Source organism: Polistes dominula, unplaced genomic scaffold (assembly GCF_049000335.1).
Source record: "Polistes dominula isolate Pdom_NZ unplaced genomic scaffold, Pdom_raw_medaka contig_22, whole genome shotgun sequence".
Classification (NCBI taxonomy): Eukaryota; Metazoa; Arthropoda; class Insecta; order Hymenoptera; family Vespidae; genus Polistes; species Polistes dominula.
This window is the reverse complement of record NW_028300966.1, coordinates 430,001-496,162: the sequence shown is the minus strand read 5'-3', so window position 1 is coordinate 496,162 and position 66,162 is coordinate 430,001. Positions and strand designations below refer to the sequence as shown.

General features: G+C 37.5%; 1 protein-coding gene across 1 annotated transcript; it reads left to right on the top strand.

Moving 5' to 3' along the window:
- The first annotated feature begins 27,839 nt into the window (after positions 1-27,839).
- On the top strand, positions 27,840-61,193 carry Sp1 (transcription factor Sp8). Its single transcript, XM_089173152.1, is given in 6 exon segments — positions 27,840-28,091; positions 57,134-57,347; positions 57,350-58,195; positions 58,264-58,398; positions 58,401-59,143; positions 59,145-61,193. Coding segments are annotated over 6 exon segments (2,076 nt in total). The 5' UTR covers positions 27,840-27,977; the 3' UTR covers positions 59,169-61,193.
- Positions 61,194-66,162: the final 4,969 nt, after the last annotated feature.

The window sequence follows — 66,162 nt, the reverse complement described above, 5'->3', positions numbered from 1 at the left end:
ATCGAAGAAGAAACAAACCTTACAGCTGTTCGTAAAGTAATTTCGTTTCTTTTTCCTAACACAATTTTCTGCATGAATTGATGCAAAGTGGCAAATAACAACACGTGAGATCGGTGAGAAGTTAAATTTATCAAATGCAACTATTTAAACCCACTCGAAAATCCTAAATTTAACCTGGAAACAAAAATTGTCTTCATTTTTACAAAAAGAAAAATGAAATTACTTTACGAACATTCCAATAATATTTTTCCTTTTTCTATTATACTCATAATCAGTGATTTAAATTCGTAGCTTAAGATTTTATAGAAAGTATTGCAATTTTTTAAATACACATATACACACACACACACTTTAAGTATAGTAGTGTTAGGTATATCAATTTTTAATGAAAAAATGATTTTGTGCTTACAGCCGGTAAGTAAACTTTATCGAGGACCGGTCCATTTGGCAAATAAACGATCGCTGGATCTTAATTGTCGGATGTTAAAAGTTATCACGATCTCAAGTAAGTACCTAGTTAGTTTACGAGGATTATTATTAAATCTAAATGACTACGTTTATAAATTCACGACACGTATGTTAAAAGTTATATATATCTATATATATATAACTTGCAATATCGAGAAGACATTTTTTTTTTTTTTTTTTTTTGTAAAAATTGTTAATACGTGTTTGGAATATCGAAATTTATCAGATATATTTTTTCAAGTGAACATTTCTTTAGAATGCGTGTGATTTGAAAAAAAATGTAACACGGAGCGGTAGGCGGCAATGAAACGGAGCGGTAGACGGCGGCGATGTAACGGAGCGGTGAGTGGCAATGAAACGGTCAAGATACTAAATAAAAAGAGAATACAATTATCCTACACCAAATATTTTGTAATTCCTCTCATTCTCTCGAAACTTAATTTTTTGAAGATTTCACTTCTAACTCGTGTGATCTGCACACATGTTTTTTTTTTAAATCCGTTTCTTATATTAAAAAAAAAAAAAACAAATGTATAAGAAAGAGATAGGAAAGAAACAATAAATTCCTTTTAGCTCGAAGCGTTTCGTTTGATCTCAACAACATCGATCAATTCATTATGCATCATTCAGATTTTTTGTTCATTTATTGCAAACCAAGTAAAAGAACATGATTTACATGAAAAATTACTTTGCATCGATCAATGATATATAAGAAAAAGAAGTATTTGTAATAATGATGCACTGCATTTAAATGACATAATCTATTTTCCTATTATTATCTCCTTTTTTTTTCTTGTTTTTGTTTTATTTCTTATTCAGACAACAATACGATCGTTTACTTTTCTTTTGTATGTTGGTATAGGATATGAAATTATTATTTGATGTATTATTTATTCATATATGTAGTCTCTCGAATAATCGATAGATCAAGAGATGCAAATTTGATCGGAGCACACACAAACACACACACACACACACACACACACACACACATACACATAAATCCATTTATTATTTATTTTTCTTTCGCAAAAGTGAGGATCGTCAATTAACCGTTTCGCTTGTTGTTAATTAGCGACTAGCTCACTCATTTACTATCGCTTCGTATAACAAAAGTGCTAATCACTTTCAAAATAAGTCTACTATGCAAAACGTCTCTACATAGGTGTATATTTATATACCTGAATATTCATGCAGTATAAGAATGATACAGCACACACGCTTCGACGAATACGAACTTCGTTTATATTTGAATAAACAGAATAAAAAAAAAAAAAAACTTAACAGTGCAAGTGAAATAGAACTAATTTCATGAAGTGATACGATTATTTAGAAATCAACGAAAGAGATAATATATCTTGCAAATGAAAATTAAGGAAGAAAACAAAAAAAAAAAAGACTAGGATAAAGATATATATATAACATATGTATATGGCTATCTCTCTCTCTCTCTCTCTCTCTTTAGGTGCATGTTGTAATAGTTAACGTCAACGCCGTAAATATATACACTTAATTCTAATTGTAAGCGTATAAATATACTTATTTGTTGAGTTTATCTATTTAACACACTAATTAAGTGTAAACATCGACTAATAAATTGCATACATTTTTACTCAATAGAATCAAGCATAGAAATTGCATTGAAAATGTTTATCGATATTATTAGATCATATATCATACTAAAAATCATTTATTTATTTATTTATTTTTTTTTGTTTCATTTTTTTTTTTCAACACAATTCATCGTCACAATGAATATTAACAAACGAGCTGTTAAATAAAATTATTACAACGTGTAAGAGAAAGAAAGAAAAAGAAAGATTTGTCTTCTTGAGTATAAGCTAAAAAGATACTTTAAGATCCTCGTTTCTAAGGAACGTCAAAGTTAGAAAATGTCAGAAAATCATATGAGATATTTGCGAGGAAAAAGAGTCATGCACGGGACGTTTCGCAGAAGTACTTAGGATGTAATTACCGCCGTGAGCCATGCAGGATGTCGCCGTTTGCGATTGCGTGCAAGTGACTCTTTCAAAGAGCTTCCCCCCTCTGATTTCTTTTCTTTTACTTTTTATTTATGTCTTTTTTTTTTTTTTTTTTTTTTTATTGCAAGCTTTCGCCGAGGTTGGACGACATCACACACGAGGCATATTTAAGTATCCTCCAATGATATTTTTCCCATATCATGTGATATTTAAATCCGATCATTAACATAAAGTATTATCAAACGATTAATCAAAATGTCCATGTAATTTCGTTCTTTTATATATATATATATAATCTTTTAATTAATAAAACTCACATGTTTGTTGTTAAAAAAAAAAAAAGAAAAAAAAGGTATAATGAACTTTGTCGATTCGTTGTGTTACACATACATTCTTTTGACTATCCAAAGTGTCCAAATGAATTTCTTGCATATGCATGGAACGATTGATATGAATGCATCGTTGCATACTAAATGCCACATCGTTCTTATCTGATTTCGTTTTCGTTTCACGTAGCCGTGAAAGGACTATTCTGTTGAGAATGGTCGGTAAGAAAGTAAAATAACCATAAGGAAAAGAAGAAGAGAGTGAGAGAATGAGAGAGAAAGAAAGAGCTACCATGCGGAAACGCAGCGTGCGAATCTTTAATTATCATCTAAGTCTCTCACTCATTAACGATCCACTATTTACCGGCGGACCTTCTTCACGCCTACGAACCTTTCGATCTTACCGTAACGATCGATCTTACACCTTATAATCCCCTTTTTCTCGTTCGAATGCAAACGGGCCAACGCTTCGACTAAGATGAAATCTTTCAAAGAAATCTTTTTTACTCTCCAAATTATCCTTCGATACCACCTATAATATTAGATTTCTATCGAAACTTTTCTTTTTGTTTCATTTCCAATCTAATCCAATCGTTGTCAATCTTTTCGGAAGAAATTTCTGATACTTACGTACCAAAAACACTGACGAAATCCTAACGAAACCCTGACGAAACTCTGACGCAACTTTGATGCATCCCTGACGAAACCCTGACGGTTGCTATGTGCAAACAACAAGATTGCTTTTTATTCGGCGCATTAGCAGAATTTTTGCTGCACTGTCGTTAATACGTAAGTATCACCAAATTTTTTAAAAGTTATTGCAACCATTTTTGTTATTATTGTTGTTATAGCATTAATCGTAAAATATATAACCAAGTTCTAAATATTTGACATGGTTGTTCTTATAGAAGAATCGAGTATAGGGCTCTTGATTGTTCACCGAAATATCCGCAGATCAAAGATTCGAAAAATGGGGGTGAGAAAGACCGAGAGAGAACGGCCATTATGAATATATTGGTCGGCGAAGCCAAGCAAGCGGAGTCGATTTTATCTGCGGAATTTCGAGGTCCGTCTCGACTTCTCTCTCTCTCTCTCTCTGTCTTTCTCTCTTTTTCTCTCTTCCTACGTGGGTGGATAATGTTTTCCCTTCCTTTCGCTTCTCTTCTCCTTGTACATTGAAGTCCTTTTTTTTCCTACTCCTTCGCATCCTTCCTCCTCCTTTTCTCTACCTCCTCGGGTCATAAACGCGCAACTCAGACGTTCTCTCTTGTAAACGCGTACCTTTAGTGACGTCACAAGAAATATTCTCTCTCTCTCTCTCTCTCTCTCTTTTCTTAACTTTCTTACCTTCAGGCTGCTTTCGCATAACCGACGCTATTTGCAAACCTACCTACCTACCTACCTACCTACCTACCTACCTATCCTACCTATCCTACCTACGTTGAACCATCGATAAGCTTTACTAAGATTATTATCGTTCATTACATGAAATCCTATGAACCAAATCTTCAGCAGCACATCATCGGAATCGATCTTATTAAACAAAAAAATATTCATTTTCTGAATAGTTTTAAATCTATGTAACACTAACGTTGTGTAGATTATAAATTGACTGAAACATACGTCTCTACGTGATTTCATCGATATTATCTTAAAAACACGGATACAACCTATCTTATCTAAAGAAACAGCTAAAGTGTACCTGCTGCGTTCATAATGAATTTCTTATCATTAAGTGTATCGACGATAACGGCTTAGTTAGTTGCATATCTAATATTAGAAATATCATGAACAACTACGATAGATGAGATGATACTCTTGACTATTCGTTTATTTCGACAATGATTCAATAACAACTGTGTATACACAAGTCTAAGTTTTATTACATTAACTTGCTTATCTACTTTCATTAAAAAAAAAAAAAAAAAAAAAAAAAACAAGAAAAAAGAGCTCTTGCTTAGCAGTTCCGATTCTACTTTATCCTTGACTAATCTAAATTATGATTCTATTAAAACTGTTAAGTATAAACTTTATGGAAGGTATATCTCATACCTGTTCCGAATAAGATACCTTATCTATGTAACAGTAAATGTTCTTTCCAATTAAGAGCGATAATTTACAGGAAAAATAAAAATAAATTCGCGTTAACGAACTCTCGAGCCATATAATAAGTTCCTACTATCATAAGTTTTTTAACGTGAGGTTAATTTTTAGTATAACGTTTTGAAATAGGTCTTGAATAGGTATGCATAGAGTATCCATATCTATCATTCTACTACCTGTCGATAGAAAAGAAATAGGCGAGTATGTTACTTACTTGCACAAATCGAAATAAAGTCAATGACGTGTACTAACCGTAGACGCTTGCCTGCCTGCCTTTAAAATTACAAGTTTAGTCAGGGGAAGACATAAGGTTCGGCATGCTTTATAGCTACAAGCGGTACGCTTATGTGCTGCACGCTTATGAAGTGGGCTGGCGAATAAATATAACCAAGATAATACTTAAGTATTTCATATTCTTTGATTATTCTTTCTTTTCTTTTTTTATTCCTTTACTTTCAATCATTCATTCATTCTTTCTTTCTATCTTTCTTTATACTATGTATCTTTGTATGGTACGAATGAAGCTGCTGTTCACCACCAAGTTGCTTGATGATTCTTAACACAGGAAACGTATTACTTAGGACGATGTAGAAATAAATTGTTATCGTTTGGATCGGTAAGATCGATAATTGAGATGCTAGGCTAGTAGCTTGTGAGCTAGCGGATCGCTTGCTACTTTGTCTTATACAATTGCATAGTAGATAATGAGTAAGCATATCTACCTTGAAGATCGATAAGTAATTAGGCCGACCCTCCTCGCAAAGGATGGGGTGGACTTCTTGTTACTTCACAGCATAGTAATTAATTGCTCAACGGAGAAAAAGGAAGAGAGAGAGAGAGAGAGGAAAAAAAGAATAAAGAATCTTTCCTGAGATTATCACAGACAGTTTAACTTAGGTTAGGTTATCATAATATTAGGTTGAGTCATAAGTAACTTTCGATGCGGTTATGTAGAATCTATTTTTCGTATTTACTTACTACTAGGGGTGCCCCCGTCACGCGTTACTGATACACACCATCTGTTAGAATGATATAAACTATTCTATCTTTCAAGTTGGATGAAACTGCACATAGTGTGCAAAATTTGAATTAAAATTGGTTCATTAGTTTACGACTCCATTGTGGACAAACAACGTAACAAGTAATTAAGTAACCGAAACAAACGGATTTTTGATATCACTAATATATCCTTCTTGAATGAATAGATTCTTCGTTACAAAAAAAAAAAAAAAAGAAAAAGAAAAAAAAAAGATAAAACAAAACACCTGTACGTAAGAGCACAATTCAACTATAATAATTTATCGCTTTAAGTTAAGTTTCTCACGGTTTGAAGATGATCGACTATATCTCGCGCATAATGTATTTCGTCGGAAGGCTTTCTCTCTCTCTCTCTCTCTCTCTCTCTCTCTCTCTTTCTCTTCGGAAAGGCAGCAAGGCAGAAAGTTCTAATGCCAAAACTCGTTCCCGCTGCCATATAATTTCGTGGGCCGTTCGAACGTCAAAAAGTTCCTTAGAGACTTAGAGTGGGGAAATATATGACTTATTGTTGTTAAGTCCTGGAAGCTTTGAACGCGTTAGAAAAGGCTCTTCGGAAGGATCCTCAAAGTCGTCTCTCTAACATAAGAGAGAGAGAGAGAGAGAGAGAGAGAGAAAAATAACAACTCGCCAAAAAGATTCGAAACCTTTACGTATGCCACAGGCGGCGTGTTGTTGCAGACACGGGGCTGTTATTAAAGCGAATTTTAATTGTTCTCGCTTTCTTCCTAACCCACGTGTGGGAATTGGGAGGGAGGGAGGAGGGAGGGAGGAGGGAGGGAGGAAGGGAGGGGAGAGATCCACTGAATTCTCCTGTCAAAAGAAGTGCTGCATGCAACTGAAATCTTTAGATAATCTACAAATAGAAATTATTCTAACGTATATTGGGATCTCTGGCAGGGGGGTGTTGTTGTGGCATAGTAGCAATTCGATCTATCTAATCTAATTTTAAATTTAGCTACCAGATAGCGTATTCAAGTGTTAGAAATCCCAATTAGAAATAAAATGCAAATGCAAATGAACATTGATAAATGAATGATGATAAAAAAAAAGAAAATATATTTCGCTTCGTATTATAATAAACAAGAGCAATATCTAGTTATTAGCCAAGTTTAATAATTACTATTAGCATCGATAATAAAGTATTTTACATTTAATTACATAACTAGGAATTACATATGATTAGTCTAATTCAGTGCTTCTCAATCATCGTGTCACCTCAATCTATTCAATTTTCATTATACACAATGATTCCATAAGAAGATTTAGTTCATTCAAAATGTTACCTTACCAATTACAAGTGACTTACTTTACTGAAAAAAAAAAAAACTTAAACTGACCAATTGTATTCGGTTTATTTAGCTTAATGATTGAGAAACACTGTTGTTAATCGTACAATCGGAAATTGCGCTAAGCAATTATATCGAAAAGTTGATTTATGCTAGACAATGACAAATTGATATTGGCTAAGAACGAAGAATACGCGTTGACCAGAGTTCAAAGAAGGAAAAATAAATAAAAAAAAAAAAAAAAAAAAAACACGTTGCGCTCACGTATACGTATACGTATATACATACTAGTACACGTTGTTGCATTCTTCGTTGCATCAAAGAATCACTGGTGGTGGTTTCAGGGTTGAACGAAGTTCGAAAGGACAGAGAGAAAGGTAAAAAGAGAGAGAGAGAGAAAGAGAGAGAGAGAAAGAGAGAGAGAGAAAAGCCGACGGGGAAAAGACCCAGAGAATGAATGGACTCGGTAACGTTATACGTGGACCGGTAATTATGACTCCTCTAATCACCGACAATTACTGCAGTTACCGGCCTCGCGGCGTTATCTCGACCGGTCCATCTCCGGTCTGTCGGCCTCGTCGACCGAAGAGTACAGATGTATAGAGAAAAAGAGAGAGAGAGAGAGAGAGAGAGAGAGAGGAGAGAATCAGAGAGGAAGGGACGAAGGGAACGAGTCGAAGAAGAGATGAAACTCGCTAAAGTTCATCGACTGAAATCAATCACGGAAGAAAGAAGGTAGAATCGAGAGAAAAAAAAAACAAAAAAAAAAAGATAAAAATAACAGTAGGTGTACTTGTAGTATGACGATTACCGGTAATTAATGAGCGATTACTGCGTAACGATCATTCGAAATCACTCTTGACCGGATGTGCAATCAACGCCGATATGTTGAATCCTGGATTAACGTCCAATGAACTTTACCGATAGAATTTTCATAATCTTTCTATATTTATATATATATATACTTAGGATTATTCATTTTCTTATCGTACAAGTGTCTTATTTGTTATAGATAATTTATTTAAATAGATTTACATTGATTTATCTGTTCATATTTAAAGATTATTTTAATGTTTATTTATTTATTCTTTCTTTCTTTATTTCTTTTTTCCTTCTATATTTTTTTTTTGTGAACTATAGATATATAAATATCTGTTGAAATCAATTAATATTTTAATTACAGCTTACCGAAGTGACACTTATGGATTAGGTACCGATCTATCTATCTATCTAACTATCTATCTAATGTGTAAGTTACATCGCGAGAAATAAAGATAAGTTACGAAGTATTAACACGTTGATAATGATAATAACATAGTTCGAGATATTATCAGTCATCAATGTCTCTGCGGGACTATTAAATATCATTCGAACGCGAATTACTTTGTTATTATTGTCGAGTTATCGTTTTAAAATGCAAAACTAAAAGATAAAGAGAAGCGAAAAGTGAGGAAAATGAGAATGGAGGAAGATACATTTCTTTTTTTCTCTTCTCATACCTTTTTTTTTTTTTTTATTCTACTTCGTTAATGTTAAAGATAATTAAGTGGAAAGAGTGAAGAAGAAGAAGAAGAAGAAGAAGAAGAAGAAGAAGAAAAAAAGGTGTACTTTTAACGATGAAATAAAAAAGAGGAATGAATTCTTCTTGTTAAATTCCGTTCGTTAGAGGATAATAACAAGCACAATTTTTGATCTCATCGAAAAACTGCATGCCACCCCTATTTTTCATCTTACAATTTTTTCAAGGAAGTAGGGACTTTCGTTGTCTGTTTCAAGTGTCCAATTACTTTATCGTAAATTCGTCAATTAATTCATAAGAATGATTTTTACTGTATAGGAACAACGGTATTTACGTATATTCACGCCACCACAGTAAAATTCCAATTTACACCATAAATTGTTGGGACAAATCATAGAATAAAAAACTTTATTTAATATCGAAACACTCTCGAAATTCAACAACATTTTATTTCTCTATTTTCTTTAACCTGATGCTGTCGCCATAACCCTGACGAAATCCTGGTGCATCCCTGACGCAACCCTGACGAAACCCTGTTGTTGCTGTGTGCAAACAACAAGATTGCTCTTTATTGGCGCATTAACGGAATTTTTGTTGCGATACCATGACGTTAATACGTAACTACCGGAAAAACATTACAAACCTTATGGAAAATATATGCAAGGAGTACTTTTTTTCCTACTTACCCAAAAACAAAAAAAAACAAAGTAAGATTGATCGCGTATAACGGGTGTTGTTGATTAAAAAAAAAAAATAATAAAAAAAAAAAAAATAAAAAAATAAGGAAGAAATTGAAGTAAAAACGTTACGCTTTCGCTTGTCACTCTCGTGTGTCTTGGCATTACGTCACTCTCTGGAGGTTGAGATAAGAAATCTTCGTCGACACGACGTCGAGCATGTAATTCGTTCGAGCGTGCGAGTACATTGCTGTACGGTAAAGAAGACGAACACGAAGAAGAAAAGGGAAGAAGAAGGTGAAGGAGTTGGAGGAGGAGGAGGAGGAGGATGAGGATGAGAGGAATACGTGGATATTCAAATGCCGTCACTCTTGTATGGAAATACGCGAGATGTAAAGATGACGGTGAGATACGTGACTTCCATCGCGATGGTATTACCAGTCGCTAACGCGTCGGCTAAATCATCGACTATAATGCGATACTCGGAGTGGAGCGAACAGGGTAAGAAGGGAGGCTTGTAGAAAAGGGAGGAAGGAAGGGAGAGAGAGAGAGCTTTTACCAGCTTCAAGATCGTGCTGAACATCGCGAGCTTTAATTCCCCTTTAATAGCTCTCTCTTACTGAATTATTCTATTCTTCGTTCTTCTGGCAGATTCGTAAATTATCCTTCGTTACAATGTAACTTGTTTGTTTTTTCTTTTTTTACCTTAAAGGAAGAAGGAAGAATAAAAGTAAAGGTTGATATAAATTGAAGGTATATTTTCATCGATTTAAATTTATCTTACGGGAGTAACTGGGGTTTCTTACTAAAGTAATGGGGAGTTAATCTTTTGATTTCTTTTGATCAATCTGTCACAATTCTTGTAGGTTTTCTTTTGAAAACTGACGAGTATCTAACAAGATCGAGTTGATTATAAAACACACGCCCAAGGGACGAACAATGTTGCCCTTGATGAGTCTTCTTTGGATATTTCAAGAACTACTTTGAAGATAAGAAGATAATATTTGAAAAGAGACCACTATGATGACATGAGACTATGGTGAAAATATTTGTCTCTCTCTCTCTCTCTCTGTCTTTTCTACGTCATACGATCATCGTCAACTCCAACGACGACGACGACGACGACGACGACGACGACGACGACGACAAGGATGATTCGTCGTCGTGGTTTGTGGTAGTGGTGATGGTGGTGCATGGATGTCGCCGCTGATGACAGAGCAAAAGCAATAATTATTACAGTGCGCGAATCGCGATTACAGGGCAGACCCTCGTGCGCGGTTGGCGTGCGGAAAGAGTCGACGGGTCCGTCGGCTGGCACGACGACCGCTTCCCGACCGCTTTCCAACCGCTACATTCAACCACCCAACGATGCATCAGAGAATACTATGCGTATTGTACACATTTTGATATCTCTGTGATAATTCTTATATTCGATTCATTAATCCTTTATATCTTTATTTTGAAATAACAGGTAGACAATGTAACATTTTATATACCATCAGAATTTGGTATAATGCAATATGCAATTGCATATTCTGATACTTTTGTCAACTATAAATATGACTATCAAAATTATATATAAATATTTTGCATTTTATTATTAAATATTGCAAATACAATTGCATGTGGATTATTGATCTGCACCCTGCTATTTGGAAATAACAGGTAGTATTGTAACATCAAAGTAAAGTAATATAATTTTAATTGGCAGAACCAATCATATGCAAAATTGCATTCAGATACTTTCAGTTTCCTTTACATTTGTTCTTTCAAATATTTGCATATTACATTCTACCTTTTTTTTTTAACTTGTACAATCATATATCGTGTGTTCTATAGTATCAACTAGAAATTCACGACGAGATTGTAAATTATCTGAAGTAAGTTTGTGTACCCTAGAGTAATAAAAAACAACACAAAACAAAACTTCAAGTTTTATCCAAACTATTGATTTAGTATGATGTTTCTTCTATTCATACAAAACTGCCATTATTATTCAGTTCCTCGACCCTTACGTTTATTTTGCATCTACCTTATTACGTCACAATCGAATCACTATATAGTCCTGGATACGTTCGCATATATTCATTCGTCATTCGCCTTGTCATTTACGATATCGACGTTCCGACATACACGGAAGTATTCGTCGTCTACTTGCATCACTGCAAGTGCACCAGCTATATATTTTCTCTTTGACTATTCTTACTTACATTTTCTCTTTTTAAAATGCGTTCAATATAAATGCGTAACCAACACTGCGATTCAATCAATCTTACCTTTGGTATATTCTCAAATAAAATTAATTAAAATAATAGAATAAAAAATAAACAAACAAATAGAACAAACATATTGTTTTTCTTCTAAATATCATCGTGAAATGATTGGTTCGTAGATAACGCTAATAGTTTCTATTTCCACATATGTGTTTCGTGTTTTACATCAACAACAAAGTTGAATTATCATTGACAATCTCTCTCTCTCTCTCTCTCTCTCTCTCTCTCTCTTCTTTCTCTTTCTATCTTTATTTTTATTCACAAATAACAACGTTATATTATTGAGATAAAAAAAAATAATATTTGCATATTTTATTTTGCAGATACATATAATATACATATGAGAACATGTTCGCATGTCTACATTATTTTCGTATTGTTTTCACGTCGATATAATCATCGTTCATTTTGAAAATGAATAATATATTAAAAGTATACTATATATATATATAAAATACTTTGCGAAGTGGAACGAAAAGCACAACGTAAGGCTCATTAACAACGATTAATTTCCACGTGTGTGTGTGTGTGTGTGTGTGTGACACGATGCGTAGATAATGATGGATAACTTATTATTGGCAGCTCTTTAAAAAGTAATTAAAAATAAGGGAAATAAATGATAAGAGGTACTTTCAGGTATTTAATTAAATTACCAAGGAGTCTCGATCAATCTACCTGACGCCTATCATGTGCACCCATAAATAATATTATACAATTATAAAGCACTTTTTTTTTTTTTTAATATTCATATTATATTCTTTAAGATTATCTCTTTCTATCTTTTATAATATTATCTTGTTATTTTTTAATAACAACAACAACAAGCACCGGTAAGAGATCGTTTCCATAAAGATATATCGTGGTGGTATGTATATATGTTACATCGTTTCATTATAATTAGATTTCTACTTTCTTAGCATAACATCCATTCCAACAAAGATAATCGTTCGTGGATACTTTGATAGAGAATCGTTTTGATTGGTAGAATGTTAAAAAAAAAAAAAAGAAAAAAATGTTTAGATCGTGTAAGATTTATTTTTCATACCTTTCTCCATTGTCTTCATTCTTGCTAACGAAATTTCATCTCGTATTTGCAAAGATAATTTCTTTCGAATGTATGTTACAAAGTTCTTGATATCTTATCGATTTGAAAAAAAAAAAAAAAAGTTCAAACCTCCCACTGAGGAAAAAAAAACAAAAAGAGGAACTGGAAATAGAAAATTTAGTGTAATAGTTTTGTAATTTATATTTTTCGCAAAAGGTGTTTTATCAATGCTCGTAAACGAAGAGTTCTATCGCTTGTTATACGAGGATTCAACGAGCATCCATTTAATCTTGGCAAATAGTTTTTTTCCAAAGGATCAACGATATATTTTATCTCACGCAATCAGGATTTGAAAAATAAAAATTATAATGAAACGCTGGTTCGTCAGGTTAGTGTGTTAGTATACACTCACACACGTTTACGTAAAAGACTCGTCTAGAATGCAGCAAACGTTGAGAAGAAGGAACCTGTTAAACGACACACTTGCAATATAATCCATACATATATACATACATATATATATAGACACATATAAGTATATGGATATTCTAGGAAAATTACGATAAAGAAGAATCGATCGCAAAGACGCGATTAGCCTTGTAGAAGTTTATGATGTACTACTAAGAAGAAGGTCTTAGTATATTTCATATATTTTTTTCATATATCGATAATCGTTCCTAATGAAATTCTTCGAATCGTTTAATAGAACATTTCATTTCATATATTGAATAATATTTCATTTTAATAAGATCGATGATATGCTAATATAAATCATATGATAAATCACATTGATGCTACTTATTAATTATATTAGAAAATATAATTAATTTATCTTAGTCGTGTTTATTTTAATGTCAAATGTATATATCAAACTAGGGGTGTCCTGGCACACGTTGCTCTGTGGCTTCTAATCACAGTCCAATACACACGTCTTTAAATCAACGAATTACCTTATACCGCCATCTGTTAGAATGATATAAACTATCCTATATTTCAAGTTGGATGAAATTGCACACAGTGTGGAAAATTTGAATTAAAATCGGTTCAGTAGTTTAAGAGTCTATTCCGGACAAACAACGTCACACGTAATTTATATATATTAAGAAGAAAGATTTTAATTAATTTTCATACCATATTGTCATAAATAAACCGTTTGATATAATAATGTTTGTTAATTTTTCAATATTACATTAAATTTATTTAATGTGTCAAATATAATTCTTTAAATATCTCGAAACAAGAGATACATGATTTACTTGGACCACTTTGATAATTATGGGCACATATGAAAAATAGTATTACCTTTTCTCTTTTTTTTTTTAACGAAATTCTATGGTGTATCATCCTATATAAATCGTGATTCGCGATTCGATCGAGTTGACGCAGTGCGTCAGGAAAAAAAAACGTAATAGGAATACTTTTTAGGGGGTATGAAAAGGGGAGCCAAAACGAGACACCAATTTACGAGGTTGCTCTTCCGCTCTGTGCGAGCTTTATTGAGATTAACAGGCTTCTCTCCGTTTCGAAATACTTCCAATGGTGTTCTCCTATCGTCGCTGAGGAAATCGGTGTTCCATCACCTCCTCGGAAATGTATCCTGAATGTTCTCAAATAGGAAGAGAAAGTCTGTAGGTTTTTTTTTTTTTTTTACGAAACACTACGGGGTAAGAAAAATCTATTTTGCAAGATTCTAGCGAAAACTTGAATTTATTTGCTGAATGGTCGAAAATCGAATTCGTATGGTACGAATTTTAATTAACGGTGCACGACAGCAACGATCCCTTTTGGCTTATGGTTTTTAACGTTGTGCACTAACGTTATCTTATTACTGCGATCGTTGGATAAACGTAGACTTAACTTCGATTCGGTCAGCGATCTTTCTCGCAAACAATTATTCATTAAGCAATGTGTGAAGTCAACGATTCGTTTAATCGTTCCCATGGAGTTTATGACCATGAAATTTTCCTATATCGTTTTCGAACTGGGTAACTAAATAATCGATATTTATCTCTCTCTCTTATTGTTCGTTAACTTTTTCAAGTGGATTACAATTTAACCTATTATTAGCTGTCCACGATTTCCATTTGGGAATTTTCGAATTTTACCTACACCATTCGGTTTTATGTGGAACTGTGTTACATAGAAAAATGGCATAATAATAATTATTTTCTATGTATATAGGATAATAATCAAAGAAATAAGTAATAGTCTCTTATTGGTTTTTTTTTTGTTTTTCATTCAACCAGCCACTATCATCATCCCCATTTTAAGACTTTTTTTCAAAAATATCAATATTTCTGTAACGAAAAATAATTGGACAGTTTTTTATCATTTGTGTATATTAGATTTGATTTTGTTAAAATAGTACTGAAGGTAGAACGAACAAACGAAATAATGGTGAATGGATTGGACACGAAATACGTGGCGCGAAATAATAACGAGGAGGCGCGGACCCGATATATGAGGGAAATTCATACTCGAATTACCCTGAGGGAATCTATTGACGATCTCGATGGTTACATGGGCCAACGGAAACTCCAGCAATACTCCGAGAGCCCACCACGTCCATTCGCGAAGTGGATGGATGATTTATCAGTGTTCCGCGTGTGCCGTGAAAATGATACAAAATGACGGCCGACAATCGGTCACTTCTCCACTCCCATTTTCCTCTTTCTATGATATATGTGTGTGTGTGTGTGTGTATGTGTATATATATATCCCCATGTATATTCCATTCCGTGTGTTAACAAATGTCGCTCGATGAAAAAGAGGTAATCGATCGGATGTACATATACACTCATATATGTATATATGTCTCTTCTCTCCGAACGCATAGGACACACACACACACACACACACATATATGTAAAATACTGGACTACTCGTTTGTGTTGCGTTTGCAAGCGTAACGACACGCTATTTTCGTTTCTTCGTATGCCACGTAGATATCAACTCTGGAAATCGTCCAATCGCGATGCCTCTTATGGAAAATTCGATTTATAAAGTCCTATACTAATGTTATGATTAAAAGAAGAAGAATAAGAAAACGTAGGCAGTATGCATTTTATGTATACATATAAAAACATATAAGGGGGAATATATACACACATACACATACACATACCAGGAGTATCGAGATGCAAATCATAATGATTACTCTTAGCTCAGGATGGTTTGAGTTGAACAGCAATACGTCATCCGCTAACGGCAAACTGACAAAGGACAGGTTGCTTCTATAAGAAGGTAGCGTGAAATATGCCGCTCTTGAGTGTACGCCCGCGCGCATATACATGCACCAAAGTGCATATATATATATATATATATAAAGTTACTCTTGCAACGTTTACGTAAGCCTGTCCTGTACAGTAAGAATTCGAAATCGGCGAACGAGGGGAGATTTACGGATAGCGTTTATGCAAACAATAATGCGCCTTGGTTATACGTATAGCAGGTATGGTATATATATATATATATATATATATAGTGTTCGATGAGGAGGACGAAGAAAAGGGCTGGCCGGTTATTCGACGTTCAGTCTTTACCGAACCAAAGGGATATATCGACGTATGTATATGTATATGTATATGTATATATATATAGTACAAGAATTGGCGCTGTTAAAGGCACTAACGTCGGAGGTTAGGTCGTTCCTTCAATGATTCACCGGATAATGGAGACGAATGTTCATTCCTCCAACTTGATTTTTTTTCTTCCTCCATTTTATATCACATTCTTTTTATATTTCTTATTCGTTTCCCCCTTTCTATATATTTCTTTATATTACTGTCATGAAACTAATAGAAATCGAATAGTTTACACGTTCGTCGCCCAGCCCATTAAGGAGTTTCTCGCCAGGCCCAAAATTCGACTGTCGGCGCGTTTATGTAACGTAAAAAAGCGATAAGTAGAAATATCAACAATGCAACCCAAGTATTATGGTTATATTATCTTAATATATATAAATTACTTGTCACGTTGTTTGTCCGCAATGGATTCCTAAACTACTGAACCGATTTTAATCAAATTTTTGCACACTGTGTGCAGTTTCATCCAACTTGAAAGATAGGATAGTTCATATCTCAATTTATAATTCGCAATATTATTTTATAATAAGACGTGTGTATTGGACTGATTTTGAACCACAGTAAAATATAAAACTATCTTTTATTTAGCGAAAATAATTTTCTTTCGAAATGAGAAATGTGAAAAATTTTTCCAACTAGAAATAGTATAACTTCAACAAGAAGAGCGTGTCACCGTATACGGTGACAGGGCCCCTCGGAGAAGCATGCCCGTCTTCAATATACGATGCCATGTCGACGAACGCGTGTTAAATTGATATTACTTTTGATATATGTAGTACCATGTGTGTGTGTGTGTTGTCCATCGATTTCCTTATGGAATCACATAATGAGTCAACAAGAAAGAAACAAAGCGTTAAATAGTAAATTAGGAAGAATCACGCATAAGAGATAAGTTGGAAGTTTTCTTTCTCGGACATGAAACATCTACGATTACCTATCTACTCGGTCGATGTAATGACGAGTTCCGTTCAAAGGTATAAATACTATAATAATACGTCTAATGGGATGTTATGAATTTACCAAAGAGGATAATGAATGAGAAAAATGAATAGAGATAGATAGATATATAGATAGATATATAGAGAGAATTCTGAGAGAGAGAGAGAGAGAGAGAGAGAGAGAAAGGAACATTATTATTTTACACGAAAAACTTCTGTTTTTTTTTTTTTTTTATTTCTTCCAACATTTATATATATATATATATATATATATATATAGTTTTGTTTTTTTTGTCTTCCTTTTTTAACACTAAAATTCTTTGCGTGCTTGTTTCACGTTGCCGTTACGCGCCATTAGTAACGCGTGCGGGCACTCATGGAATTTCGAATGATGGTTAGAAGTGGTATCGATGAGGAAAAAACTGCTGATGGTGGTGTGTTGTAACAAATAGAATAAAAAACGGGAGGAAGAGAAAAAGAGGGCGAAAGGAAGTAATATTTCGTTGAATCGTTATCGAAGATTCGCATCCAACAAAAGAGAAGAAGAAGAAGATGAAGATGAAGAAGAAGGTGTGGGGTAGAAAAAGGTGGTAGGGATAATCGCACGCAATTTCTTGCCTCTTTGCTCTCGAGCGGTTTCACACCTTCGTCGTCGTTGCTTCTTCTTCTTCTTCTCTTCTTCTTCTTCTTCTTCTACTTGCTTTTACCATCTCTTCTTTTTCTTTTCATCTTCATACCCATTGCTGCACCTTTCTCGCCGCAAAGTCCGATCTCTTTCGTCCAGCCGCGGTAAAGCCGAGGTAAAAGGTTAAGTTGATGACCACGTGGCAACCGCGTCTTTACTACGAGCAAACGAATAAGAAAGACAAAAACTAAAAGAGAGAAATACTTCGTAATACGAGAAGAGATCATCACCACTTCTCTATCCAAATCTCTATGCAACATAGGGCTATCTTAAATTCTGTGACGCAAAGAGTTTTAATTGAATAATTTCCATTAAGATAATCTAGTAAAAATGTAACTCTCAATGATCATTAATATAATACAAGGTATAGGGATTAAGGTCATCGTCATTTGACGATGATACCTGTGAGATAAAACGTTGATTCTCGTTGTCGTCGTGACGAGCGTATAATAAACAACACTTTTCCAAGATGTACAGATAAGTATTGTAGGTACCTACGTACTTTTACATAAACGGTTTATAAAACTTACACCCACGTATATATATATATAGACAAGTGCATACAAATAACATTGCGTGCACGAATCGACGAGAAGATATTATCGAGTATTATTCGATAGCATATTTATTCCCATCATCATCATCATTCATGTTCGTCCTAGTTTTCCATCTTTAACAAAGTACCATTAAAATTGTTCGATTCAATGGCTTGTCAAATTTGTCCCAATAAAATTCATTCACTTATCAGGTTAACACGATTTTCAACATTCTCCATTCGTAGATTGATCGAATACCATGCCGTGAATTTTACAACACGTTTTACACGTGTGTGTCTCTCTGTGTGTATGTGTGTGTGTATTCGTGAGTTGATCTTTCTGCTCTCAGCAGTTGCCTCTCACAGCAGGCGATCCTTTGTCTTCCCATTCTCCTTTTTTTTTTCTTTCTCTTTCGATATCAATGATCATCTTTTACTAATATCAATAAAAACGCCAATGTAGATAAATGTTGAAAAAAAAAGGGCGAATTAGTGTTAACTTATGTTCTTAAGATGATTTAAAAAAATTTAGGAAGAAAAGATACCCACCACCACCACCACCACCACCACCTTTCTTCCTTGCCCCACCTGATGAAACCCTCACGAATATTAGTCGAGATTAAGTCTCCCGAAAGTGCCTTTCCTTCGACCCATTAGCTTTTATACGAGCTTAGAGTTAAAAAAAAAGAAAAGGAAGAGAGAGAGAGAGAGAGAGAGAGAGAGAGAGAGAGAGGACTGGTTCGTTCGCTCACGCGCTTATGCGTAGATTCCATGCGAAGATAAGAACACCGTATATATTCTCTCGATCGAGACTGGCGTCACGATAATTAGAAAATTAAATTGTATGCCTCACTATGTCTGGGAGAGAAACGCGTCGGGCCCGGTTCGACCTTCTCCACCCAAAGCCCTTTTTTTATTTTTATTTTTTTTTTTGGTATATATTTTTGATTTTTCTTTTTCTTTTTCTTTTAAGACGAAGCGTCAAGTAGTTATACATATATATAGGTATACACTACTACCTATTACCTACTTTCCATAGAACTCCTAGACCCGATAGGATCTTCGCGCTTTTCTCTTAATGGCCCTTTTGAAATTATGATAGAAGTACCTACAGGATTTTACGATCTATCGCTCGCAATCGTAATGGAAGGATGCTAATTGGCTAATTACGAGAGTCACGCGATCGTTTGGAATGAACGAAGGGGGACATGTGAAAGGGTTCCCTTTCAAAGAATGTTTAAGCCACGGGTAAGTAGATATACATATACATATACATATATATATGTTGTGCGGAAAAAGAAAAAAGGGAAGAATAAGAAAAAAATAATAAAAGATACAAACATTATCTGAAAGATCTTATGAAAAATCAATACGATAGATGTATTCAAAAATATATCCAGACTTGAATCTAAGATATAATATACATATATATATATATTTACAAGCAGTGTGGAAAGTTTCTTACATGCAAAGTCGCAAGTCTCCGAAGTCTGATATCCTTACCGGTCCACCGATAGACTTGTGAGATAACCTCGAGGGTCCGTGGGTGGTTGATTTAATGGCAAAGAAGGCTTCGAGCATGCTAAAAGGGAATCTTAACTTGAAACACTGCACTGTGCACAAAAAGAAAGAGAAATATACAGAAATGATACATATGTAGGTATGTTAAAGAGACCTAAAGATTATGTATGCACGTGTATATATATGTGTGTGTTTGTGTGAAAATGTACATGTGTGTATGAGTCGGCACTGATATTTTAATACGACGGGGGAGCGTGATGCTCGGTCATCCATCTCGCGAGCTGTGCCCCCTTTTTGTTGAACGCGTGCATGCATGCACGACTTTGCATACGCGGAAATCACGTTGAACTTGCGCGCAAGTGCACGCACACACGAGGGAAACCCCTAAGAAGTCCAACGTTCTGTAACAGGAAGGAAGACTGTTTGTTACCATTATCTCCATTCTTAAACTTCTCTAACCCTTGTTCGAACCCAACCCCCATGCTCCATTCTACCCTACATCTATCCAAACTCTTATCTACTAGACTAAGGAATATATCGAAGTTATCAATGAATTTTACTTCCTTCTTATTCTTCATAGAATTTCTTCTACCATATTTGAAAATATAATTTAATGAATTTATAAATAAATTGTTAAAAATAATTCTAAGATTTAATTTGTTCGTAATTTTGTGTAAACACACATTGTGTTAGTTTTTCACTATTGTCATAATTACTGGCACATATTTTCAGTCAAACTCGTTTCTATGTAAGCGTCGAAAGGTTCTTCTCCTGTCTTTCCTTTCCGAAGGTTGGTTCCCACATAGTACGATACCGCGAAGAAGCCACCCCCGCGACTCGGTTGGGTCTCCGTTGGCATACGGCGAGTAAAACGTCCGTGTGTGGTGGTCGAGCAACGCTTCGACGTTGTTTTTTGTGTCTGGCGGGGCCTTCGCTTGGCCCGAGTCCAGGGCCGCCACGATTTAGTGGCCCTAATTGCAGGGTTCAGCTATTTAATTACCGGGTTTGGGGCCCCGCCATCCCTAGCCTTCTCTTTCTCTTTCTCTCTCTCTCTCTCTCTCTCTTTCTTTCTTTCCCCTTTCTCTTTTTATTCTTCATCTCTCTCGTACTCTCGGCATCGCCAAAATGCGAGTACATTCGTATGGCCTGGTGCACGTAGGTACTCCACTCGTCCACTTTTCGACGTCCACCCACGAAACGAGACGTCCAGTTTTCTCTCTCTCTCTCTCTCTCTCTCTGAACTTTTCAGAGTTCAGCATCCGCCGCGGGATCCCTTTCGTCATAACTTTTGACTCTCAACTTTGATATATTTTTCTTATTTTACAAATTCCTTTTGGTTGCATGCTTTATTTTGTCCTGATTTTTTTTTTTGTTTCAAATTATCTATAACACTTTTATTTTAATTTAAAGATAAGTTATAGTAGATTACAAAGATAAGAAAATCTTTACTTGTAAATTATACGGTTCAGGTAAATATATATATTTGTAGCAATTTATATAAGGTGGTGTAAGGAACGTCGCGATAAACGAGAATTTGTGGCATCGATTATCTTAGAAAAAAAGAAAAAAGAAAAAAAAGAAATGAGAATGAATGTGTCGAGAGGGGTGGGTTCCTCCTCCTAGTGTTGTCGTAAAATCGCACGCAAATACGGCGACCGAACCCCCGGGGTGCATTTTAATTTTAACTTGAATCTTGTTGTTGCGACGCTCGGCCGTTGTTGCATCGTATTTAAACGCGCGTACGCAAAAGCTCGTTAGAAGAAGACTGCTATTTTATTTCATACCCACGTAATATTTCACTCGTTATAACTTTACACGACACATATTCTCTCATACTCTCATTGTTCTTAATTACTTTCAGCCATTTTGTTATAAATAATTGAGTATCTAATTAACGTCGCAAGTGCATTTTGTATTTCATGGAAATTATTCGTTGAAAGATATTATCTAAATTACTTGATAAGAAGCAAACAGGTTATACGCACTCCCGTCGATCATCTACGATTTCCGTAATGCGAATAGAAGAAAAATAGAAAGAAAGAAAGAAAGAAAGAAAGAAAGAAAGAAAAAGAGAGAGAAAAGATAGCTATGGGGGCGTTCGTAGATCCACCTACACTGAGGTGGAACCTATAAATCCACGTCAATGGAAACGAATCGAGGAAACGGCAACTCGACTCTGCCCGCCGCGGAATCTTTTAATCGTCACTAATAACAGGCTGCATAATGGCTAAGAAACGTAGATTGTTGGAAGAAGAATAAGAAGAATAAGAAGAAGGAGCCGCATGAAGAAGTTAACAAATGATTGATAAGTCCATAAAGTAGTATCCATTCCGTGCATGATCATGTTGACATTATCTTCTTAATAGTTCTTCAAGTTGTCATCGTCGTTATCATTGTCATTACGCTATTGTTCTCTCTAATGTTGCAAACACAGCCTAGAGAAATATTTCATGGTTAACCGTAACACACCACGAGTAGTAGTAGGGTATTGCTCGCGGGTATTTGGAGCGTGTGCGTGCTCAAAGTTTCTGGCCGCGGGTGACGCGGTGACGAGATGATGACCCACCTCCAACTCTGAATCATCGTGATTACCTCGCCCGCGTAACCCATAATGCAGGACGAAATCACCACGGCAACTGCCACCGTTGCTTGTGTTGTTGTTGTTTTTGTTCTTGTTGGCCCCGTTGTCCTTTTTTTTTTTAAATCTCTTTTGCTATTCGGACGTAACCACCACCACCAGCACCACAACAACCACTGTCCCACCGCTAACATCCAACCACATCCAACTGTTGCCGTTGATTCGTATTATTATGTCTGACAGAAAACGATGGTCTTCATTTTTTGTTTTTTTTTGTTTTTTTTTTTTGTTTGCACCAGACTCACTGTCTTCGGATATCACATAAGGGTGGCTCTGCTCTCCACCTTAAGATCGCAGCTTTTACCATTGTCGAGATCTTCTTATTCTTTACTTTTGTTCATTCGTCCCTTCCTTCCTTCCTTCCTTCCTTCCTTCCTTCTTTACTTACTTACTTCGTCCTTTTTGCAACGGACGAAACACGTCCGGCGGCGGGTCTTTCGCATTATTTAAAGAATCCCAAGAGGAGAATTTATTTCGCGTGATTCAGAGCACGGGCAGAGGGATAGAGGGGTGGTGAGAGGGAGCTTTTGCTCGTTATTTATAACTCGAGCATTTAAATGGTACTTTAGGTTCAACGACGTTTCCCATTCTCCTCTCTACCTTCGTATTCCCTTCCATTTTTTTCCATTCTTTATTTTTTTGTCCTTTTCTCCAATCGTCCCAAACGAAACGAATGTTTCCTCCTTCCGGAGAGGAGAAACTGGCTGCCTGGTTGCCTGATTGCTTGCTTGCTTCCCTAAAAGAAGAAACTTTGCTGAATTTTCGACGAGTTCTTCTTCTCCTTCTCCTTCTTCTTCTTCTTCTTCTTCTTCTTCTTCTTCTTCCCTATCCACTGTGTAACCTTTTGAATCTCTGACTTGGTGCAATCGTTCGTTCATTCGTTCGTAGGATGCCCCAGTCGATTAGTTGGCGCAACGAACGAACCCTTCCCGCCCTTCAAAAGGCGCGCGCGACTTTTAATTGTAGACCGTGGCCAAAGTAGAAGGAGGCTATTATTCTTTCTCTTGTCGGTAACGTTGTCTGCTCTTCTCTCTCTCTCTCTCTTTTCTCGAGACATTTACAAAGAGAGAAAGAGAGAAAGAAAGGGAATAGATAGAGAGAGAGAGAGAGAGAGAGAGAGAGAGAGAGAGAGAGAGAGAGAGAGTAGAATATAATAACAGAGCGCACGTCCGTCCATCCATGCTCGAAAGAAACGACCGTTCATTTCTTCCTTCTTTCCTTATTTCCTTCCTTCGTCCTTTCGTCTGGCTCTGGCAGCTTCATATACTTCCATTTTTGTAGTATACAACCAACAAAAATAACAAGAAGAAAACTCGTAGTATTTCTGGCAGACATGATTTTTCATAAAGCATCATCATCATCATCATCATCATCCTTGTCTTTTTCATTTCTTTTCTTTTTCTACCACGTACCCTATATCTCAAAAAACTGTTTGCCCTTTCGTTCGCCGCTCCACCACCACCACCACCATTTATCATCCCCTAACACGATCGACGTTTTATACTTCGTGGTTTTTGGAAAAATTCATTGGCGCCACCTGGCCCCTGAACTTTAAGGGATACGATTATTTGGGGTCTCTGCCTAACTAGAAATAGGAAAAGATGAAAAGAAAAATAGATGAATGGACAGAAACGAGTTTCAGATCAATTATCTAACATTAATAAGTCAATGGTTATTTTGTTTACGCTTCCTTTTAACCGACGTGCATTTGGTTTTCTGTAAAAAAGGTCTAAATTTATGAGGGGTTCTTCTTCTTCTTCTTCTTCTTCTTTATTCGAGTAATCACATACGAATCGATAGATCGATCAAATTTATGAGATGATTATTGGAATAACTGTGAAGACAAATAAATGAAATGTATTTAAAATAATACGATTAGAAAATAATCGTGTGTCTTTGGGTCCTTCTTTTTGGAAAGAAAGAGAAGCAAGCAAAAAAAAAAAAAAAAGAAAATGGAAAGAAAGAAAGAAAGAAAGAAAGAAAAAAACTAGAGTATATAATCGTCGGCGTTTGGGTACCTTGATGTCTCGAGTTCTCATCTGGCTTACTTTGGTGCTCGAAGAAGGGAACTTTGTCGGGCGCCATCGAGACACAATCCTTTGAGTCCTTTTCCTAACATTCTTGCCGCTCAATGGAGATCACACTCCGTTCCCACTGTATCGTATTACAAGAAGAGAGAGAAGCACTACTACGTAGAGTAAGTATTATATGCCATTCGTTGAGAAGAATACGAGTCCATTCATCGGCGATCAAGCGTTCACCCAAGGCTCTCATCTAAAAACGACGAACGAACGATTTCTTTGCCGATCGTAAAACGATTCGACTGATTTATACGGAAATATCAAATCTTTTAAATGGATCCTCTTTTTTTTTCCTTTTTTTTTTTTTTTATCGACTTCGTATTACAATCCTTTCGATATTGGAAACACGAGATAACCCATCATCTGTTGTTCGTAGTAATCTCTTTTTCAGTTGTATCTTTTCATTCTTATTGGTTCTTCGTGGTTTCTTATTCTCATCCTATAAATTTAGTCGATGTTAAAAAAAAAAAAAAAAAAAAAAGAAAAAACACGTGATTACTTGAAAACGCCAACTTGTTACGGTTTAACTACAATCGAATGGATGGAACTTTATCGGAGATGGGCAACCTCTAACGAGAAACGATTTTCATGCTAAAGGCATGAAATGCCGTTTCGTAATGAGCCGTATAAGAAGAGAGTTCTAACGAAATGGAAGAGACGAGAGAGATCGTTAAAAGCGAAGAAATGAACCAAGCAAAAGTAGCAGCACCACTACCACAATAACATCTTTTCATTCGCGAGGAGTGTAACGAGCTACAGAAATTTCCTTGTGCGTGTTGTCATCTTCGTATTCCTTCTTCGTCTTCGTCCATGTCTGTTCTCATACGAATGACGATAATGGTAATATGTGCACCCTGTTCTCGTCAAGCTAAAAATCTTTCATTAAAGTAAATACGGCCGATGAATATTCATCGTCAACGATTATTATTTCTCTTTTACACGAAATGCATACTTTTCTAACTTTTCGAAGTAATATTTATTCGACACTGACATGAGTCAGTGAGAAAAATGTCGATCTCGTGATAGATGGGAAAACTTCTTAAAAAGGATATTTGAAAAAAAAAAAATATCATTTCTTAACTTTTACTTCCTGCAACATGTAACAGTTTCGCCTACGAGTATTTCTCGAGAGACAGAGAAATAGAAAGCAACTTCAGCAATCTACGTTTAAATGTCACATTACTCATGTGTTCTCTTATGTCAGTCATTTGATAGAAACAAATCGAGACCGTAGAATATTCAATCAATTGAAAGGAGTTATCCTAAGATTTGTTTTTATTTCTCATGAATATTCTTAATAAATAAATAAATAATTGGGGGGAAAAAAAGGAAACAATAAAATAGGAATGGCAAGAAAGATCTAAAGGGAAGTTCAAGGGAGATCTTTTTCAACATAGGTTTTGTATTGTTCTTTCGTCGGATGGTTGCTGCCATCGCGTCACGTGACTCCGAGCTCGCGGTCACATGACCGGGGAGAGTTTTAATTGGTCGAACCACGAGAAAGGAGGTACGAGTAAGGTATTCCAGAGCAACGGCAGTCTCTCGCCACGTGGTGGTGTGTGCCCTCTCTCAGAAAATTGCATCGTAACACTGAATTTATGTCGTCTTATAAGAAGAAAAAAAAAAAGAAGAAAGAAAGTATATATCCACCTTTCTAAATTATTACTTAAACGTTTAGTAGGTATCCCTACGACGTTAATGACTTTAATTACTGGGACAGTGATATAATCATGTCGCCTTGGTTGCAGCTGATCAACCGGTCGAGATTTATCGATCGATAGAAGAAAAAAAAAAAACTTCTGACTACGAGAGTCAAGAATTGACAGAGTATGTTAAAGATTATGCTTACACGTTATACGATCGATCAAGATCAGAATTCAATAAGAGTAGACTATAAAGTCGTGCACACAGGTGACTCGAAATGGTTCGTAACTTCAAATTTACACGAGTCAATTTGTTATCAAGCGAGTTCGTTAGCAAAGATGTGATGTAGAGTAGGATAGGTAATTGAAATTCTGCTTGGGAGAGAAAACATTTTCATGGATAACATATGATATATCTGTATATGTATAAATATTCTTATCTCCCACGCTAGTGCACAGTACAACGCACATATATACACACATACACACACAGAGGACCTTTTGCGAACATGTCGGGGAAAAAAGAAAACGAAGTATAATAAAGAAGCAGCAAAGTAAAGAAGAATAAAAAAGAAGGAAGGTAAGAAGAAGAGGAAAGAAAGGCAGCAAGAGAGAGAGAGAGAGAGAGAGAGAGAGAGAAAACGATGAGTATCATCGGTGTTGTTCGCGGGGTCGAGCCACGTGACCGCTAGCGTGTTTTAATTGGTCGAAAGTGCAGACCGTGTAGCAATGGGAGGGAGGACGTAGCCTTCTTCAAGTAGGAAGGGATAGAAAGAGAAAGAGAGAAGTTCGTTAGGGTTGGCACGCGGATTAGACAATCGCGAGTTGGATACTTCGAAAAGAGGAGAAGAAGAAGAAGAAGAAGAAGAAGATGAAGTGAAGTAAAGAAGAAGAAGAAGAAGGAGGAGGAGGAGGAGGTGGTGGAGGAGGGGGTGCGAGGGGCGGGCTTCCCCACCAGCCGACACCTTCGACGGTGGTAACGCGTTTCTCGAGGTTCCTTCAGGACGACCCTGGCCACTCACGCACTCTCTTTTGCACGCACACACAAGTAACAGGATACTTGTGCGTGTCGACGACGGGAAATAAAAGAAAGGGAAGGAGGGAGGGAGGGAGATAAAGGGGGGAGAGAGAGAGAGAGAGAGAGGAAAGCAAAAGATCCGCCTCCGTCCTCCTGTCGGCGGCTCCTCTCTTCTTCTTCTTCTTCTTCTCGTTGCTCGCGTGGGGGACGAAAAAGCTCAGTTATAATTGTTGGTCCTCGCGGGCCGCACATATTCGCCTGCCCTTCCGTAATTGTTACCTTCTTCCGTGTGTACTTACACTCTACTTATTATCTCGTTTTCTTGATCGACGATGAGGATTCTTCATCTCGACGTAGATCCTACGGAAAGTTTTATCATCGATTCTGAATTTGGTAGTTCAAACGAATCTTAACGCGTGTGTCATTTATAAAACAATGCATTTACTTTAATCGAAGGAACAAGATAATAACGGGGACAGAACATTATTTTGTGTGATAAAGTGGCGCTGTTTTCGCAAGAAAAATATTCGATCGGAAACGATCGAGTAAAAGGAGAAGAAACTACAGGAGTACGAGTTGACGTTCAAGTGCATTTTATTGAATTGAAATCGTCCAATATGAATTGCGCTTACCAATATCCGCATCCGGCTCATCCGCAGAACGTTATGGCAATGGTGCCGACAACTTCCCAACAGAATCACGTTCCTTCGACAGATACGGAATATTTGGAGGTAATATTCCTCATTTGGAAAATAAGATTCCTTCCTTTTTATATAAATGCATGTGTGAAGAAACAATTTATCAGAAATCATATTTTTCTAATAATAATAATAATAATAATCAAATGTCATACCGACGATTTAATGTTTACGGAACTGAAGTACCTGCCAATATTTGACAGATCTCTAACGAACAGATCAGAGATCGGTGCCCTTCGAATTTGACGTCCTGGGCGGTCCGGGTACGTCCCTTCGTTAATTGTTCATCTCCCAATACGACGTTTCACGCTGCACCGATTCTCCTAAACGCACTGCCAATTCATCGGCTGTCGTGCGAAATTCAATTTAATCAATTGTCAATCAGAATCTTCCAAATTGGATTTGATAAAGGGTATCGGGAGCAGCAGTTGGGAGAAACTATGGGAAATGTTCAAGGGTTCATAGGAATCTTCGATATATTAATCTCCGATAATTTGATATATTAAATATAATATATACAATTATAATAAAACGTTTAATATGAATTTGGAATTTGTATTATCAAAACGTGATTGAAAAATTGTCGTCTTATTGGGGAATTATTCACTTTGTCTAAAGCCACGTCGTATTGAAAGGAAGACAAAGAGAAATCGATAGCCGTAGAAGGTTAAATGACGAACAGTTACAAGAACACCGACTAACCGAGATTCTAAGCGAACATATTGACTACGTATGAGCTTTAAAGCACCTATATGTACATTTTCAAATGATTTTAAAGTTACAGAGAGAGGTAGATAGATAGGATAGGTAGATAGATAGAATATAAAAAATTGATTCGTCGTCGTAGCCATCGTTCGTTGCCATCTAACAGTACGTACTTTCCTTTTCCGATTTAAATTTAAATAATCGATCGAATTACTTGAATAGATTAGAAAATAGTGAATTTTGTGTGATCTCGAAGAAATGTGACGTGAAAGAAAGTGAAAGAGAGAGATAGAGAGAGAGAGAGAGAAAAAGTAAGATGAAATGAACGCGGTAGCGGAAGAAAGAGAGACGTGGCTAGGGGATATTAATATAAGGGCTCGATACGTAATTATAGTGATTACCGTATTGCCAGGAGGCGGACGAGGGCGTCCCTCAGTTTGCACGTCATTTTGCAATCTCAACTTCCAAGGAACATGCGCGTGAATTTGTCGGGGGTCCTTCACCGGACTAATTGTTTCCACCTTTCTCATTCATTTTTCACGCTTTCTTCCGATAATTCGGAATATTCATTTTCCGATTTATTTCTATTTCAATCATTGTCTTATATATCTTACTTCTATTCAAACATTTCAATTTTATCATTGGATTATTAATTGACGATTTGTTGGCAAGCTCATCATCCTCGTTGCATCAAGGACAATCGTAGGAGAAGATCGCGACTTTTTTTTACACTCCATAAATCTGATCTGTGTTTGGTGGCAGGAGGGGTGAAGGTGGGGTAAGTGTATGTCAAGCTAAAAGGAAGAGAAACATGAGCCAGAACGACCCATCTAGTCGTTCATTCTCGTACAAGTTCGTAAATCAGTCGAGCTACTACAATTTTGATATTCTCTCGTTAGCTTTGATAATATCACTAAAATGGTAAGAGAAAGATAGTCGAGAAAGATTGACTGTTGTTGCTTTGAAAATATCTCAAGGATATTCTTGAAATCTCATTTCTTTCAGAATTATTAACATGCAAAATCGATGTAACTCGTTTTATAATACTGATACTCGATATAGTTTTTTTTTCTTTTTCTTTTGACTATTAATGACGGTGGGGTGAAAAAGGGGGATAGGGGGGAACCGCTTAGACCTGAAGGGTACAATTATGTGGCTCGCATTTAGAGAGTGATCGATTAGAATAAAGAATAAAGAAAAAAAGAAATTGACCCCTTACTCAAAACCAAAAAACAAACAAAAAATATTAAAAGAATATAAGTAAAGAAAAAAGGACAATGAAAAAAGAAGATTATAGGATACCACCGTTATGTCTTTCACAAGAGAAAACTTTTAACTCTTTGAATGCCGATAATCAAGGATGTGTGTGTGTGAGAGAGAGAGAGAGAGAGAGTTAAAAAAAAAAGCATGGGAGAAGAAGAAAAAGCTTTAAGGTTGCATCTAAAATTGCGTGCCACAAATTAAACAGTTTAGTTACCTAGCTTTCTTCAAATAATAATCTATATATGCTATTATCGACGCTTTCTCTCCTACCTCTGTCTCATTTTATCTTTCTAAACGTTTGATTTATGAAACTTACAATTAGTGACAGAGTTTAACGCAGTAATACGTGTTGAGTATTTTTAAACAAGCGGAATTATTCTTCGCTAAAATCCAAACGGCGAGGAAGAAGATTTAATGGAATTATACGGGTAGAAATTATCGTATATTTTGTATTAACAAAACCGATAGGAGGAGAGTGAGGGGATTGATTCTTTTTTATGTTTTATCTTTTACATCTGATGACGCTCATATTATTCGAAGGAAATGAGAGATCGATGATCGATCGAAGTTAACGGAGTCGAGCATGATTAAAGGTGGGATACTTACATGTATGCGTGTGTGTACACGTTGTTAAGTACTTGGTAGGAACTTGAACAAGTTCGGTGTTCATCTACAAGCTGCTGAAGGTGAATCTTCATTTTCGGATGGTCTCGGGTTCGGCTTTATACGACGATGCTTCGTTCCCGAGGTAATTATTAGTCCATCAGCAACTCCCGATGGCCACATGGCTGTATAAAGAGGTTCTCTCCTCTCTCTCTCTCTCTTTCTCTCTCTATCTTTTTCTTTCTCGATGCCGGGCCATCTTCGTTCCACAAGGCCGCCCTGTCATTAACCGCCCCCGTAAAGGTCCCTCCTCGGTCCCATTTTCCCCTTTCAACCCTGCTGCACTCTCATAACGATCATCGGTCGATTCATCGGCTATGTTCGAATCGGCGGGTTCCTTCCCCTCTCCCCCCCCCCGCCCCGTCATTCGATCAATACGATCGATTTGAATCAAGGAAGTCCCACGAATTCTTATTTAATAAGCTCGACGATTAAGTTACTTTTCAATTATATAAGTGTATGCCTTTAACTAATCCACGTTTAAGATATTTATTTAGTCAGTTTCCTACCGTTTATTATCAACAATCATAATATCCACGATCTACTACTACCTTACCGCTAATCATTTGCATGGAAAGTACAACGTAGCAATTAACGGTGCACACAGTTATTATCCTTTCAGATAAATTTAAACATGTTTGTAATATTCGTAATTCTTACGTAAGTAAATAAATAAATAAATAAATACTTACAATTGGATAGTCATAGAGAGAAAGGAATCGGTTCGTTTTTTATTCATCTCTTTCTTTATCACACTCACCCTCGAAGAAAGAACATTATCCTATTCTCAAAGGTTTGCTTCGTTTTTTCCAAACGCAAACGTGTTACACATGTACGAGCGAGCCCACTTATTCACGTATACAAAAGCAAGCATTCCCATGAGAATGGATTGCAAAAGCGTGTAAGGTTCATTGAATGCGATTTTCCGTGATATCGCGCAGCTAGGAGGTGCGTTCGAACGATCACAAAAGCCACCCCCTCGCGGATATTACGTAAAAGCGTTTGCTTCGCACGGTCCAACGAGCATCATCACACTTTTCGATGGTAGTCGACGTTAAAAGGCCTTACGCCCTTCGATTCGTGCCTCTAGTTGTAAAACATCCCTTGTTCCGGCTGACTATCGCACACTGACATCATCGCACACCACCATATCCTACGTTTTCCTACGTTTTAAGGGTGAATCGCACCTTTTGTGGTCCTTTAGCACGCGATCTACGCATCATCGCCTCCTTCAACTATGTATTGAAAAAGAAAAAGAAACAGAAGGAAGTAATGCCGATTGCCCTCATTCCGCGAAATCATCTTTTTCTCTCTCTCTCTTCCTCTCTGAGATTGCCCTTTCTTCCTGTATTGCAGTACCGTTGCGTGAGATTGGAACGGAAATCGGCTCGTTCCAAAGGTGCCATTTTATTATCGAAAATTATGTTACATTATTTTACAATTTCTCATTCGCCTAGATGTGAAATAAGAATTGGTGATTTAAGTCGATTCCCCCCCCCTCTCCTCTCCCTCCCCCTCGTCTATATCTTTTGATCGTTAAAATAGTTAAGATAAAATATATCGTGTGTCTGATTTTATTATCTCTTTTCTTTCGTTCGTTTTTGTTGATTGCTACCATGTGAACTAGGTACTACGTACCTACTATGGTTGAACATTAAGAAATTGATGATGACGACCACCATTGGTGAGATATTACGCGCAAATTGGCCGCAGAATTTCTTGGCCAGGACATATACCTAGTCGTCGTCGTCGTCGTCGTCGTCGTCGTCGTAGCTTCTCTTACGGTGTTGTTGTCGGTGGAAGAGCACGAAGAGCGGTTATGAATGGACCACGATTAGATGCTCGTCCCGCCGCAGTGGCGCCGAAGCCTTCTTCCATTATGGAAAATTAGATCCTAATGTGAGCCTGACGCGTTCGTCCAACGTCGTGACCGTGGATCACTGGCGTAGACACTTATCTTCTATTTATTCTTCAATATTTCTATAATTCCAGTCGAATTAGTTAAACAGAAATTTGGATTTTTTTTTTTTTCATTTATCAACCAATAGAAAAAAAAGGTCAATTTTCATATTCATTTTTCATTTGTTTGTTTTTTCTTCAAAATTGTAAACCTCTTATTTGAAAGAATTAAAAGAAAAAAGTGTTAAAATGAATGACCGATGATCTGATCGATCGAAGATTCGATCGAGGTTAACGCGAAAGTCAGCAGGAAGACGCCAATGGTTCGAAGAATGATAATTGGTTCCTTCTTCGTCGTACGTTTTACCGAGCGTTCCGCTTTATAAGATGTAGTCGATAAGCATTTGAAATTCAAACTCCGCGATTAAAATCGCATTAGGCGCGAGACGAGACGATATATAGCGGTGATTCTCTCGGGCAACTTTACGCGAATCGTTCGAGGCGGTGGCATTATGATATCCGAGATTCTAATAGTTTTCCATAGCGGGCTGGGTTTCGCCATCATCATTATTATTATTTTTATTATTATTATTATTATTATTATTAGTATTATTATACCGTACAAAATGGTACATTAACTTTATATATACGGGCTAAGGATTCCATTAAAATATCAAGACACGTTTTACTTCTTGTATATAGATAAGCTACCTACATACTTTAAAGTATTCCCATCGAGGAGAAATAATAACGGGACATGGTTTTGTGCGTCGATATTTAAATAACAATGACAACGGGCATACCGTTACTATGGGTGAACGTCGATAGAGGAGGGCTCCGGGTTACAGAGCCGCGAACTAAGGAATGACGAAGTACAAGAGAGGAGGATTCGATCGAACAAGCGGGACCGAAAGATACAGATAGAAAGAGTGAGATAGTGTTCGTCGCGTGTGCTCTTTCCCTTCCCTTTCTTTCCCTTTCCGTCCTTTAAAAACGACGACGAGCAACGGTGACGGCGACGGTGACGGCGACGGCGGCTCGAGTAGTATGCGCGCGCATTTGACGAATAAATCGGTTCGTTCGTGCGAGAAAGAACCCGCGAGAGGGTTCGTTGGCTCGACTCGGCGCAACGGAGATGGAAAGAGGTTGGTCCGATGTTTAGGAGTAGGGGCTTCCCTAGAGTTTAGGAGTGGGGTTTGAATCGAGTCGAATTTAAGGTAAGCCTGTAATAGGCGGGGCTTGTTTCACGCACATGGGCGCGGACTCGACTAACCTCGAGTACCGCCCATTCAGCCGGGTTCTAGTTTCTTTGGAACGCCTACTGCGTCCTCGCCCGGGGCACCCCCGGAACAGCCAACTTGCCCCAACCTCACCAACCTACTCTACCTACTCTGACGTGCACCATTCCCCCGGCTCTGATCGGGGAAAGCCGTTCGGTTGGCCGGCAGTCTATCACGGGGCGAAGAGCGGGAACCACGTTAACCGGTTCCTTCAACCAGCTCCCAGTCAAGCTTTTTTTCCGACGGTACACACGCATTCCGTTCCTTCAGCCCGTGCCGAATCACACTCCAGAGTAAAGAAGTAATCTAACCCTGTTTGATTCGTTCTTCGGCTTCTGCCGTCGTCGTTGTTCTTTCGTCATCATGATTTCGTGTGCTATGTGTTGACACCATTTGCGACGACGACAACTATAAAAGAAACAACGCGAGAGAGAAACGCAGCAGAAACCGCGATCTTTTTTGTTTTTCCTTTATCTTTTCTTTTTTGTAATAACAAAATAAGAGCAAAAGAGGAAAAAATAAACTCAACACGTTGTTCTGGTGAATTAAAGAATCGATTAATTCTACGGTCCAAGTGTCGAGGGACCTAACGACATGCTGACCGACATGACACCAGCCGCGGCTGGTCAACTTTATCCGCAGCTGCAATCCATCGCCAAGTCACCCGCTCATGGACATGTGGTGAGTCTCAGGCCAGAGCATTTTTTTTTCTTCTTCCTCTTCGTTTGACGTATTTACATTACTACCGACAATTCCATTATCTACAGAACATACAGAACACTATTCCTTTGGAGTATTATTAACTAAGTGACTAGTCAGTCCATCGTTCCATTTCTTTATTCATAGGTGTACCTTAGCTAGGGAATGAGAACGCTACAATTTTCAAAAAAAAAAAAAAAGATAAAACAAAAAAAAAAAGATTTTTTTTCCATGATCTTTTACTTTAGGTTGATAGATCATTTCTACTTCTTTCGAATAGGAATCTCAATCCTATCTTACTAGCAGGTAGAGAAGAAAGATGATCAATTTTTAAGATCAACCGCTACCGTCGCCTTTCGACGGTATCTTCGCGTAGGATCAAATCGATCGGAGATCTTGTCGATAGAACAAATTAGTGGCCATTTTGAAAGGTGTCGCACCTAACAAAGCATCTAAGTGCAAGATAAAAACTCCCATCTTTGACTCTCTTCTCATCATCTCTTTTAAACCAATCTCATCTCTGATACCTTCAAATCTACCACAATATTCTCTTCTATAGATGTAGATATAATCTCAAGTTCTTTTCTTACATTTTCTTTTCAATTTTGAAAAACTTCTTCGACGTTTCACGATCAAAGTATTATTATTATACCTGAAAAATAAAATAATGAAACTATTTTGTCTGATCGTACTCTGAACAATTATTTCTTTAAATATTGTTAATAATTGCTTTCGAAAAATTTAGCAAAAAGCTGGTATAAAGGACCATTATTGTATAAATACCAATCTAAATCCAAGATCATCCAGGATAATCCAACCTGTTTTGACAGGGTCGGTAATTCTTAAAGACTTCTTTCTCTCTCTCTCTCTCTTTTTTTCTTCTTCTCCTACTCCTCCTCTCATCATTCTCCTTTTCTCGACACGAATCGAGTAGGCATATAATATTGGATCCTTTTCCAACTCGACGACACGTGTTCAAGTTGTTCCCTCCTTCTAGGTTTTAGCTTGAACTCTTTATTTTATGACTCGGCAGGAAGAACGCACACTCCCGTCGGTATGATTTACGATTCGACCTAAAAAAAAGTAATTAAATCCGTAGACACCGAAGTGAAAGGCCGAGTATATTTATTAATGTAACCAGAAATCTGTTCTTTTTTCTTTTTACTTTGTTCATCTCTCTCTCTCTCTCTCTTTTTCTCGTATTAAATTTGAGAAAAAGTATTACTAACACGCGACCTTGATAAAGATACACGCCTTACACGTCCAAGTATTTTAACCGTTTCGCTACGGGCGTATTTTCCATGGTGCTATTTCTACTGTACGGGCTGCTAATACGTGCAGCATCGAAATTGCATTTTATTTTTAGGTAATTTTGTTGTTGATGAAAATTACATGTCCAGTTTGTGGGATGTTCGTCGTATGTAAAATAGGGCCACTATAGTGGTCCGTAGTAACGAAAGGATTAATTACAATTGTTCCAAATAATAATCATTATATCTCATGATAAAAATAGTATTTTCGATACAATAATAAAACACCATAAAACTGTTAGAAAATTGTTTGGATATACGTTGACAGAAAAAAAGATATTTTTTTCTTTCTCCTCCACCTCCTTCTCGAGTGTCGAATGTATCGAGTGTCCTTCCACACAATAGTCCTTGCGCAAGGTTCTCAAGAATGAAACGAACCAACAGGGCTAGCTGGCTGCGCCTGCCTACCTGTGCACCCGAGGAGCCAATTATTTGTCTGATTTTCTTTGTGCTCCGAAGAGGATCCACTTGACAGAATGCGTGGGTAGGAAGAAACATGATGCTTACTTCCTCTAGGATTCTACCATAGGGAAGATACGTGCGAAGATACTCTACGTCACGTACGAAGGACCTTTAGTTCTTTTTCTTTCTTTTATTTTTTTTTTTTTTTTTTTTTGGAAAGGGAGGAATTCCTTTCTCCAAATTTTCTCAGTGATGGTGATCATCTTCTCACGTTGTTTTCCTTTGATTCACTAACTTCATTCTTTTACAAATTTGTATTTTATTTCAAAATGATTCTTCGTTTCATCGTACAGGACCAATGGGGTTATTTCTTAAACTCGATCAATAACGTGTCAATAATTAATTCCCTTTCGATCTACGAGGTCTTATACTCCAAACGATTTTTTCACTAATTCATGAAGCAGACTTGTAGCACCTTCTCCTTTTTATTTATTAACATATCTGTCTCTTACCTGTTTCTATCACTCTCGTTCCTTTCTTCGTTTCACATTTGAATAGTGACAAAGTACGTGTCACGTTGTTTGTTCGCAATGGACTCCTAAACTACTGAACCGATTTTAATCAAATTTTTGCACACTGTGTGCAATTGCATCCAACTTGAAAGATAGGATAGTTTATATCTCAATTTATAATTCGCAATATTATTTTATAATAAGACGTGTGTATTGGACTGATTGTGAGCCACAGCAACGCGTCGCGAGGCACCCCTAGTTTGAAATATATATTTGAATATATAAGAAAATCGATCATAACCAATAGAAATTATGAACAAACTTGTCTACCATTAACTGTCGATCTTGATGCATTAAGTTGACTTTTAAAAGAAGTTAAAAAAGAACGATTCTACATAGTAATAGTTGATGATATTTAATACCTCTACCTCCGATGTTCAGTTACACCTGTCAAACTCAGAAGAGAACATTTTGTATGACATCGTTTTCCGGTTTTCTTCTTCTTTTACTTTGGTCCACTTCACTTGAACGATCGGCAAATCCGATAATCCGATTTCTCCTCGTGTAGGGGTGAAAAGAAGAAAAAGTCCTTTTCTCAAGGATCACCACCGTTGACATTTTCAAGGATAACAATGGACTGCGAACTGGGAATCTGTCGCAGAAATACTTTAGACCCTTCGTAAAAAGGTAAACGAGAAAAAGAGAGAGAAAGAGAGAGAGAGAGAGAGAGTGATAGAGAGGGGGCTAAAAAGAGAAGGGCTTTTTATGAGAGACTTTTAAGAGGCTTTACCTGGAGCACCACCGGATGCTCCAACGAAAATGCCATCCTAATTTGTTCTCTTTCTGTGGAAAGGAAGGAGACGTGGGGGGGGCGGGGCGGGGCGGGGCGGGGGTTGAGGGGTTGAGGGGGTTATCCTAGAAGAGAGAACGAACGAGAGGCTGGACATTATTTCCTTAAACCGGCCGTAATCTACCGAAAAACACGCAATTCTTCTTTTAGTTTTTTTTTTTGTTTTTTTTTTATTTTATTTTATTTTTACTTTTTTCTCCCCGCCCTCCCTCCCCTTCCATCCCTTTCTCCTCGTCATCACGAAATCTCACGAAACAATGAATTTACCCAAAGGCTATGCGCCTGACGCGATTGTTTCAACGAATTTGATTCATTTCTTCGAATTTTGTAGTCGTTCCTATGTTATATATATATATATATATTAAGAAGAAGGGAGGAAGAGAGGGGTTGAAAAAGAGGAAAAGTTATGACGATAATATCTCTCCTCGTAAACGTTTATGATATACTCTTCCCTTTAGAACGTGCGAAAAACGATGTGGTCTCGTTGGGAAAGCTCGTGTGATCAAAAACCACAAGGATTCCTCCGATGTAAATTGCAAGTTACAAAATTCCCAGCGGTTATGGGCTACTCGTGCGAGCTCGTTGAAAATCGTTTTATAATCGTCGACAATTTTACGAGTCCTTTTACCATCTCTCTCTCTCTCTCTTTCTTCCTTTTTTCTTTTTTTTTTTTTTTATCACCGTTGTGAATAAATCTACGATAAATTTTGTACCTTTTCGATAATGTGCTACTTCATGCGACACATCAACAACGCATCGTAAAGTGAAACAACAAATAAAAATGATATTATTTTATATTAATCGACGATCATATTTTTCAAAAACTCATTGCTAGTATAATTTGACTCGTTTCGTATACATATATATATATATATATATATATATATATATATCCATAGATTCGAATTGAAAACTGAGCAGATGTTCTTACTATGTGACAACATGGCTGCCATTATTCCTGAAACGTCGTTTACCCTTGGAAAAAGCGTTTTTAGGTATGATTGATCGTTCCTAGAAACTGTCTAGTTTTCAAAGTAGCTCGTCACTTTTTCTATGAAATCCAAAAAAAAAAAAAGAAAAATACTATTCTGACAATCTATCTATCGATTTTGTTCGATCGATTGATATTAATGTGTGTTGGGCTTTGACTTCTAACACGAAATTCTTTCCTTTTTGCACACACAAAAAATATGCTATTATTACTTTTGACGGATATTAAGAATTCATAAAACTTTGTGGCCCTTCGTGACAATAAATACTTCGAAAAATTATATTTTTTTTTCGTTGAAATTACTTAATCGTTCTTAACATCGATGATTATTGAACTTCTCTTTAAGCTTTGCTTCTCTTACCACACTTGAGTCCAACGGACCCAGACGACCTTTTTTGCAACTTGAGTCATTTTTTTCAACATATTTAAATTTAATTTAAAGCTATAAAACCTATATAGTCTTTTTTGAAATAAGTATTAAAGAAGTCACAAAAAAATGTTGAAGTAAATCTACGCAATAGTTTCTTTTTTATAACGAGTTTTCTCGTCCGGGTCCGGGTCCAAAATACCCGGGTGTGGTAAGCGTGTTACTCCAGGAAGGGTAGTAAGCAAAAATGAAAAATAATTTGCAATTTTTTCTTACAAATTAGAACTGCAGAAAAAAAAGAAAAACAATAAAAAAGAACAAAGTGCCCTGTTCAATTATTGAAAAGAAAAGAACCGTATTTATACATATTTAAACAAGAAAATTCGTGGAGAGTAATTTTCGTTAGTTGACGTAAAATGGCCAAAGCCGTATGCTTCTTATTTACTAATGTACATAGTTACTACTATTACTTAGAAATCGTCTCTCTCTCTCTCTCTCTCTCTCTCTCTCTTTTGTCTGTCTCGATAGTTCGATAATTGAAAAGCCAAGTTCTATCCCCTCATTCTCTCTTTTATTTCTCTTTCTCGACTTCATCATCATCATCATCATCATGGTGCACGTCGATGTTCTCGTTGCACGCACGAACGAAATTATCGGTCATTATACCGACGTATCGTCGCGAGCGAAATTATTCAGCGAACAATACGTAAAGGGACCCCATGATCTGTGTGTTCGATGGTCAATGCCCTGTATCTCTTTTGTCAATGATGCTAAATAAAAAGATTATGGAACATCATTGATAATAAACGAATCAAAATTTGATTAATACAAAACTTCTACACCCGCGTAATTATTCTATCGAAAATGTATATTTCAAAAGAAACAAACAAAAAATAAATAAAAGCTCGTATATACTATAAAGAAGAATAAGAATAAGAAGAAGAAGAAGGAGAAGAAGAAGAAGAAGATCGAGAAGCTGTAATTTGATAGATACAGGACTACATGTGGATTTACTAGGCGCGTGTGACGGCCTGTAGCAGCGAGTTATACGTGCCTTCCCTGCATCAGGCCATCATCATATCGCTTGGAGGTTCGATAATTGAAAAGCTAGGAGAGAAGAACTCTCTCTCTCTCTCTCTCTCTCTCTCTCTCTCTCTCTCTCTCTCTCTCGCTTAATGCTGTAAACAATATTCTTTGCAGGATCGGTATCTCCTTCTTTCTCTCGGTGTTTTTCTTTTCTTTAGCGATGGTACGTCGAATTACCAGCCATTATCGTGACGTATCATCGCGAGTCAGCGTCATTCGACGGTTGGGGCCATCATGGGAAAAGAGCGAACGATAGACGTGGTGGACGATCGGTTCGACACCTCCGGGCGTGCAACCCACGTTCGAAGTAAAGTGGAAAACGATTATTAACGAGTCTCTTTTCTCGAATTACACGGAATAGGCTAACTACGTTTTCTTTGTGCATGTAAATATTCAAAGTTAATAATATCTAACTTCGAGAGAGTACACTTAAACAAGTCTACGAACCTTTAAATGTCCTGTCTGTTTGTCTGTGTGTATGTGTGTATGTGTGTGTCTGTCTAGACCTCTTCAAAGTATTTCGATCCTTCTCGTTTATCCGACAATGAATGTTGCTATCTGATGTGAGTATAGTAGTAGTAGATGGACAATGCTTGGCGCACCATTGGTGTGCCACACCAACACCTTTCAACGTCAAAAGAAAGAAGCGTGCCAGCGTGGCAGGGATTCTCTGCAGGGGTGCCAACCTCCTGCGGTGACCGAACCAAAACAGTATATACACCTTAGCTTGGCTCTCTCTCTCTCTCTCTCAGCTTAGAGAAGTTTCAATGATTTATCTGACCGATCATGCTCACCGACACATTGCGTCCTCACCACCACCTCCTCCTCCTTTCTTCTTCTTCTTCTTCTTTTACCTTTTCATTTTTTTTTTTTTTTGATTTCTTTTCACCGATGGCTCCGAAATTCTTTCGTACTTTTTTGTCGGTGTTGTTGTTGTTGTTGTTGTTTCTCTCACGGGAGTGTAGACCGTAAATATGAGGACAGAGACGCAAGGTAATTCTTAAGGTGACAAAGGAAGTCGATCGGCACGCGAACATTTGTGAAACACGAGAGAAGAGAGATCGGCTTTTCTCACACGGTAATATCACGTACGTGGTTGGTAGGGTACAACGAACCCTTCCGGGATTCTCTCGGTACAAAAACTTCCGGCATATACCGACTCACGTCAAGAGGAGTTTGCCCGCGATTTTCATGATGCAGATGTATGCATCTGCGCACACATATGGTCAGTACGTTTATATTTATTTTCCTTTATTTTTCTTTCACTTAAATGTTTATTTGCTTCTTCTCTTATTCTTCTTATTCTTCTTATTCTTATTCTTCTCTTCTCTTCTCTTCTCGTGCACCTTGCGCAACCTATCTGTTTGGTAAGAAAATAAAAAGAAGAATAAGAATAAAAATAAAACTAAAGAATAAGAGGAAAAGGCCCGATCGTTGTTGCGTGTGCCTCGCGAAGTAAAGGAGGAGGAACCCAAAGAGTTTCGAATAATGGTTGGGATAATTGCGAGCCATGTTTACAACGGAATGCAGCGGAATCGATATTAAATTTACTCCGTGGAACTGTGCACTGCTCGAGTTCGAGTTGTTTTTCCGTACTATGGCCCGAACACCCAAGTATTTTTACGAGTAGACGACTATCTCTATCTACCTAGTGTTAACTTACACGTTTCCTCGAAGGACCGTTGCGTAACGCAGTCCATTTTGTTTCTTTTTTTTTTTTCTTCTTTCTCCATCTTATTCGAATCGAAGAAAACTACTACTGCTGCTGCTGCTGCTGCTGTTGCAGAATATTTCTTTACACGCGAACTTAAAGATATTCGTTTATTCTTTATACCATGCTCGACGGCCTTGATCGACCGCGAAAACTCGTTTGCAAAAGGCGAACCGATCAATGACGAATAGGAAGTTTGCCTGGGTTGTAAGCTTAAAAGGTACAAGCAGTTTAATCGATTATCGCGTAAATCATATCGACGTCGATGAAATCGATCGTGAAGGTATATATATATATATATACTCCTAGGGTAACGGAATCGTGAAAAAAAATCCTATCTCTCGTTGATTTACTTGCGGTAGCCGTGTTTCTCGATTGTAAAATGAGAAAGAGAGAGAAAATAAAAAAACAAAATCACGAGCGCGAAAGCGGACAATTTGCATTTCCCTGTGACTCGTTCTCGAGCACCACCACCACCCCTGCCCCCCCTCACTCCCCTTTTCTTATCTTTTTTTTTTATTATTTTGTTTCTTATCTGTTTCAAAATTTTAGCCCAAGGCAAAATGGAATTATTATCCAGTTTCGTTGTTGCCGGTTGACGGAGAAATGCGTCGCGTCGTTAAAAAATTCGCGTTAGTACCGTTAGCCTTCGTTAGACGATAGGAAAGTATCGAAACATGTGTGGCACGTTTGCTTTCAAACACGTTCACGAGCTATCATAATATCTAACTAACATAAGCCGCCAAGCCACGTATAAATCTACGCCTTGCGTTCTCGTTTCGCCTCATTTCCTTTCAACCTTTTTTTTTTTTCTTCGTCACGCGGTTAGATTCTCTTTCTCAACGTACCTCGCGCCTTCCTCCTCTTTTTTTACGATTCACGCAAATTCTCGCAATGTGTTACATAAGGAGTGTGTTCGTACTTTAACACGATCGATTTCATTTCAATATCATCATCATCATCATCATCATCATCATCATCATCATCATCATTATCGTTTTGTTCGATAATTTCAATACAATTTTTTCAAATAATTATATTTGTTTCAGTTTAGTTTAGTTGTTTTTTTCTTTTTTCTTTTGAAAGAACACAAATGAAAATATTATACACTTTGATATATTTATATGCATATAAATTTCTATATAGCATGAAAAAGGAAAGATCGATATTTCGTGAAACACAGGGATAGAGAGACCGCAGTTTGTCAAGTGTGGCCGAGAAGCGAAGAGACGTTTACGCAAGCTATGAATTTTTATGGAGAGCAGCGGCTTTTCCCCGTTCCGAATTTCATGTCGATAAAGAGGGGCCATAAATTCTCCCGAAAAAGCGTAGCCCGTTTGCTTCTCTTTTGCCGAACTGGACTCTCTTTGCACCGTCGTCGCATCCCCTGAACTTTATTGTTCGGCAAAAATATACTTTTTTTTCCCTCAAACATGTTTTAATCGAATTTTTCAACATACATATAAACATACTTTTCATTTTATCGACACGATTCATTTCACAATAATTAATCGTATAAACGACCAAAGTAAATAAATTGAATTGAATTAAATTTGTTAATCAAACAAACATCAAAGTGATTTAGATAAGTTTCGTAAAGTACGACGGACGACGACGTTTGCTCCCACGGTTTGTTGTTCGGCCACTAAATATTGCGAAAACAATAAATTTACTCGTAGAGTCACCCTCTTTATGGGTCTCTTAGACAGGGATGATATCCTCGGGGGATAACCTAATATGTCACAGTCTGTTGCAGAGATCTGCGCGTAAAACCAATCGCGATGGTCGAAGGAGGGTGAATTTGCGACGAGGAAACATGTCTGTTTGAATAGAAAAAAAAAAAAAAAAAAAGAAAAAGAAAGAAAGAGAGATGATGGTATAAGGGAGGGTTTCAGATGGACTACTAATGGACTGATTCAATAGCAACGATCTGATAAACCGATTCCGCATACACGAACATGATCTCCAAATCGAATTAAGAAGATCGTCGGTTATTCAATTTGCCAATTCTACTTAAATCTATGAGAGAGAGAGAGAGAGAGTTTACTTCTATAGAAAAAAAATGTTCATTGATATTCTACAAATGAATATCAATCATAAAATGGTTTCTATTAAAATTCATATTGCAACATATCCTGTAATATTTCATTCGTCGAAATATGAACGAATTCTCGGCACACACACACACACACACACACACACACAAAAATCAAACAAGAACCATTTTCTATCTGGTAAATTTACGATCCATTCACTTTGCGAATTGCAATAATCCTCAAGCGGTTACACACCGGTCGAATTGCATTACATTGCTCACTTATCTACGAGCTCTTTAAAGTGTAATTTTCAATGACTAATACACAACTGCAATCTTGTTGAATCGAATGCATTATTTTCGTTGTATAGGTAAAGGATATATGTGTATATGGTCAATCAATAAAATGCCCAGAAGGTTGAATGTTCTAAGAAAGAAAATTAGGACGAGTTAGGGTGGAGGATGATGATGGCGGCGCCTGTTGCGAACTTTTCAAAAATCCTGATACTTTCAAAACACTCTGAACAAGTCGTGACAAGAATTTTTCTTCGTATTTAGTTCAATGATTCAGTCAGTCATTTGTGCGTAACGTAGAAAAAGTAGATAGAGAGGAGACTTGGAGAGTAACGACATAAGATGGGAAAAGCACGATGAAGCCATAAATTCCATGAGGTTCGGCCGGAAGACACGCGAACCAATTTGGTCGAGACAAGCGAACGATACGGCTGGCGTACGTCGAACGAGTGATAATCGTCTACCTCGACGATTTTCGCACAGGGTTCTCTCTCTCTCTTACACTTTATCTTCTCTTCCCTTATCTTTAACCATTATCGAAAAATTTGCAAAGCTTCGGCCACCTTGTCGTGATCTTAACGCAAGAGAAACACCAATTACGTGCACTGTGTTGAAAAAAAAAAAAAAAAGAAAGAAATATATTATACTTTGTATAAGAAATGTTAAACAAAGTTTATTCTTCCATAAGAAAAAAAAAAAAGAAAAAAAAAACCATGAACTTTGTTGAAAAACTTTTTGTTACTTTTTGCTTTTGGAAATGAACAAGCGTATCCATCCAATTGTCAAAAACATTACTATAAGTTTATCAAGAAAAGTAAGAAAATAATGTAAGAAAAAGCAAAACTCCTCGTGGTCCTCTTTAGCGAACTCTACCTCAACGTACAACCGTTTACAGTCGCTACATGCTTGTAATACCTATAATCGCGGCGCGTATAATTCATAGTTGTGCTCGAAGCTATACTTTCCGTCTCGTTACGTGATCGGTGCAAACGCATCCTTTGTTTTCCATTTGCCAGAGGTGGAAGTTGGCTGATGTGAAAGAGGGTTGGGGCTTGGGGTTGACGTGTCTAGGTATCGATGCCACGTGCTACTTCTTCTTCTTCTTCTTCTTCTTCAGAAAATTATTCAGTTCGATCGTTGTTCAATGTCTCGTTAAATTTAAATCGAGAGACACGATATACAATAAAAAACGGAAATAAAATACACACACACACACAGAGAGAGAGACAGTGAGATGGTAAAGGAAAGAACGATGATTTAAATTAGCACCTATCGAGGAAAGTAGAAGGAGGCGTTAAAATGAAGTCGTTAGAAAAGTTTGAGTCTTTCAGCATGAACCCTCTTCCCTTCCACGAAAGACCGCAGCACGCTCTGGTAATCGTTTACTTATTCCTTCGGAATATTATAACATCGGTGCGGCACGTCCGAGATTGGATCCTCCTCCTCCTCCTCCTCCTCCTCCTTCTCTACCTCTCCTCTTTTCTCTTATTCTTATTTTTCCTTTTCTGCTTTTGCTTTTGCTTTTGCCTTTGCCTTTGCCTTTGCTTGTTCTTCTATTTCTTCTCTTTCTTGACTCGTTGAGGCCGCTTTAGCCAACACCTGCGTCCGCAACACCGCCGTCCGCCGGTCTTCGAGATGAACGGGTTCACGGTCTGCCAAAGATGATTTAGTAGCAGTTTGTTACCGCGGCGCCATCAGGAGAGGAGGATACCGCGAGTATAGTTGAACACACCATGGAGACTACTCTTTCTCTCTTTACAAGCCACGCGTAAACTCGAACATTTGCCGATGTGCCTTTAAAATTGCTTTCCACTCGCCGTTACAATATTTTTCTTAACCGATTTTAAAACAGGGTTCTCTCTCCTCTCTCCTCTCTCCTCTCTCTCTCTCTCCTTGTAACTCTAACTCGACGATCGGATGACGTACGAGATGAATTTCTAATCCGTGGAAGATAAAATTCATCGTGAAAAATTTGTACAATCTTTCTTTATCAAAAATACAATTGAAAATTATTATTTAATGAATATTAAATTGAGTAGAGAATCTAAACCAATTATTATAAAATGATTTATATTGTTTATAATAAAAATGATTAAAAATTCAATCAGACAACGGAATGAAACGTTCTGATCTATTCGTAAACTTACAATTGACTGACAACGTTTGCGATCTATACTCGTTTTCTATTCAATTCATTAACTCGTGGGAATGATCTATGCAAATGTAAAAAAAAAAAAAAGGTGATACAAAATACAGCTTTGTAACCTTTGTGTCGGTGTAAAGGTTCTATCACACGTACACAATACAATGAAAATTAATAACACTAATAATAGTTTATAGATTAAATCAATTGAAATTTATCTAAAAGTGGTGATAGCTAATAACAAAAATGTTCGATCAAAGTGTGCATATATTTTTGAAAAATAATTTTGCATTATCTTTACTGCTACATTTTTCATATCGAAATCGATATATCGAAGGGATCGAAAGTTGAGGCAGGTGTAAACGAGTCTCTCTCTCTCTTTCTTTCTTTTTTTCTTTACCTGCTTCTCGACTTCTCAGCGATCGTATCGATCGATTCGTGTGTCCTACTCGATCCTGGTAATGTGGATCGAAGAAGATCCAACGAACCTTCCTTTCTTACACACTCGCAATAAGATACCTTATAATTATAGAGCCCTTGTAGGGCTTGTACGACAACGTTGTTTTCTTCTTGGTTGATAGAGAGAAAGAGAGAGAAGAGAAAATTCTACACGTTTCTAACTCGTTTTCTTGCAACTCTCTCTCTCTCTCTCTCTCTCTCTCTCTCAACCGTTTAACATCAAGGAGAGTAAAGACGTGTGGTAACCGGTGCTGGTTTTAGATTCACGTTGTTTCTTCGATCGTTCTATACACCTTCCTAGAGCTTTTGTAATTCTTTTCTAGTTTTTTTCTTCTTCTTTTTATTTCTACCTCATGTTCTTCCCATCTATTCAAAGATTCCGATAAAAATTCGATGATAGAAAAAGGATTGAAATATTAATTCCTTTTCGTACACACTTCTTTACGTTTCTATACCATTAAACCGTTTCGCTATGGGCTGCTAATACATGCAGCAGCATCGAAATTGCATTTTATTTTCAAAGTAATTTTGTTATTGATATTAACGATTTTTCAATCAAAAGAAAGCAAATATTCAAATTACATGTCCAGTGTGTGACAAACTGCATAGGTTTGTCGTATGTAAAATAGAACTACTATAGTGGCCCATAGTATCGCAGTGGCATCTTATAGAGGACCACTATAGTGGTTCGTAGTAACGAAAGGGTTAAATTCTATCTTCTTTTTATTTATTTGCATACACTTTGTACTGTTAAAATAAAGTTATTTGTATAAATTTTGTAACCTAGTACATTATCATAATTACCAGTACACTTCTTGGCTGTTATATTATGTAGACATCAAGAGAGATTCTTATTTCATAAATACAAGAAAGTAAATAACATCGGACAGGTGATACTGGTTCGCTAAAGGTAGAAGTGGCCGTTTAAAAAAAAAAAAAAAAAAGAAGAAGAAGAAGGAAACAACAAGGATGTTCTTTAATCGTATCGATCTACCGAATCGTATCGAACGATCTTAGATAAAAATTGATGGAATTTGGCAAGTAATAATCTTATCGATGAAAAATGATTCTAACATGTGAGAATGAGGAATGATGGAAGGGAAAGGAAGGGAAGGGAAGGAAGGAAGGAAGGAAGGAAGGGAAGAGCTAATTCGCAAAAGGAAAAGGAGAAACGAACAATGCGAGTTTCAATCGGTAAAGTTTGCAGTAGGAGAAAGGAAACAAAGTAGCAAGTAGAATAACCAACGAATCTTTCGCTCGATCTACCTTTCCGATCTTTTTTTTTCAAACAACGAGAGAGAGAGAGAGAGAGACTTTGTGCATCCTTTCATGAATTATTTACACTGACGTCCTGTAAAGAGTTAGTAGCCACCACGAATCTTTTCATGCCAAAAGAAACTTCACGCGTGCTAAAATATTATTACGGAAAGGGTAATAATAATAATAATAATAATAATAACACAAACACACATACACAAACATCGATGGTGTTTTTAATTGATCTTTTTTTTTTCTTTTTTCTTCTTCTTCTTCTTCTTCTTCTTCCAAAGGAAAACATGATAAGATGTTAGAAAAGCGTACGCGATTCTTCTGTTAATTGAACGTTGGGTCATAATCATTCGCGAAAATTACCGTTCGAAATCGATGATCTATCCTTCATTCTTCCTCTTTTTAAGGCCGATTTTCACAGAAACATCCGTAACTAAATTGTAAATTTATGATAACAGCAATGTTGTTGCTCGACTGCTCCTGCTCCTCTCTCATACTAATACGAATACTACTACTACTACTACTACCACCTTTTTTGCTAGAACGATGTTGCTTGCTTGCCTGCCTACCTGCCTACCTACCTACCTACCTACCTGTGTTTTATATCGTTACGGGAGCTCGAACACGCAAGTAGTAACTTCATAATGCTCGCAGATTTAAGTGCGGAAAGAGATTTACTTTGATGCTTCGGTGGTGATCGGTGTGTGCCCGCTACCAAGTGAAATTCATTTTCAAAAGTGTTATCTTTATTATGATTAACGAGATAAGATATCTAACTTTTTTTTTTTCTAATTTCAAAGGATATTGGGAATTGGTTTGATTACGAGTTGATGAAAGCGCGATCGTTGAAATGAAAATCATATCTTTCTCTTTTCCTCTCTCTCTCTCTTCTCTTTTTGTTCAGCAAATCGGTAGTCATCGAGGATCATCTCGATCCTTCAGGGGATCCTTTGGGATCGTTTAAATGCTAATATCCAGTTAATTTATCGTCCTACGATTTCGCTGGTTGACTTTGCGTCGGCACTATTTACACGTTGATTCCACGTTCGTGGTTCGTAATTGAAAGAAAGCCGCCGCACGGGACCACCCGTGCAAGGTAAGCAATAAAATTTCAAATATACGGGGACGGGAGGGACTCTTCAACTTGTTTCGGTAGGGTTTGGTCTAGTAGACGAATAAAACTTTCGTATGATCAAAACGACGTCCTCTATTCCAATCCTTTTTTCTTCTTCTTCTTCTTCTTCTTTCATTTGACCGAAACTCCGCCTACTTTCGATGCGTATCTTCGACGAACAAACCCTTTGGTAATTATCAATATGGTTGACGAGTTTTCTAAACAAATCTTAAATGAAATGATTAAGTAATGTTTGTTAAAAAACAATCATGAACACTTGTTTGAGCAGAAAAAAAAAATGTCGAGAAAACCTTGAAGTTAATAATCGTGTAAAATATTGAAAGTGTGGGTGGTGATAATCTTAAATTTCTTGTTTGCAATGACAAAGTATATTAGAAAAGGGATAATCAAGAAGGCTTATAAACTGACACAATGAGCAAAGAATCATGTGTGAGAGAGTTTAGAGGATCTTAACGAGAACAAAGTGAATAGACGAGGTGTATCAGTCTAAGGATACGCCGTTAATAAACACCAATCCCTCTCTTTGTGCCTACCTACCGGCTTCTCTTCATAGCCGGAAGGCAACCGTGTCTATATGCTAATAGGAAGCTCCCGACGTTTTCTACTTTGCGCCTTCTACCTTTATTCTTTCTGGGCCTCTGCATTCGTTCGTTCGTTCGTTCGTTCGTTGGTTCGTTTGTTCACTCGTTCGCGAACACGATCGTTTACGATTTTTCTTACATACTACATATATACTTCTTACATTGTAAAATATGTTACCAAAGTAGGTAAGTACCTATACATAGATAGATATAGGTACACATTAATATTATATAAGCAGCATTACATTCAAAGAGCACGGATATAGAAAATCGATAACGTAAACTAATTCCAAATGAAATCCAATACATTAAAAATAAATTACCTAGTAAAATGATTTGATTTGATTTGATTTGATTTAATATCATTCTTATCATTAAAAAGGTTAATAAAATGAACAATTTATGTTAAATCGTTGTTGGGATGTTGAATCCGACGGGGAAACGATAAAAACACGAAAGAAGTCAACTCGTGTGATATGTTTAAAGAAAGAAAAGAAAAAAAAAGGAAAAGTTTGATAGAATGGGAGAGAGAAGAAAGGAGGGTGGAGCGGAGGGTGGAGAGGAGGAAGTTTGAAAGGGGTCACCTTTCCCAAATTAGAAGCGTTCGTAGAGTGAACGTGGTAAACGACTAGCCGGGCGATAGATCGGACACTAGCGCTAATTGGCTGCAGAATTTTATGTACCACTAAATTACTTCATGCAAATGCAGTCGCTTCCGTCCTTCTACTTCTGCTGAGATACTCGAAAGAAGAAGAAAAAGAGAAAGAGAGAGAGGGAGTGAGTAAGTGTGTGTAGATACTTATACACACCTATTTTAGAATCTGAAGAGCAAGAGAAGAGAGCGTACACACCGAACGGGGTTCTTTTATAAGATTTACAGCGCTCTCATTATCCTAATGAAGACGTAACATCTTGAAAAAAAAAAAAAAGAAGGAAAAAGGGGCCTCAATTTTTGTTGAAAACCGATTGCTCGTACGAAAACTACTCGTTACCGGTCTATTCTCTTGTACTAAAACGCGAAAGGAGATACCTTTTCCCGGACTTTTGCTTTCTTGCCGTCGTCACGACGGATCATTAACGAAAATTAGGTGGATGACTCGAGGCTTCGACGTACAACATCTTCTTCTACTTCTTCTTATATTTTTTCTTTTTTTTTTTTTTTTCTTTACATTTACTTTTCTTTTTTCATCATCTTTTTATTCTTCATCCTTTCTTCGAGAACTCGCTGAATAAACGAGAGGAATTTTTTTTTGGGGGGGGGGGGGTGATTTTTTGTTCAAGAAAATGACGCGAGTGTTTCTTCCTATGTGGATTTTTCATTGGATTACGATCTCTCTCTTTCTCATTAATTCTTTCGCTACTACGGACCACTATAGTGGCCCTGCACATAAAATACCGCGTATTTTACACACGACGAATTTATGCAATTCGTCACACACTGGACATGTAATTTGAGTGTTTTGTTTCTTTTGATTTAAAAAATCGTCAATTATCAACAACAAAATTACTTTGAAAATAAATTGCAATTTCAATGTTGCTGCACGTATTAGCAGCCCGTACAGTAGAAATAGAACCAACGAAAGGTTTAAGAAAAGAATATCTCCCCGATTGTTTTTACTATCATTCGTGAATTAATGTTAACTATGGGAAGAGAATATATATCTATTTGTCTCCAAGGATTACCAAAGAAAGATCACATAGATTTTATTTTTCATACGGTTGGCACAAGGTCGAAGGGGGTGTTGCCCGTTTAAACTGGCCACGAGTTATAACCAACCGAACGATAATAACCACGCTTTAATATTCAACGCCGAGCTGGCTAACAGATTTATGAGCTCTAATGAATTGGTAATCTAATCCTTCTTTTTCCTCTCTCGCTCTCTCTCTCTCTCTCTCTCTCTCTCTCTTTTTCTCTTTTTTTGTTTCAATCTCGCGACAACAACGAAATCGTCGTTTATATTTCTCTTTTCTCATTTTCACGTTTTATGAATTCTTTCGCAATTACAATTATTCTAAATAATGATTAGTTTGGGCCTTTCTCCTCTTATTACCCGGAAATCATTAGCGCGTCTTTCAAAGTAATTTCGAATCTGTCGAAGGATCGAAAAATAAAATTAGATGAAATCAAGTTGAGGAGATAGAGGAGGGAGGGAGAAGGTTAAAAGAAGTGGAAGGCAAGTAGGGGGAAACTTCTCTCTCATCCGATAGCCGAATAAATTTGGATAGCTCCCTGTTTTGGCCCGAGGCCATGCTTGTGCCATCCTCGTGCTCTCTGGGTAGACTTTTTCTTGCACACTTACACATATATATATATAATCGGATCTTTCGTAACACACCGTGAGAAAGAGAAAGAGTGAGAGAGAGAGAGAGAGAGAGAGAGAGGTAGATGGACCAATGTGTATCCAACCTCTCTCCCCTTGCTCTTCTCCTCGTGCGATGGATTTAATTAAAAAACATAATTTAGAAGGGGGGCAAGATAACAGGTAGCTTCTTTCTGGTGGGAACTAGCTAAGGTTATATCGCAGGTTCTAACGCTTACTCTTGTCGGCCTGCGGTCACTCATGAATAAGATTATTAATCTCGTCTTCCACCGAAAGACTTTCTTTCCTCCCTTAGCGTGGATTCATCCGTCTAATTTTTCGATCGAACCTTGTCGGAAGAGAAATATTATTTATAAGTGTGTTGTTGGTTAAACTAAGTTTCAAAAAGTTCAATCAATTCGTTACAATCGATTTGAAATGTTTTTCATTAAACGTGCTTAAATAAATGAAGAAATCATATAAGTTGTTACGTTTATCAAGATAACGTGAGATAACGATGGCATAGATAAATAGATAGATAGATAGATAGATAATCAAGTTGAGAATCGCTGATCGAATTCGACGAAAGATTCGACGAAGAACGGGGAAGACTTAAAAATCCATTTGTCAGAGGCCCTGTCGCAAAAGGGCGTCGTCTTATAGCGAGATTAAAAGAAGAAAGACCGACGACGGGAGTTACCACCAGCAAGAAATAGCCATCGCCATCGCCATCTTGTCCTGAGAATACGATCGTCCGTCCACTTCTTCATGAGTTATCCTTTTCGTTGGCTTTTATTCCTTTGCGTGTTCCTTTACAAATTCATTCTCAGGTAAGAAAATTTACTAACCGAAAAATTTCGTTTCTCGAGGTTAAACCACAAACGTTCTTCTCTACCCAACCATATCCCAGGGAATGGTTCAATGCTATTGGAATTAATTTTTTCACTGAATCAAATAAAATTGAAATAAAAAACAAAACACACACACATATATATATATATATATATATATATATATATATGTTTGCCACAACTGAATGAGACGCGCCATATGTTCGTGTTCGTGGCGAATAAAATTTCATCTATAGATTTTATTATTATTATTATTATTATTATTATGTATATAGTGAAAAAGAGAATAATTTTAGTCAATGTGTGTCTATAGAAAATAAAATTCGTGACAAAAGGTTGAGAGAGAGGTAGAACCAGGCGCCGTTTTTTTTTTTTTTTTTCTTTACGATCCGAGCAATTATCTAAGAAAGACGAATAGACCGCACGACTATTACCTACTATACTACTCGTGGTTGGCCACAATCACGGTACCTAGGACTTATGAAGAAAGAAAGAAAAAGAAAATAAAAAGTAAAAGTAAAAAAAAAAAGTCCTCTTATCGAAAGCACTCCTTCTTCTCCTTCTTCGTTGAAAAAAGTAGGAGGTAATTGGTCTTATAGTCCGATAAACAAATAATTTCTCCCATAAAGCACACGCGCTGCGCGATAATATAAATCAAAATACTGTACAAGTTGTTATTTTTTATAATCTTCCAAGAGTGTTCCAAATTTATGTCTTTTTTTTCTTTTCTTTTAAAGTGTAAAAAAAAAAAAAAAAAAACCGAAGAAACACATCGAGGTAATAAAAGAATATCATCGATAGAAAAGAGGAAAACTGGGTTGTGTGATACAGGTGGATATATATTTGGAGAGTTTGACCCATGCCGCATCATGGGCAGGTGCTCCAGGGCAGCGGTCAATGGCTCTCAAGAACGTCCGTCACTTTTTTTCTACATGGAAACCAGAAAAGAACGCCGACTAATTTCGAAGGAAGCTCCATTACCACGGAAGAACGACGAAAAGGGACTCTCTTCTCGGTTTTCTTTTATCTACTTTCATCCTTATCCCGTTTTATTCCAATTCTTTTTTTTTTTTTTTTTTTTTTTTGTTAATAAAATAATCATCTTGACAATATTCCACAAATTAGTCTCACCTTTCGTAGTGCTTGTCCAAGTTGAGTCGTAAAAAGGGTCGAATAAGTTTGACAGAGACGTCGGATGTGGTTTGCCACAAGCTTTCGCTATGTAGTCACCCCTACGTTTTAGCGGGTTAGCACCCTCGCGCGCTTGTCAATCGTAACAACCCCTCCTGGTGCTACTGCTGCTGCTGCTGTTGCTTCGATGACTGTCAGCTGCTTAGCTCGAACGCTTCAACGCCTACGATTTACCTTGTGCTTTATTTCACTCATTTGCTAACAAAACTGTCTTTCTTTCTTTCTTTCTCTCTCTCTTTTTTGTCACATTCATTTTATACAAGAAAAAAACCCTCAATAAAATATAGAATCACGATGGGAAATCATATTTATTGATTTCTTGCTGAGAAAATGAAATCTCTTATGTCCGATATCGTTTAATATATTGTCCAACGGTCTCTAAAGTTTTCCCTTCGGTCCAGTCTTCTTCTCGTGAGTCGACGATGCAGGACGATGGCTCTTCTTCGACGCGCTATGAATCTCATTCGCTACACTGTCGGCTCGTTTCGACACGCATCCATGCTCACGGTGAACACGACCAGCGCACAAGAACCTCATCGTACGGTTCACAAATTCACACTGGATTTATCGATGTGTCCATACAAGTTCAGAGGACACTACTAACCATAAACCTTTGTCATCTTTCCTTTATTCTCTCTCAAGGATCAAACTAATCCAACAAATACAATAAACTAATCTAAAATATACGTGATTTTCAAAAAAAAAAAAAAAATAGTTTCTATGTAATAGACCAGAGTTAGATAACTCATGTTAGCTAAAGATAAGTTAGTTGGTGATTTCTTGGAAGGTAGAAAAGATTGAAGAAAGTCTCCTCGATGATTTTAATTTATGCGCGGCATGGCTGGAGGCGTTATTAGTCCTAGCTGGATACGATGGGCGTGACGTCACGCGGCTAAAACAAAGGATCCTGCCGAGGAGCCCATCCCATGTCGGTTCTCTTTCAAGCGTGCCGACAGGACGGCGCGAGCCATTGGATCTTTTCTGCATCAGCGAAGGTTCGATGTTTTACGCTTCGCAAAGTTCCTGCCCTTAAAGCGTTCCTTCCTTCCTTCCTTCCTTTCTTTCTACCATATATATTTCTTTGCGAATGGAAAAAAAGACTAATACCACGCTCGTTATCTAAGGAATCGATCAAATTTATTATTTCGTTTGATTCGCAAGAACTCTCTCTCTCTCTCTCTCTCTCTATCTCTATCTCTATCTCTCTTGTATCGATAACGCGTTAAACGCATACGAGAAGAGAAGACGGACAAATTATAAAGCGCGATAAACGATGAATATCTAAGTACGAAAGGATGTCTTGAGAGCATAGGTTAACAGCTTCGTTTTAACTTACTCGCTAATTATAGAGCGCGTGACCTCCAGGCTAACGCAACTCTCAAAGAGATAGGCTTACTACGTCGTCTAGGTATATCTCTTCTATCTAATCAATGATGCTCTTTGCTATTTAATTCTCCATAGTTAGTGACGTTGCTTTCAAACGTTTCAACTCTAACGCATATATACCTACGTCGTCGTCTTATTCCTTATTCCGTATGAAAATGTAGTTCGGAAAAGAAATGAAAGCTAATTGAGAGATGTCGCGGCGTTGTCTCCGTAGGCCACTGTCACATTGTTCCGACGGATCAATACCTCTAGTCTACCTACAACCTGCACCCACCGAGAGCTTCAAGAGGGCGTGGCTCGTACACCACCAGAGAGATGCTCCCACTCTCTTTCTCTTTTCGCCCTCTCGCCCTCTTTCCCCATAGCATTCTCATAGAATCATGGAAAAAGCAGAAAGGAAGGGACGATTTTATCTTCCACCCTTGGAAAGTTACTCTCGGAGCAATGAGCAAGCGCCGAATCTCGTTGGATCTTTGTCAAACGTTTTTCTCACCCTGTCTTCCTATTCGTCAACGTGCTAACATACGTGTAAAGCCGATGACACGTTGAAATACGAAATCTTATCGTGCCAGCTATCGACCTTGACATCCAGTTGAATTCAAATTATCGAGAAAGTCCATAGTTACTACTACCCTTTCATTCGGCTACATAGAATTCCTATAGAACCCTATCAGGACAGAGGAGGGTAACTACGAAACGGTCCGTTCCTCTGTTACGCGAGTTCTCTCTTCCACCTTGATTCTCGATGGATACGCGTATATTCGTTGTCTTTCTTTGGTGTTGATGCAAGGTCGAACGGTGTGGGGGCGTGTCGCCTCGATGGCGCCGGCTGCTAATGGCCGCGCGGCCTGCCAGACTTTAATTTCCTGCCGCTTCCGCGGACCCTTTGCCTTTACCTTTTCTATCTCTTTCCTTCTTTATGTGACTCTCTCTCTCTCTCTCTCTCTCTCTCTCTTTCTCCTCTATATCCGAATCTACGGACAGTGGGAACCCTTTGCAGCCTCCGGCCTTTCGGTAGCCACTGACGGACCACGTTGCGTCCTTCGACCCCACTGTTCCTCTTCTTCTTCTTCTTCTTCTTCTTCTCCTCGCCGTACGATGATTTGCATGAAACTGCTCTTGATGAGCTTCCTCGATTCGCCCCGGAGGTTCATTATCTAAAGTCTGCTTATTCCACGCTAACCGGCGTAGTGGTCCATCTTTTCGAGTTCGTCGCCAAAAGCTAATGAGAGAGAACCCCCGACGTGTTCCACTTTTGAACAAGGGATAGAAATAATCTTTTGGAAATCGAGAATATGATATTAATTGACTCGTCAGGTCTACCTGTTTAACATATATACTACTTATATATCGGGTGAATAAAGATGTTAAAGTCTTGATTGAAGGACATCAAATTCGAGCGAAGCTTATATGACAATGATTTGCATAAAAATGCGCAATATTCAATCAATCGAATTACGCTTTTTCGTCAACGGCAAACTTTCTCATCTTTTCTAGCATAGAAGGGCCAATTTAGTGTCATTATATACTCCCTCGAAGTTGGGCTTCTTTTTTTAAGTCGATTTAGGTGCGATTATGGACGAACACAGCAGGCCCGGTCTCGAGTAACTAATTTGTAAAGAATCGACGAAGAGGAGAAGATCGATTATTTGGAGCGTTGACTAACGTTGTCTTTTTTCAATGATCGTTGCAGGATCATCCAGGACTGCGGGGAACGCCATTGGCAATGTTGGCGGCGCAATGTAACAAATTGAGCAGCAAAAGTCCACCGCCACTGGCAGATGCGGCAGTTGGTAAAGGTTTTCATCCATGGAAGAAGAGTCCTCAGAGCAGCGGCAGCTCACCACAACACTCGTCTGGCGGCGGTGGCGGTGGAGGCGGAGGCGGAGGAGGAGGTGGAGGTGGTGGAGGGGGTGTACGACGACGGGAGTAAGTCAAAGACCGACGGCGACAAGCAGCGCCGGTAGTACGAGCGGTGGTTACGCCCGAGCACCGGTCACTTCTTGCGCTTCAACGGCACCGCAATACGGTAGCGAGCTATATTTTCCTGGTACTGCGAGCGCACAACCTGCCGGGGATCCTCATCACCATCAGAGCAGCCTACTTGGAAAGGTCGAAGGCGCGACACTCGGCTCGGTATACGGTAGACACCCTTACGAGTCGTGGCCGTTCAACGCCATGCCAGGCGCTACGCACGGCGGCATAAAAGCCAGCGACGGTTGGTGGGACGTTCACGGTGCCACAGCCGCCGGTGGTTGGTTAGACGTTAGCGGCACGGTCGGTGTCGGAGTTCATGCCGCGCAAATGGCCAATTACTCGGCAGACTACTCTACGAGCTTAGCATTGGCCGGCAATCATTTGCTTACTACGGCCACTACCGCCGGTCACAATCTACTCCAAGACACGTACAAATCTATGCTACCCGGGGGTCCTCCCGGATTCGGGCTCCATCATCACGCAGCAGCAGCGGCCAGTGCCGGTGCCGGTGGCGGCGCCGGAAGTCCGCAAGGAAGCGGAGCCGGCGTCGGCGTAGGCGTCGGCGGTGGTGCCGTTAGCCAAGCACCCTCGCCGCGCTCGCAAAGACGTTACACCGGTCGTGCGACCTGCGACTGTCCTAATTGCCAAGAAGCCGAGAGACTCGGTCCCGCCGGCGTACACCTCAGGAAGAAGAACATCCATAGCTGTCACATACCTGGTTGCGGCAAGGTCTACGGAAAGACGTCCCATCTGAAGGCCCACTTACGGTGGCACACTGGTGAGCGACCGTTTGTTTGCAACTGGCTTTTCTGTGGCAAGCGGTTCACACGTTCGGATGAGTTGCAGCGGCACCTTCGAACCCACACCGGCGAAAAGAGATTCGCCTGCCCGGTCTGCAACAAGCGGTTCATGCGCAGCGACCATCTCGCGAAGCACGTCAAGACCCACAGCAGCAGCAGCAGCGGCAGCAAGGGCAAGGGGGAGCGGGGAGCTCGTCAGCCGAGTCCTGCTCCGACAGCGAGGACAACGGGAGTCAGCAGAGTCCCACTTCCAGCTCGGTGCCGCCGCAGCAGCCGCCACCGCCGCCGCAGCAGCAGCAGCAGCAGCAGCAGCAGCAGCAGGCTCAGGCGCAACAGCAGGCTCAGCAGCAGGCGCTGGCGGCGGCAGCGGCGGTCCAGGACACCAACAACACCAATTCCCAGACCACCACCACCAGTCTCGGCCATCAGCCGACAACACCCATGACCCCAATACAGATGACCCCTCCGTCTCTGACCGCACACCATCCCCACCACCCGCATCTCCCGCCTCTAATGCACCATCCTCATCATCACGCAACATCCGTACCAGCGGCCCATCATCCGCACGCGGGGATGAGCATGCACTGAGCCCGGTGGGGCCCGGAGCCGGTGCCTGCAGTACATCTGCCGCAACGACCCTGGGCTCCTCCTCCTCCCTATCCTACCCCCTCAACTTAAACCTTATCCAAAATCACGTCAATACTCATTCCCATCATCATCAACACCATCACCAACAACAACAACAACAGCATCATCACTCCAATCCATCCTCCCATCATCATCATCAACAACATCACCAACATCACAATCAACAGCAACAACAACAACAGCAGCAACAACAGCAACACTCTCGACAAAACAATTCCTATTCCATGCAACAAAATCCTGGTACACCTGGCTCGGTACAGACTCCTTCACCCTCCTCCCCCCGCGCCTGTACATAGTCTTTAAGCCGAATAACGATTCCTCTAAAGCCTTTCGTTTCCTCGGAGAGCAGGAACGGAGGGAGCAGCCTGCCTCTCCTTCGACCGCTGTGCACGCGGATTTTGCTGACTTTGTTAACTTGTAAATACTATAAATAATAGTGAGCGTGTGTGAGTAAGAAAGGACAGAGAGAATGGTAACGCGTACGAAAGAGCAAACGAGAGAAAGTGAGAAATATATATATATATATAAATATAAATATAAATATAAATATAAATATAAAATGATATATATTAATTAAGCGGTGTAATGTAAAATACATATACATATATGTACGTAGGTATGCACTGTCGCGCTGTACGATACACAGACACGAGTCGTCGTCATCGTCGTTTCTCCTTCACCCCAATCATCATCCTATTTACTTACGCTTTGCGAAGTGAGAGCGAGAGAGAGAGAGAGAGCGAGCGAGCGAAAGAGAGAAAGAGAGAGAGAGTGAAAGAAACGCAAATGCGTGTTCTGGGCGACGTTCGGTCAAAAGCACGATGCACTCCGTACAAGTTCCAATCGCGGTTGCCGAGAGATGATTGGTACCAACGATGATTAACGAATTTTATTGTTAAATCTATCATTTTGTTGTAGAAGCGAACTCCCGAAGGTCTTGCGTTTGGAACTTGAACTCGGACGATGTCCCATATCAGCTCACCACCCTTTCAACGTAATAACATACTATTATTATTAATGAATTAATTCACATAATTATTGATAATATAATATAATATTATTATGATTATTATTATTATTAATATTATTTTTATTATTATTATTATTATATTAATTATGTATTTTAATTATTATTATTATTATTATTATTATTAATTATTATTATTATTATATTATTATATTATTATATAATTATAAATTCATTTAAAAGAAGATAAAGAGAAAATAAATAATGCTTTTGTGAGTAATCATAGTGTTTCTGCCTGCATTCATATCGTCGTTCGAGGATCTTACTTTTGATTATTTTTTTCTCTTAAGTAGCACGTGATATATGTATATAAATATATATATATATATATATATGTATTTTCTCTTCTCGGATCAGGAAGACATAATCTTGGTAAACAGTTAGCGACGTGTAACATATTCGTAAAGTGATTCTAAGTTAAAAGGAGTCATGAGATATTGCGATGGTAATATCGCACGGGCCGTTAAGCCGTGGATCCTCCCAGCCATGAAATGTCCCGTCATAACATCAGTCCCCTTTTACATTACCCCCTGTACTGTGTTACTTCACATCTCCCTTGTTGAATTTAGCCCAGGATCCCTCTGTACCAGCAGTTGAACCAACCGATATCGTCCCTACGGATGTTGGATACTTTGCCACGTCGATTCACGCTCCTATAAGTTATAAATTTTCTAACACTTAACATCGACCAAAGAGATGACGCGAAATCGCATTCGCGAAACATCTGTTTCAAGGGCTTATCTTAAGCTTTTTTACCTTTTTTCATTTAGCTTTCAATTAGGCTCGTCAATTTTATTATCAAAGTGATAACAAATGAATTTGATCGTCTGAAACTCGTCTATATAATAATATTGGACAGATATATATATATATATATATTTTTTTTTTTTAATATCATTTTGGTTATTATGTATTTATGTATAATACAAAGGTATGCGCGAGAAAGATACAGAGCCCTGTGCGTTATTAGCGAAGATGACTCGACCAGTTTAACGCTACCTTTGATGACGTTGCTAGGACGACCTGGTCATTTCTACTAATTAAATCATTTTTCTTAGCATTCTTTTATATCGTCATTAGCGTATTATCATAAATTAACCGTCAGTTGTTAGTAATTATACGATGGCGTAATTAAAATGTGTAAACTTACTGCAAATACAGTTTATGTAGACAAGAGATATGAGTTAGGTACGAATTAATAATAACTGTAAGTATTAATTATTCATTGATAAAGATTATGTATATAAGAATGCCGTGACATTCTAGAAAAAAAATAAAATAAAAATAAAATAAAAAATTTATGGCTTGAATATGTTGTTTATCATCTATGTTGTAAACGATTATTTCACGTTTTAATAAATAAATAAATTTAGAAGATGATTAAAACTAAACTATATATAATTATACTCGCATCCTCAGTACATACATTTTAAAGAAATGTAATCCTGAAAAGGACATCGACAACGATCGCAATAAACAATTTACAGACCGGGGCACCATAATAAACCGGATCAATATGGTAGAGATTACGAAATTAGATCTTTATGCAAAGTAGCGATAGGGAAACTCCAGAAGCAGAGTTGGAAGCGAGGGTTTACTCCTACCGCAACGATTCGCGGGGGGTTGTTGTCTGCTGAATGGCGAATAAACGGACGACCAGTTAGGGATGACTTTTTTTTGGAGATTGAACCACCAGTCAAGGAGGGTTGTGAAGAAGGTTTGTTGCTTGATTCGATTCAATGATGATTCAGATGAAATTTCATTATTATTCTAATAAAAACGATTATCTTTTCTATCTTCGTATAATATTCAAACTACAATCGTAAAATATTCTCTGTAATTTGATGTTAAGGGCAAAAGGGTAAAGAAGAATAACGGTACTTAAATGCAGACCGCACATAAATAATTCTTTTCCATTCGTTTTGTTTTGTTCATCTTGTTGTTGTTGTTGTTGTTGTTTTTATGACGTTGCCTCGGTCACATCGTTTTCGAAATGAATAATTATCCTTTGTACGTGTCACGTGTACGAGCCATTCTCGAGGACTTGCGCCGTCATTAGAACCCTGTGTGTCCCGTCGTCGTTGTCGTCGTCGTCGTCGTCATCATCATCATCATCGTCATCGTCGTCGTGTATCGAACGTGTCGCGGATAATAAAGCTTAGCGAAACTCTCAACAAAGACACCGCTGTGCGATTAATTTCATGGCATCCCTCCCTCCCTCCCTTCACCCCTGTGGTTCAATTCAAGCGAATGGAGAGCTGTGGCTACGTTACAACCCCGTTTGCTTGGTGTTAGAGAAGAGAGAACGATACTTTGCAATGGAACATCCTGTTGTGCCAAAGAATAAAAAAACGAACGACTACTCTGTCAATCAATCTCTTTTTAAAACCCATAAGTAAATGAATTTGACGTATTCTTAACATATGTATAAACAATAAAGAAACTTTTGTACATAGAAATTGTACTTGCTTGTTGTGTGTTCATCCTTTCTTTTTTTTTTTTTTTATTATAAATGTATGTAATAAAATAAAAATATAAGTAGACAGTTTTGTAAAACTGTTTTTCTTTTTTTGTGTGTGTCAAGGTACAGGAGAAAGAAAGAGAAAAATATGGGTGGTACTTTGAAACTGTAGACCATTTTTCAACACCGTCGGTAACACGTAAAAGAAAATTTGGACAAGGAAGGACGAGAAGGTTCAGGGAGGTCGTTTCCTTCATAGATCTCTTAACAAACCTCATAATCCTAACGACTAGACTTGACTTTCTTGTCACGGTATCGTATTAACCAAAGTCGGACCGCTCCTTGTACTCGTCTTACAGCTCCAAAAAAAAGGACATTGCTTACCACATACGATAGTATTCTCAAAGAAAGTAATACTCCAGATGTCTGATTTGTTAGACATAACGGCATTATTAATCACTTTTCCCAAGATCCGTACCTACTTTTAAGTATCCCTAAGATGAGAGAAAAAGAAAAGAAAAAAGCATCCAAGTTTCGCGATAACAGAAAAATACGATCTCTCTAAATGTCCAAAGCAACTAATCCCGTGTGTGTGGTTGTGTGTATATAAGTATAAGAATACAGTAAGGATACTTTGAGTAGTGCCGCATTTCAAGAGCGGCACGCGTCCTGTTACCAAAGTGCCACACTACCAACAAACTCTCTTTAGAAAAAAAAGATTCTCACAACGAGATGCATGTCGGCATCTTCAAACGTCTAACTAGAAGAAAATTAGAGAAAGATAGAAGGTAAGATTGATACTTCAGTTCTGGATTCTCAAGTGGTTTTAACCAGAATAGTCATCTTGATCTTCACATAAATTATTACTGAATTAGTGCTACGAAAATTAAGATGGACTCAAGAACAGAAAAGAAAAAGTTGACATTTCCATTCATCAGTTAACAACAGAATGAACTCGCGTTTATATTTTATATTAGAAATTTGATGATAAAATTGGAATAAATAATAAATAAAAGGATTGTGGTGTGTGTTCTAACAATAGGATCGATGGTCAAATAACATCAAATAATAGGAATAATTGGAAGCATTTCTTTTCGTAATGCAAGGCTGCTAGCATTACATTAGTTCGTATCGCACTAATTGCTCGTCGTTAAGGGTCATTAAAGTATCTGGTTAGCCTATACGACACTACACGTGGGACACTCGCAACGTAATATTCCTCCCACGTGGCTCATGAATCAATATTATCCTACAATAAGTTCGTTACGCGACTTTACCCTAATTATGTCGATACCAATTATATTTAGTAATGGATAATTTTGGATTATGTTGTAACAATTCAGCCTAGATATGAACAAAATTAATGTTTACATTGAAAAGAAGAAAAAATATGATTGACGTTTTAATTTGTGTTTTTTCCAAAGGATTTTTTTTTTTTTTTAAGATTTTTATGTAAAGGTTATCTAGGTTCTGTAAGGTTCTTTCAATAGATGGCACTATATTACAATTCAATTATTTCGATATATTCACGTCTCGAAGCTTGATTAATTTTTGTTTCTTTTTTTTTTTTTTATTTTATTTCCCTTGGTAAGATTCTTAAATTAGAAAAAAAAACTCAAAGTGACATATCCTCGTGCGTCAAAGTAGATGCATCATATTTCTGTAACTCTTGCTGTCGCTTAAAAAGCCAGCACACCATTTTATCGTCGACCTGTCACATCCGGAAATTTAACATCAAACGTATCTCATAACGATAATAAATTCCACTTCATCTTTTTCGCTTAATCATGAAAGTTGTAACATCTATCTATCATTTGTAACCTTTCCAACAACCTATTCGTTTAGTCAAGTTTAAGAGAACCTATTAAATGAATAAATTTTCATTCCGATTCCTGTTATACAAAATGGTTATAATTAAATTAATGTTTGTTTTGACTATTTTTATAATGAATGGAGATAACAAAATGTTTGATCAAAAATTTCAATGAATTTACGAAGCGGTAAGAAGAAGAATCGTTTTAAAGGATAGGCGTGACTCTGACATTGTTCTTCCTGAGAATAAAAGAGAGAATCTTGATTCCTTCTAATCGTATCTATATATATATATAGTATACTCGCATAGCAAGAAAACGACAAGGATCATCACGAGGGCCTTGGGGTGACTTGCAAAAATCAATTCAATTCCTTCTTCGTATATCTAATTCAATAATCTGAATACGACGTGAGTGGGCGAGAAGAACAAGAGAAAGCGAGAAAGAAAGAAAGAAAGAAAGAAAGAAAGAGAAAGGGCAAATGTAAATGCGATAAACGAGCTCGAGGTGGTGGTATTACAAGAAGGAACGTAGGAACGAAGGAACAAAGGGTACCGCGACTTCCGGCTGAGCCGCATGACCGGCTCAGAAGTCATAAATCGTTTCGTGAACGAAACTAACGCGCTCCTTTCTCCATTTTCTCTCTATCTCTTTTCTCTCTCTCTTATTCTATACAACCGGCTCTCGTACTTCTGACAAATGATCGTTTCACGGGAAGTCAATTAACACCTCGTACGTCGTTCGATGTTGAATTCGAGTGGCCTTTCAAGCGCGTGTCTCTTCTTTCAATTTCCGACACACAAATAAAATCAATTTATTATTTTCTCTTTAACGATCTTTCTTCTTCTTCTTCTTCTTCTTCTCTTTTTATTTTATTTTATTTTATTTTTTTTTTTTTATTAATCGTATTATTATTATTATTTAAACTACGTGTAAACAGATGTGAGATTACTAATTAAGTTAGTATATAAAAATGTATTATCTCTTTATGAAATTCTTCGTAATTGAGGATTAGATCGTTGTCTTTATCGTTAACGATTTCTCCTCTTTCGTCATTATTTTTATTCGAGACTACCAATTTTTTTTTATTTTTTTTTTTTTAGCTAGTATAATTTACGGAATAGAAGAATTTTCTAAATATTAATATCTAGTACGTATTTTAATCATGAACTAATTGTTAACTCTCGTACCATACGATTTTCAACAAACGGATGGGTAGCTAATAAATAATCCACGTTATAAATGTATTATTTTCTAATTGAATTCTTTTCTAAGAAATAGAGGATATATATATGTGTATGTATTTGTCTTGTAGTCAAATAAAAAATGATTCTTTAGCGATGGTATAAAGGGGAGTGACTGACTATACGAAGAAAGAATAGTTAGCAGTGGTTAAAGTTTCGTAGCTATCGCAGGATAATTTCATGGCACATCGAGTAGGTATGTCGAGAATGAATGGAAATTAGTTTGCAATGGCCGTAGTGAGTTCCTGAGTTAATTGATACGTCTGCAAACGAAAGTTGTTGTTAGAAGGCCTTACCTCGCAAAGAGAAGTAAATAAGTTAAAGTTAAAGTTAAGTTGATCTCTCTGTCTCTCTCTCTCTCTCTCTTTCTCTGATCTCTTCCGTGTCTCTTTTCCTTTTAAGCGTTGACGACGTTCGTTCGTTCGTTCATGCTATCTCACATTGAATTTATCTTCCTGTGTTTTGCGTGATTTAGTCGACCTTGCTTCCTGACGATCTAGTTAACGTGTACAAAGAACAACCACAAGAAGAAGGGAAAAAGAAGAAGAAGAAGAAGCACACGATGATGTTTCAGACGAATGCAGTGTAACGTCTATCTTTCTCTCTTAACTTCTTTTTTCCTCACGAATAAATCTCCCATCGCAACATGACTAATATCTCTTCAACAGTATTTTTATCTTCGCTACGAATGAGCGGCCGTCGCGTCGCTCGTGTTAACACGAGCCCAAAGAGAAAACGATCTGACTAAACGGAT